The sequence below is a fragment of the Dipteris shenzhenensis genome, chromosome 33 (assembly GCF_047967505.1).
Source record: "Dipteris shenzhenensis isolate YYH24624 ecotype China chromosome 33, Dip_SZ_1.0, whole genome shotgun sequence".
NCBI lineage: Eukaryota > Viridiplantae > Streptophyta > Polypodiopsida > Gleicheniales > Dipteridaceae > Dipteris > Dipteris shenzhenensis.
Genome location: NC_141628.1, coordinates 28,241,807 through 28,302,907, shown reverse-complemented (window position 1 = coordinate 28,302,907; position 61,101 = coordinate 28,241,807). Strand labels below are relative to the sequence as shown.

The 61,101-nt window shown below is 42.4% G+C and overlaps 1 protein-coding gene across 2 annotated transcripts; it reads right to left on the bottom strand.

Annotated features, from left to right (window-relative positions):
- Positions 1 to 22,680: 22,680 nt before the first annotated feature.
- Positions 22,681 to 55,847, bottom strand: LOC147879928 (UNC-50 family protein). Of its 2 annotated transcripts, none has more exons than XM_087371561.1 (11): positions 55,652 to 55,847; positions 44,480 to 44,547; positions 38,878 to 38,903; positions 38,586 to 38,688; positions 38,353 to 38,448; positions 25,311 to 25,382; positions 24,316 to 24,374; positions 24,037 to 24,159; positions 23,839 to 23,910; positions 23,402 to 23,494; positions 22,681 to 23,285 (listed from the first exon to the last, which is right to left on the bottom strand). In XM_087371561.1, the coding sequence occupies exons 1-10, from the start codon at positions 55,736 to 55,738 to the stop codon at positions 23,439 to 23,441; spliced, it is 762 nt and encodes a 253-aa protein (XP_087227687.1). In that variant the 5' UTR covers positions 55,739 to 55,847; the 3' UTR covers positions 22,681 to 23,285; positions 23,402 to 23,438. The 2 variants fall into 2 exon arrangements, with proteins under 2 accessions (XP_087227687.1, XP_087227688.1); XM_087371562.1 differs by having other exon boundaries at positions 38,598 to 38,688; positions 55,652 to 55,845.
- Positions 55,848 to 61,101: the final 5,254 nt, after the last annotated feature.

The following is a 61,101-nucleotide window of genomic DNA, read 5'->3' as shown; positions in this document are numbered from 1 at the left end:
CTTTTTGAGAAACACTGACTAGCTCTTGGTTTGATGTAGAGGAAGGACATTCCTATTAAAGGGGTGTGATAGAATGTAATGTTCAGTCCTTCTTCAATTCCCCATAATCATCATCTTAAGGGAAGGCCTACTTCATGATGTTGATGTTGAGGGAAGGTGTTGAGAGATCACGCTCAACATCATGTGATCATATGTGCATAGCACCATCATGTGACCATATGTGCATAGCACTAACCCAATAGAGTGCTATAAAGGAAAGGGTTAAATGCCCTAACCCTAACTTTAACCCTAAATGGGTTTGTATATATTCTAAATTTTCAACTAAATCTAGTGTACAATTAGTCATTTGTGGTGTGCTCTCTAGCTGTGCCCTCTCTCCTCATCTCCACGCTTCTCCTCTCCCCTCTTCATATTTTGTCAATCCATGTGTGCATTTTCCACATCCACAGCATGATATTACCATCATTAGCTGTATGACATTATTTCTTTGTAGCCATGAGGATTTGTGGGAGTTTGTACCATTTCTTGCCTATGCATTTGATGTGCTCGATGATGCACTTCAAGTTCCATGGAATGCACATCTTGATGATATCTTTTGACAGCCTTTACTTGCGATGGCAGTTCAAGGCTTGCCATGCTTCTTGCCACTACTAGAGGATCATCTTGACTTCTATCATCCAAAGGGTCGGTGGGATGTTATGCAATATGATCCTTTACTTGTTATACCTAGCAAGGTACCCTAGGATTTATCCTCACCATTGAGTACCTCACCGATCCATCACTTTCCTTGCTATTGTTGCTATGAACTTCTAGATTGTTCTTGATATTGTTGACATCCTCCTTGCGAATTGGTCTGCAGTCTACATTTAGTCTTCTTTCCATAGTGTTCTTGTGGGCCGATTTCCTTCTTCTTGCTGAGGCTGTTGTATAAATCTAGACTTCTGTCTTTTTGGGAGCTATTCTCTTCTTCACAATCCTCCTTGTAGGCTTGTCTCAACAACAGAGCCAAAAATTTTAAGCCACAAACACATCGGGGTAGCTGCATGGCAATGGAAGCCACCTAGGAGGCACGTCTTGAAACCGCAACCCACACGGGGCAAGAAATCTCATCTAACCTATCCTACGAAAGGAAAGACATGTAATAATATACTCCTATCCTAAAAGCAAAGAAAAGGAACACATAAGTCAAGGAAATGAAACACAAACACATCTCTCTCACTTTCATCTCGCCTACACCTCGCCCTCCACATGAGGTTATGGGCCTCTCAATTGCCTCATGTTACACAAGCTTTCACGCAAGCACTACTAGGTTGTGGTGGCTTGATTGTGGGATCTTACACTTGAGGATGGCTAGGTACCATGACCACACTCAAGTAACCCTAGAAAAGAAGAAAGGTATGCCACTCCAACCGCATCAACCTCTAGACTACGAAAGGAGGAACCTCAACCAAACATGCAAATCCCAAAGCCTCTCACACAAAAGAAAGAGCACAATGTTAGCATGTTTCTAGAAAGCAACGAGAAGAAAACCTATGCAAGCAGACATAAGTGGACTCTAAACAGGCTCCAAACTAGGGCTAGTGGAATGAGGACTTCCCACACCTAGCTCTCAATATATGGATTAAGAGGGGGTTACCCTATGCCATGTGGCATACAATGAAAGGCTTTATGGATTGCAACCAATAGGATGTGGAGGTGAATCTAATCCTCATATCGTATGGTCCAACCCATGTACTATGTGCACAAATAATGCAATACTATGTGGTGCAAAATGTGCACATAAACCCTGGCTAAAATCTAACATGGATGGCTAACATGTTAATCTCGAAATGGGTTAACAATGGGAACGAACACACATCATCATACAATCACTGAATACATAGTCTCTAGAATTGCATTTTCTAGAAGTAAATGTAGATTACCATCTCCAAGCGTCAAATTTAATTTGTCTTAGTGAAACTAGGACATTGAACCCCTCAAAACACATTAACACAAAGTGATTCTCTACAATCATGACGTTTGATAAGATGGGCACATCGGTGTTGTATAGGCATAGATTTTCCTTGACCTCATAGAGCATAGTCTCGCAACAACTGGCCTTGAAATAATAATGACACATTGTTTTGCCAAATCCACGGCAATCAATGCTTGTAGTAGCAAGATATTGAAGCATGTACCCTTGATATTTTCTTGCAACTTATGGCACAAATACTAGACCGGAAGCCACTTGAATACTCGACATTTGTGCTAGGAGATATAAACATCGACATGCTCCAAAGCAAATGCAGTTAGCAAAACTTGTGATTCTGTCATTTGACCTCTTAACAAGAGGCTCTTACTAAGCTTCGAAACATAGAGTACATCTTTCACCAATCCTTTCGTACTAGTGAAATTGTTCATAGGGATAATGCTTGTCCCTCAAACTGGATTTGGTATATTATTTGTGCTATGTAGATGACATTTTTCTGACCTTCTAATGGTTTCAACTCTATGAACCATTCCTGATGATTTGTCATGTGAGATGATGCATCACTGTCGATGTACCAAGGATCTTGTTCTGCTTGGTCGACTTGATAGGCTAAAATCCTCTTTTGGATTGCAATTAGTGTCTAGGTACATTGTATCAGTAGTCTGCATTTACTCATTTGCAAGAAACATATTCCCATGTTCATTTGCAAAATGACAGTGACTAGAATGTCCACCACGATGATTTCCTCTTCCGCGGAAATTCCCTTGACCGCCTTGGTCATACTATTTCTTGCAGCAATCTCTTTCATAGTGTCCAAACTTATGACAGTAGTTGCACTGGATGTTTGACACGTTGGTGGATGCATTCCCTCATCCTTGGAATCTTCCTCGATTGGAATGATTTCCTCTTTGATGATTTTGATGTTGCTGAGGATGATGCTGATGCTAATTATGACTCTCACTTTGCTGATGATGACCACTTCTCTGGAATGATCTACCTCTGCCTCTAGCTCTGGCTATGCTTCTGTCTGAAGCTGTGAATGCATGATCATTAGAATGACCTTTGCATGCTTGAATGGCATGAGTCCTAAGTTCTTCACCAAGTAAGACTGACTAGAGTTCTTTTAGTGTCGGAATTTGTCATTGAATGGCAATACACTGGACTAGATTCTTGTATCCCTCTCCTAGTCCATTCAGGATGACTTGAACCATTTCTACTGGATTCATGGTCTCTCCTGCTGCTGCGAGTTGATTGTTGTAGTCTTTGATCCGGAGTACATAAGCATGACCAATTTCATTGTTGCAAAAACTCTGGTTGATTCGGTTTCTCAGTGTGAGAATCCTAGAAGTGTACTTGGACTCATAGAGAGCTGCGAACATATCCCATGCTTCTTTCGATATCTTGACGGTGAGCTGTCCTAGCATGACATCTTGCATATTCTGCTTGATCAGATGATACGCATACTTATCTCTCTTATCCCATTTTCCCTGAGCTCAAGCAATGACAGGATCTACTACAGGTGTGAAAACTATTTGTGTAGTTGTAGATCCCGTTGTAGATCCCGCTACTGGTGCTATGACAACAGGTGGAGTAGAGCTACTGGTGGCTGGATCGTCCAATGGTCTAGGTGTAGATCCATCGACATATTCCCATTTGTCCTGAAGTACAAGAATGATCTCCATTTGGTATTTCCATGTGCTGTAATTGGAGTTGTCTAGCTTAGCAGATGCCTCCAGATTGAGGTTGCTAGTCGTAGACATGGTGCAAGAAATGTACTCAAAGTGTCATGAAAATCACTGTCTGAATCAACTGCAAAACATTGACTATGGCAAGTGAAATTTGAACTGTCGGTGAAGGTAGAACTACAATATATATACTCCGATCTGAATTACAAGGCTTGTGGTGGCACATGATGCCGAGAATAGCCAAGAGGCTTTACAAGGTTGAAATGATGTGCACAATGCCGTGAAATAGTCAAATAGGCTTTACAATGATGGCATGCATGTGTGAAATCAAATCATGTGCTATCTGCCCACTAATCAATCGATAATGCCTTTGAACATTGAACACTTTGAAGTCTGCTCACTGAATTGATGAACGCCAAGTTTCAGGTAATGTGATCATGTGAAACTGTATGTGAGCATATCGACTAACTCCGAGTAGGAATTAGTCGAGAATTTTGGGCATGGCTTAGATTGGCAACTTGGGGAGATTCAAAGCGTCCCCTCTATGGTGATCTAGTCTACTCTGATCTAGATCTATGCCAACTGTTGATCGATGAAAGAAAAACAAATAATTTATGTTCTTTGTTTCTTTTTATGTGCTAGGTCAGATGCATCGATGTAGAGGCCGATGTGCATGTAGGAAGTGGATTTGTCATGACGAGGCTCAAGGTTGAGTGATACTTGTGCCGAAATGTGTGCATGATGTGACAAGTGCATAGAGCACAAAAAATCGATCGTTTCACCTTTTTGTAGCTCCCTCAAATTCCTCTTGGATCAAGAGATATGGCTTGATCTAGGTGGAGTGGCAAAAAAAGAGTGAAATGTGCAAAATGATGATGTGTCATTGTGAGTCACATGCAATGATGATGTGGCACTATGCTTAACAAGAGGTGTGCTAGTGGAGCCCTCTGCTTAGGTGGCACCTGTGTTCACATGGAGTGGACTGTGTCTGCTTGCTAGGGGGTAAGAGTGCCTGTCAGGGGACTGCCATGTGGTAGATGACATGGCATGCATTGGATGGTCAACTTGCTGATGTGGCAACTGATTAGGTAGGTGACGTGGATGCCATGTGTTAGGATGATGTGGCTGATAGCTTACTGACATGGCAAGATAAGTGATGACATGGCATGTGGGGTGCTAGATGCTAACGTGGCACGATAAGGTGCCACGTGGCTTTTTGGTGACCAAGCCCTCCTTGAGTGGGTAAGAGGTTAGGTTGATTTTGTGCCACGTGTGATCAACGGAATCGCTTGACAAAATCGTTGTAGCCCTAATGGAATCTTCGCACTACCAACGATAGAATCTTCAAGCTAAATGTTCTTATTCCGTTAGGTGAAGGTTGTAGGCGCTTGTTTGAAGAGCTCGCTGCAATCGGGAGCCTTGTTGTCTCGTTGCTTGGAGACCCGTTGATCGGTTGTGTAAGGAGCTATGAGCTTTGTTGCAGCTCATCCGCTGGTTCTAGAGCATTGAAGACTGCCGTGAAGAACTGCAGTAGCGCTGGTTGCAGAGAAGGAATTGGGAGGAGCGCGTTGCACGCTTATCCATCGGTGCTATACTTTTTGTCAAGAGGCTACCATCAGAAGTCAGTTGCATGCGTACATTGGGTCGATGGAGATGGCGTAGCCTGTCGAGAGAGCCAGTGTTGGAGATGAAGCTCCTACACTGAAGGCTACCGTGTAGAGGCACTTAATAGTAGTTGGCCCTTGGAGACATTATGGCGGTGCGTGACTAATCAAAGGAGTCCGTGGGAGCTTGGTTGTTGGAGTCGATGGTGTTGGAGAGTCGAGCTAGCACGTTGCTGGCACCTTTGATGTAGAGGTTCAGAGATTGGAGCGGAAGGTTGCCCGTTTTGTTGGTTGGCAGTTGTGCACTTGAGGCTTTGGAGCGAGCTGATGGAGCTATAGAAAAGAGCTATTGGTCTTGTGGTCGTTTGTCAGGGCTGTTGCGAGAGCTTGCTAGAGCATAGCAGCCCGTGAAGTTGGAGTGGAAGTCGTGAGTGTTGAAGGTTGTGTAGAAGGCATCGTTGGTTGAAGAAGTCACCTGATTGCACATTGATGGAGATGTCATGCATTTGTTGAGAGGAGCAGCTGTCCGTTAGTTACGTATAGACTATGGAGACTTTGGAGACATTGGCAATCCCGTGCTGCCTGCACTATTGTTGCAGTTGTAAATGGAGGTCTCGTGTAAGATTGTAGTCAAAAGGTGGAGCTTCCCTTGTTGGATACCCTCCTCCTTATGGACACACAATGGTCAAAAGCTCTCTCTCTAAGAACTGGACCTCAGGAACTCTCCCTCTCTCAAGCCTGAATGGATTTCCTCTCCGAATCTCTCTCATAAGCAATCGATTCCTATCTTAATGAAATCTCTCTCTCACAATAAGAATGAATGGAATTCTCAAACATGCAATGGATGAAGTTCTTTCAACGGAAGAGGAAGAAATCTCTCTCTCGAAATGAATAAACTAACGAACAAGATTTCTTTCAAATGAATTGATGGAAATTCTCTCAACGAAAGTGAACAAAAGAAATTCATGATCACTCAAGAGAACTCTCAATCTCTCTCACACTCTCAAGAATCGCAATGCCTTAGCGGAAGGCAAGGGAGCTTTGATACCATGACAAAATATGAAGAGGGGAGAGGAGAAGAGTGGAGATTGGGAGAGAGGGAACAACTAGAGAGCACACCACAAATGACTAACTGTACACTAGATTTAGTTAAAAATGTAGAATATATACAAACCCGACACCCTCTTGAAGGGTCTGCTATGCCAGACACATTTAGTTGTGAGGAAAGAAATGGGTTTACGTACCATTTCTATTCTTCCTCTTTTTAGCCTTGGGGGAGGGCTTTTATCCTGGGGAGTGGCTTCCTTTATTTGGGATAAACTTCTCTTGTTGTAAATAACAGCAGTAGCATTACCTTTTACTTAAAAGTCCTTTTCAACTATCTACGGAGGGGGAAGTTCCTCCTCAGAGTCCTCCCCATTCTTAGTTTTCATTGCATCATTTTGATTAGCTCCATTTTTAAAATTTGAAGACGAAGTTACCTAATTGACTTTGAAATTATCTGAGTTGTCCTAATTCTCCCATTAACCAATCCTAGATTTCCTTGTCAACCAAAAGCTCAAAGCCACTTTTTGATAAGAAGGAGGGGTCTTTTCCTTTTTCTACTTTGTTGTTCTCCTCTATAGGCATCTTACCCTCATCTTGAGGTTTGTCCTGCACAACTCTCCCTTTCTTGTTCATTTGAAGGAGCTTAATCAAAAGGCTATGGCACTATGTAGTTAGTTTGATTTTTGCAAGTTTGTTCATATAAAGAGAAAATAAAATCAAAGGGCAAATGAGTTAGCTGCTCAAGCCATTACAATACAAGATGGGGGGTGGTTTCTTTAGTAGACACATGGATGGCTAGAACAGTAAGATGTTCAGCAATATGTGGAAGAAGGCATGTTTCCTCAGGGGTCAACTCCACAACAAAAGCAAAGATTGGTAAGGAAGGCTTGCCCCTATACTGCCGTTGATAACATTCCTTATAAACTGGGAAAAGATAATGTGCTTCATCAAATGGTCCATCCACGGTAACTAGGAGAATCCTAGACATGTGTCATGAATGCTCCGGTCATTTTGCTTAGCGAGCACAGCTAGGAGAATGCTTAATGTAGGTTACTTTTGGCCATGCCTCCATAAGGATGTATATGAATGTTGTCGAAGTTGTGCAATGTGCCAAAAGTTTAGAAGGCGACAGTTGATCCCTGGGCCCTTGAGGCCTATTCAAGTATATGGACCTTTTGAGAGGTGGGGGTTGACTTTGTGGGACCACTCCCTCACTCGTCTCAGGGAAAACATTATTTATTTGTGGCCACAGATTATGCAACTTGGTGGGCAAGGCCATAATTAACAACAAGGCAAGAACAGTTGCAAAATTTTGCTTTGGCCAAATTTGTTCACGCTTTGGTTGTCCTTTGGAAATTCTCACTGATGGAGGAACCTCATTTAAAAATGAAATAATTGAAGATGTGGTGCATAATCTAAAGATAAATGATAGCATGTCCACCCCATACTATCCCTAATGTAATGGCTTGTTAGCTAAGAAACAAATGGATTGTTGTGCAATTCAATGGGAAAGCTTGTAGACACCAAGAAAAGGCATTAGGATAGGCACTTGGCAGAGGTTTTATGGGCTTACAGAACCACATACAAGCTAGCTATTGGGTTAACACCATTTCAACTACTATATGGGATAGAAGCCATTTTGCCCATTGAATTAGAGATACATAGTCTTCGCCTGCTGTTGCAAGAATAGAAGGACAAGAAGATGAATATGCTCAACACTTGGTACAATTAGAAGCCTTGGATGAATGCATATTATAGGTTTTAAAAAACTTGGAGCTTCTCAAAAAAGGCCTTGCACTTGGTACAATTAGAAGTCTTGGATGAATGTAGATAATAGGCTTTACAAAACTTGGAGCTTCTCAAAAAACGCCCAAGGCCCATTTTAACACCAGATTACACAAGAAGAAGGATATTGCAGAAGGAGATTTGGTCATGAGATTTGATAGCCGTTTGGACAAGCGGCTAGACAAAAAGTTTATCAGTCGATGGGAGGGACCATATCAAGTCAAGAAGAAGTTCACCAATGGAACCTATCAGCTTGACGATGTTGATGGCATGGTGATACCCAGATGCACCAATGAGTATCGCCTTAGATTCTTCTATGCTCAACCACTTTGAGGGCCAGTAGACCCTCTTTCTTATTGGAGAGGATCTATGAGAGGGGGAAAGATGTGACACTAAAAATTGATATCTTTATTTCGCATTGGTGTTGTTTTTCTCTATGTTTGATAAGAGTGTGAGTATCAAGTGATAGCCTAGTGGCTCTCACTTATTTCCATTTTCTAAGATATTGTATGGGATTGAGAGGATGAGTGGAATGGATCATTGTAAATACCATGTGTATGAATGATAAATACCTTAGTATGGGGGTGAGAGTTATTTGTGTATGGGATATTATGGGGTTTTTAGAAAATAGGAAGAGTGAGTCATATAGAGAGGTGGGTCTCATGTCCATGTGTTCCAATAATGTAAGAGAAATCACATGCCAAGCATGTGGAAGGCATGTGGATGAGTGTGGAGTCAAGAGGAATCCTTCTAGAATTCCTATGTGGAATAAGGAGGATGTGGACATACCCTGTGGGCTCCACGTTGGAAGACCCTTGACTCTCTCAATATTTTAAGAGTCTTGAACATCTTTTGATGGGATACATTTCAAGAGTAGCCAAAAGAAAATGGATGGTGACATTTAAGGAGTAGCCATAAAGAAAATGGATGCGATTGATGGGGAAAGGAATCTACACATAGCAATTGTAAATGGGTGAAGGAGGGTGACAAAATCTCTATAAAAGGAGCACTCCTCTCCCTTGTTTAGCATCTCTTCCACCATTGAGCCTCATGCTACCATAGCTCTAGTCTCCTCAATCCTATTCCATGAGCCCTCTCTCTCCCTCTTGTAGATATCCTCTTTTGTAGACTCTGAAGTCCATATCTCTCTAGTTCATTCTCTTTCTTGGAGCTCCCGCTCCCTCTTGTATGTATGAAACCTCTTCTTCTCCCTTGTGTTTGTAGTAATTTAAGTTGCATTTAAGTAGAGTTTCACTCTATTGGTAAATAAGGGTCACTTCAAGTTCTCTCTTGAGTGTCTCTCCCCTTTTTCCATTGATCTGCTCTTTCTTTCTCTTAAGTCTTCAAAAGTTCTTTCTAAGCTCTTCCTTCTCTCTTAGGTGACCTTTATAGGACTTGTATCGTTGATACAGTCTGAGCATGGAGCGAGTATTCTCCCAAGTCGGCAGGAGTTGTCAAATTTTGGAAAAATTTGGCGTCTGTGTTTTGCCGTCTTTGGTTGTACATATTACCAACTTGTGCCCCCTAAACGAGTGCAAAGAGGCCCAAAATGGCATGAAATGGCTTGCTAGTGAGTTTAATGATGTGGATTAAGAAATCGAACCACCTTTGACATGCATACGAGCCTCATTGCAAGGTACTGACTCTAAAAGAAACCAATGCAAAATGTGCTTGCACCATTTGTTGTATAGTTATTCTCCAACCAGTTGGAGAGGCACAACCTTGTGGAGTTCAATCATCAGTTCATGTGCCAAAGCATACGCTTTAGGTTTTGTGAGAGCAAGGTATGTGGAAGTTGCCATTGGAGTTTCTTGGTGCTTTTTGTAGATATTTAAGGAAGCCTACATTCTTTGCACCAAGAAATCCATAAAATGTTATTCCATAATGTTAGATCTATTGGACGCCTTTTCCCTGAGATCCTAATATTCAATTGGAGAGCTATAGATAGGAGATGCATAGTGGCCCAAGGCTTCATCTAGGTCAATCCAATCTATGCTAGAGGAAGTAGTAAATGCCTTTTTGACTAGGATGGTGATGTGAGAGATGGCAGGGATAAATCAAATCTACTTATCATCGCATCCATTGTTGATCCTTGGCATTCATTGATCCCTTCCTATATATTACTATCCTTTGCATTTATTCATTAATTCATTGCTCGCTTTCAATACTTTGGAGTCACCATCTTTGGCATGGAGCATGTAGCTATTGACTTGGAATTGAACTTGAATCCTATCATTTAATCAATTTCTTTAACACTAGTTTGGTAGCATAACAGGACATAAAAGTGTCCTTTTGAGGTTTTGGCCAAAAAATCACAACTTGATCTACATGTATTTTTTGGTGATTTCCTCTATTGAGCTTAAGGTAGACTCATAGGACTATTCTCTAAAAATATAAGAAGCACAAAAAACTATTACATGTGATTACAAAATTCTCACAAATATATGATAACACAACATTTCACCCAGACAATACTCATATTTGAAACTTTATCTAGCATGCTAGATAATAAAAATGATTTCAATGCGCTAGCATTTTTTAAAGATAGTTTATAAGTATATCAAATACCTAAGAGTGATAAAACTTTATTAAAAAATCATTTTGGCAAGATTGATTCAGTAATTAGCAAGAGTGGTTAGCCTAGCCGGTTGCATTGTAAGTCACATTTCATAAAGGATCATCTATATATACTACACATAATAGCCACAAAGTGTCATATCTTAATGATAACGATATTATATCATAAGGGAATGTCACCACATTACAATAAAGGCTAACACTTGAAGAGATTAAGTGCTCCTAATCTCGACTACCAAAAAACAAGTTCTGCATGAAACCTCACTTTTATAGTTTTGAATTATCCCGCATATAAGTGTCCTGCATATAACTTTTTTTAATTGGTATCACACATTCATGATTAGAGGCACTCTATAACTGTAATTTAAAGTATTGAAGTTTCTTATGAAATCGTTTAACTCTTGAAACTTGAATTTAGCATGAATTACAACACATAAACAATCAAAATACGGTTTGAAATTTGGTGTTCTACATGATATTAGGTCCCCTAAAAACTCACGCTACTCTATAATATCCTATTGAAGACATATACAAAGTATGGTTGAGTTTGCCATTTATTATACATGTCAAAGAATTTGCACAAGATCAAAATTTTCCTCACTGTCACCTTTCTCTAAAATTACATTTGAGGCCATAAATCATAATAAATATGATTATCTTGTTAGATATCAATGCTCCACTCTCGTGTAACTATGCGGGAACCAGCTAACTCTACTTGTAAGCCCCCATATGAGGAGAAGGCATTTGAGTAGCTCGGTTATCCGGTAGGTCCTGGTTTGGACACCAAATGGGGGCCATGTGTGGCTTAATGGCTGGACGGCTTCAAATAGAGTTGGCACACCACCAACTAGGCTACATGCAAGTGCAAAAAGGCATCCCATGACTGACCGCATTGAGGGTAGATGGAGCATTTCCTGGGGCAGCCCACTCTTGGGTTGCGGGGCCCGTTTGGAGCCTCATATGATCCCGGATGGCTCTGGGCCGAACGGACTCCGTAGGTTAGTTGCTCTATTTTGTGCACCAGTTCTATCGTGTAGTCGGCGGCCTATTTTGGGACTGACCCCCAGTCGGCCGTTTTGGGCGGATTGGGTCGATCATCCAATTGGCTCTAACTGATTACTTGTGGTGGCTATATAAGAGCAAGCCCGTGAAGCCCATTTCATCACTAGCTACAGTAACCCTGATTCCTTAGCATCCAGCCTTCGTTTTCTACTATTCTAGCTCGCCTTCAAAGCTTCTTTCATAGGAGCGCACGGTTGGGAGGCAGCGCCATCTATTGTATCAGTTTTACAGTAATCAAATTTTTGATTCTCCATACTATCTAATTTCTCTCTTGCGTACGAGATCCTATTATCTGTTGAGCACATACGTTGTATTGTTTTCTTACATGGTATAAGAGCCTGGACTCTAGCAAGAAGATTTGGTAGTGTGTTTCTGTTTGCGAGCAGATTCTGAGAGATGGCCTAGCCCACAAGACTACGAATCCCACCGTTCGGCGAAAGCAGAAAGTTGGATGGCACTAACTATCCACTCTGGAAGTTCAAGATGAAGACCATCCTAAGCGCATATGAGCTTTGGGATACTACTACTCGGGTGGACCTGAAACCGGTTCCGAGACCGAATCCGGCCAATGTAACACAACAGATAGTACCAACTGCGGATGAGATTCTCACATGGACAAGAAGAAATGCAGATGCACTGTGTTCTATTATCTACAGTGTAAGTGATTCCGTCATGGCATTAATTCAACATGTCACCACAGTGGAGGAGGCATGGACGGTCTTGAAAAATCAGTATGAGGCCACGAATCAAACGCGGATTCAGAATCAAGAGACTCAACTCGCGAACGAGAAACTGTTTGAGTCTGAAATGGTAGAGAAGTTCATCACCAAGGTGAAGAATCTGCACGATTAGATGACTGCAATTGGCATCACCATCACCAGCGAGAATCTAGCACGGAGGTGCATACGGATTCTCCCACCAAAGTACAATGGTCTTGTTATGGCGTTGAATATGCAGAACAGAAATCCGTCCCTCAACTTTGAGGATTTCAGCACAATGCTTCTGCAGGAGGAGATGCATCAAAAGACAAGGACTGGAGAAGATTCGGCTTTCTACATTGGATCAAAGAAAGATAAGGGTAAGGACTCTGGTAACCCATCTTCTTCTAATGATAAAAAGAGAAAGAAGAAGATCAAGTGCTTCTTTTGCAACAAGGTAGGGCACAAGCAGAATGAGTGTCGGAAGAAGATTGCAGATGAGAAGAACAGAGTAAAGAAAGAGTCCAGCAACAGTGCGTAGGCAGTACCAGTAGAGCTGTTCGTAGCAATTGAGGAGATTTGCATGGAGGCAGTTCATGTACCTGCAGATGAACCGTGGATTATTGACAGTGGTGCATCGTGCCACATGACCAGTCGGAAGGATTAGCATACCTCTCTACAGCCAGTAGGGAATGACATCCTAGTAGCAGTTGGCAATGATGCAAAATGTCCAGCAAAAGGAAAAGGTACGACTGCTCTCAAGTCAGATGAAGTTGTAAAATAGTTGTCCGATGTTCTTTATGTGCCAGATATCAAGAGGAACTTGTTGTCCATTTTTGCGATCACGGATCGAGACCTCAAAGTTCACTTCGATAAGAATGGCGCGTAGACTTTGGTAAAGGTACACGGTACATGATACATAGACTTTCAGTGCTCGAGCCGATGTGAAGAACACTAAGCTGTGGCATGAGAGGTTTGGTCGTCTAAACCTTAGTTCTTTAAAGGAGATGCATAAAAGTGGAATGATTGCAGACCTACCAGAAATTGCATATCTGCCCGATATATGTAAAGCTTGCATGATGGGCAAGCAGCATCGGCAAAAGGCTCCTCTAGAGCTCGTTCACACGGACCTCTGTGAAAAGATGGAGATGGAAGCTTTGGGTGGTTCCTACTACTTCATGACGCTGATCGACGACTACAGTAGAAGGATATGGATATACTTCCTGAAGACTAAAGACGAGGCTTTTAGTAAGTTCAAGGAATGGCATGTAATGGTCGAGAAAGAATCGCGGAGGAAGGTGAAGAAGTTGAGATCAGACAGAGGTGGAGAGTTCACATCAAGTGAATTCGAAAGTTACTGCAAAAGTCACAGGATCAAGAGGCAGAAACCCTCGCCACATACATCATAGCAAAATGGAGTAGCAGAATGCAAGATGCACATCATCTGCGAAATGGGCAGGAGTATGATGAAAGAGCACCGTTGGGGGAGTTCGATCTGAGTGGCGGTACTGGATGGATATCTTGGTCCTGGTTGTCTGGGAAGGAAAGCATTCTCCTCCAATTAATGCGGCTGTTCTGAGAAGACCACATCGCGACTTACAATTACCTTCTTGGTAACAGGGTTATAGAGACGGTAACCCTTCGCCTCTTCGCTGTAGCCTAAGAAAATACACTTCCGGCTCTTCGGTTCCCATTTGGTCCTATTAGCATCAGGGACATGCACAAAATAGGCACATCCAAAAACTATGAAATGTGCAGCTGAAGGTTTCTTACCAAAAAAGGCTTGCAGTGGAGTCATCCCGTTCACAGCTTTCGTGTAGCTACGATTCAGAATGTAAACTACCGTGTTACATGCTTCAGCCCAGAAAGTCTTTGGCAAATAATCTTGGTTAGGGAGATTGTCTTATACAAAACCTACTATCTCCTTTTGTCTCGGTAATTCACCACAACGGCAACGGCCATTCCCAAAGTGGGTAAAGCAACTTTTGGACCGCAGGGAACCTCCAGCCTCTTTGATGACAGAGGTGATCCATGCTAAAGAACCCAAGTGTCTTAAAGAGGCACAGGGTGATGATAGGTGGATGGAGGCTATGCAGTCGGAGTATGGCTCCATAATGAAGAACAACACTTGGGACCTTGTGGATCGACCACCAAAACGCAAGGTAATCGGCACCAAGTGGGAGTACAAGACCAAGTACAAGTCCGATGGCACATTGGATAAGTACAAGGCTTGACTCGTGGCAAAAGGATTCGCACAGGTACATGGTTTTGATTATCAAGATACTTTTAGTGCCACAGCTCGACTAACCACAATTCGCAATGTTTTGGCTTTAACTGCCCAGGGAAGTTGGCCTGTGTTTCAGATGGATGTAAAATCCGCCTTTCTGAATGGAGATCTCAGGGAGGAGGTATACGTGGAACAACCACCAGGTTTTGAGATCCCCAATTCAGAAGGTAAAGTCTGTAAACTTAAGAAGGTACTTTACGACCTGAAACAGGCCCCACGAGCGTGGTACCAGTGAATTGATGCCTACTTTCTGCAAAACGGGTTCAGGAGGAGCCCATCTGATGCAAATTTGTATATCTTCAGAGGAGGCAAGTGTATGATCGTGGTCCTTTATGTGGACGACCTTGTCATAACAGGGAACCATGAAGAGAAGATCTTGCAGACAAAGCATATGCTAGGAAGAGAGTTTGAAATGACAGACCTCGAACTGCTGATGCATTTCTGTTCGGGGATTGAAGTTTGGCAAGAGCCAAAACAGATCTTCATTTCACAACTGAAGTATGTTGGAGAGATACTGAAGGCATTTGGCATGGCTGAGTGCAAGATAGTTGGTACCCCTGTGGAGGTTGACGTGAAGCTCTCAAACAAGGATTCATCACCACTGGTGGATGAAGCAAGTACAGAAGGCTTGTGGGCAGCTTGATCTACTTATGCAACACGCGGCCGGACATCAGCTTTGCAACTGGTGTACTAAGCAGGTTTTCCAATAAGCCTCAAGAGAACCATTGGAGGATGCAGGTGCTGAAATACATCAAAGGCACACTTGATTATGGCATCACCTATACCAAGGGCAACATCTTGACTGCATTTTGTGACTCGAATTGGGCAGGAGATGTGGACAGCAGGAGATCAGTGACAGGTTATTGTTTCTCACTTGGATCTGGAGCTGTGTCATGGGTCAGTAAGAAGCAACCCACAATTGCTCTTTCTTCTACCGAGGCTGAGTACAAATCAGCATGCTTTGCTTCTTGCGAGGCAGTGTGGTTGACGAGGATTTTAGGGGACATGGGTGCAGTGCAGAACAAGCCTACGCAATTATCATGTGACAATTAGAGTTGCATGGCGATTGCAAAGAACCTTGTGTTCCACGCTCGCACAAAACACATTGAGATTCAATATCACTTTGTACGCGAGCTCATCATGGATGGAGAGGTCAACTTGGTGTACTGTCCAACTACAGAGAATGCTGCAGACATCTTCACGAAGGCTGTTAGAAGAGACTTGCTGGAGAGGCATTTTCATCGACTTGGCATTGGACCGAAAAAGTAAGTTCACTTGCAGGTGGACATTGAGGGGGGGTGTTAGATATCAATGCTCCACTCTCGTGTAACTATGCGAGAACCAGCTAACTCTACTTATAAGCCCCCATATGAGGAGAAGGCATTTGAGTAGCTCGGTTATCCGGTAGGTCCTAGTTTGGACACCAGATGGGGGCCATGTGTGGCATGATGGCTAGACGGCTTCAGATAGAGTTGGCACATCGCCAACTAGGCTATATGCAAGTGCGGGAAGGCATCCCATGACTGACCGCACTGAGGGTAGATGGTGCATTTCTCGGGGCAGCCCACTTTTGGGTTGCGGGGCCCGTTTGGAGCCTCAGATGATCCCGGATGGCTCTGGGCCGAATGAAAACCGTAGGTAAGTTACTCTATTTTGTGCACCGATTCTATCGTGTGGTCGGTGGCCTATTTTGGAACCGACCCCAGTCGGTCGTTTTGGGCAAACTGGGTTGGTCACCCAATTGGCTCTAACCAACTACTTGTGGTGGCTATATAAGAGCAAGCCCGTGATGCCCATTTCATCACTGGCTACAGCAACCCTGATTCCTTAGCATCCAGCCTTCGTCTTCTACTGTTTCCAGCACGCCATCGAAGCTTGTTTCACGGGAGCGCACGGCTGGGTGGCAACGCCATCTATTGTATTAGTTTTACAGTAATCAAATTTTTAATTCTCCATACTATCTGTTTTCTCTCTTGCGTATGAGATCCTGTTATCTGTTGAGCATAGACGTTGTATTGTTTTCTTATATATCTAACTCCAAACCAATCTAAAAGTATGTGTTATAGTTGTTAACCTTAGGCTCTAGAACTTACAAAATTAAAAAAAACTTATTCTAATTAAGAAGTATGGCCATTTTATCTAAAACCAGAGAAAACAGCTTGAAATTTCGGTGTTAGATTAACCTTAAAACTTTAAATGGAACTCAAAGTAATAGGTGCAAGTTCCAATCCATAATAATTCCAAGTTACCCCAAAATAGCTTATCGATGCTTTTGAATAATTCTAGCAAATGGCTAAGCTAATAGGACATAAAAGTGTCCTAGGACATTTTTATTTCCTTCTACCAAACTAGGTTAAAAGAATCAATGAGTAAAATTATAGAAATTGGACACGACACAAGGTCCATTAGGACTCAGGCCTCCCTGCAAATGTTAGGGGTGGTAATTTATTATTGTTTTGGTGATGTGTAAAGGTTGTATCTTTTGGGAATTGAAACCCAACAAATATATGAAATAAGTCTTTGCTCACAAGAGCTCGTAATTTATCCTTGGTTGCAATCTATATAATATTGTGACATGGACTATAACCATATGAATTATCATCCTTCAATCTTACATCCAACTTGGCTATCTCTACTGTTGATTCTGAAGCATCCCTTGTATCAAGAACATGCATCAAAAGAGAGGAATGTTGTAAGAATTTAGATTGAGTAAAGATATATAGGGCAAGGAAAGCAATTAAAAACACTACTATAATAACATATAATATAATTACTATAACCACACATAGTATGGGCAGGGAGATAGTGCGCTTCCTTTCCCAAAGAATTATAATCCGAGGGAATGGGCCCTTCCCCATGCATCGAGATAGAGAGCATTGAGAATGATAGCATCAAGTAGCACCGCGAATAAGACTCATGAAAGCATAAGGTACCAACATATTACCTGTATGCCAATAGTCGTATTCAAATTGCAATCCGAGAAATCAATAGCTCGCAAGCACCAGTCACATAGATTTCTTTCATAATCTACAAGCATGAAAAAATAACATTCAAAATAGAAGGCTACACTAAAATTCAAATTTGTAAAATGTAGATTTTTCCACCCCCTTGGCCTCTCTTGGCAAGCCTTTAGTCTTTACCTACCCTCCTAACAAAACTTGTTGTATGGACTACTTATTCACATAACTCTGTCGATCATTAGACTAGCACTCTATTGTGGCCAAGGGTTCATTTAGCTTCGGAGATCCACTGCAAAGAAGACGGTGGAGGGATGATGAGGATCCAATGCTCTGCCTCGATCGAGCCTACTAGAGACTAGCTATTAGAACATCAAAGAAGAGACTTGCCAGAGACAGGCATTAAATTTGAGATTGGTGAACTGAGAGCTTATCTCAAAGAAGTAAAGAGACTTGCCAGAGACTCGCATAAAATTTGAGATTGTTGAACTCGAAGCTTGTCTCAAAGAAGTGAAGATGAATATCACAAGAAGAAGAGATCCATGGCAAGAGCCCTTTTTGGTTTGTTTGATCTTCAAGGAGAAATGAGATCCTATCCTATGTTATTTGAATTGGCAGAGGGGCTGCAAAGTTTATCCTTCTCCGACCTTGTGCTTTGCTTAGGAATTCCTTTTGTATGTTTGTTTGATAGAGGAGATGACAGAGAGTTGTTGGAGGCATGGTCCCATTTGGTAGAGGGACTTGACTTTGTACACCATTGACTCGGCTTTGTGTGCCATTCTCTTTTGATTTGACTAGTACAAGAGCTTTGTGGCGTGAGATTGGTAGTAGATTGACATCCTTTCCAATGATGAAATCTCCAATTTTGGGTTTCACATGCAAAGAGAAACAAGGTGAATTTCATTCAGTTGGCCTGCCCAACAATGGTTGCTGAATCTCGTATGTCATCACATGGAAGACAATGTTCTATGAAGGAGGAAGCAAAGGTCTTTGTTGGCGTGCTGATGCATCGACACATACCATGGTGGAGCATGAAGTTTGGTAGTCAAACCCCGCCTTGTAATGGGCGATTGAAGTCGATGTTGAAATCTATCACGCCATTATGCACATGAAGGTACAGTAGTGCTAGAAGGCGAGTGCGGTCCACCGCGTCAGTCGTCTTTTCTTGCAGGCATAGTATAGTCGCATTGAGGATGGTCTCGAAGCCCTTGATGTCGTGTGCATGAGGAGACAATGATCGCGTGCTAAGTGTGTGCAAGGATTTAATTCCCCTTTCCTCCGTTGTGAGGTTTGTTGGGGGTTTCTTTGGTAAAATTGCCACCAATGACTGAATATTAGCCTCGATATTTCTTCATGTCGCATCGAGTCAAGTTTGTTTCACTTCTCAACAATTGGATTCCAACATACATGCACATGGGCTGCTGGTCTATACTACTCTCTCACGTGTATGTGACCCTGTCCAACCTATTCCACTTGTCAAAGCACCCGATGACACAAGAAGAAATCTCAAGATTAAGGTCTCCTCACTGGTGGCCGTTAGAACAAAGTAGCATCACGATCGAAAACGACTAAAGTAATACCTTGCAAAGCCTGAATGCACGTTCGCTTGCTCATCTTAGACAGGACACCCTGCAGCTCAGAGAGCATGCTCGATGCGATTGTTATGCCTAGAAACACATACCAACAACTGCTGTAAGGACTGCGCAAGGGTTGACAATGGGGTTGACAATTGATCATATCAGGACCAATAGTACAATGCCCAAAACAAAAACGGCAAGAAGGTTCGTATATTGGTTGGATCACTTGCTCGTTTGTACAATGAGAAGATGGGTGAGTCGACAGCTGCAAGGACTACGCAGGGGTTGACAATGGAATCGCTTGCGTTTGGTCCTTCAGACATATGAGCGCTTGTACTGGTCTAGATTGCTCTCTAACATGGACATGACCATTCTAATCTCTTGCATGCCTGAGTCTCTTTCTTGCAGTGTAAGCATTGTGGACACAACTTTACGGGCGGTGCTACTCGCATCAAGCAACATTTTTTTGGATTGAAAATGACGTTGAAGCTTGTATATGCACTCCATCTGACATTATTCCTTTGTGCAAGTCATATTTAGAAAAAGTGAAAAGAGTGGCTAATCCAACTCTGATAAGGAATGCTAAAAGTGCTAATGTTAGCACTCAGGTCGATGAGACAATTGAAGGAGAAGAGATGGAAGAGCCGTCAAATGTAAGAGATACCTTAGCACGTAATGGGAATGCAAATCTACAAACGGACGGATCACAGGTGAGTTCCTCAGCACGTACTAGGAGCATAGATTTACAAACAAATGGATCGCATGTCAATTTTGATGCAATAAATGCCAATCAAGTAAGAAAAATAAAAAGTGAAGATCAATCATCTATGGAGGATGGTTTTCTTCAACAACAAGTGCACGAAGAGCACTCAAGATGGATGAAAGCATTTGTTAAAAAAAGTATTCATACTCATACGAATACTTTTGGATAACGTGCTGTTTTATGAAGAAAACGTGACGAGTTAGCGTTTTTTTGCTCGATTTATTCTCCCTGTCGAATCATTCGTCCAACTTTCCCGTATTTTTCGAAGCACGAATTCGAATTATTCTACTTAGTTTCTCCTTTCTATCATTCAAACCTCTCCCATCCCCCTATTTTCCCCCTCCTTTCTTTCCCCTTTTGGCCATTTCTCCATGTTGCTCTCTCCCCCTCCATCCCTTGATAAACTCAACCCATCGTTCTGCATAAACCAATATCATATTAATTTCTCATGTCTCATGTCTCATGTCCTATCATCTCCTCTCATGAATCCATCCTATCCATCTCATGGCTTATTCCCCTCATAAACTCAACCCATCATTCCCTCTCTATCTCTCATCCATCCCTCTTTCTCCCCTCTGGAGGTATCAACTCCACATCATGCATCGGCTTAGGAATCCACATACGTAGATCAATGTACTTCTACCCAATCACATAACACCTAGGAATTTTTAGAAGGTGACTAGTATCACATCATATGCCATGTGTATAAAGTCATGCCCCTCCATCAAATTATTTGATGACACATACGATGCCACCTTATTACCTGAGACTTGGAAGGCCAATAGGTGTTAGTTTATGATTAATTGATGTACCTCAATAGAGGGTGTAGCTGACTGTTGCTTGGATATTATGTGTTTCCCATTTGGCCAGAAGGAAGAAAAAGTTAGCTTGCAACCACCCTGGAATGATTACATGCACACTTTATACTTATTTTAATAATTCTTTAACAAAATGTGTATATTCATGCTTCTTCCAATGCATATGGTGTTACATCTACATATTCATGTATATTGTCTATGTAGCATATATTACACACATACGTGTGCATGATCATGCATCTCATATCCTATTCTTGTATGTCTTTGAGTATAATAACAATAGATGAATGCATTATTATAACAATAGATGTATGCATCTAAGATGGTATATGAACAATAGATGTATGTGTTATTAGATATAAGAACAAGAGATGTATCAACAACAAATGTATGTGTTCTTAAGTATACATCTATTGTTCTTGTACGCATTGACATGAATAAGTACTACATCTATTGTTCTTATTCAATCTTATATATAGTTCGATCAAATTAGTTCAGATATATGGATGCACATTGACATGAATAGACACTAGTGCATGTGGACCTACATAATGTATGCTAGCATATAAATGCATGTTGTGCACATTTGTTAACCATAAGGCCTTCAATATGAGTATGGTGTACTTCAAGCATAAGAATACAAGGAATCATGAGAACAAATATGTTTACGTTGTCATATCTAACATATAAGGAAACGTGCGTACATATGCATGCAATTTTTATATTTGCATAAGGAAATGTCTCCTACACATTAAGAAGCATTAAGAAGCATCAACAGAGTACATTTGTTCATGGCCAATAGCATGAGATTGCTAGTTGATTGTCCATTATATCAACTACGTTCATTCTTGATCTAGCTTCTGGAGCAATCTTCGTGCAAGATGTTCTATTGCACTTCTAGTCTTGTTGTCTCTTCTTATTCCCCTTCTTATTTTTTGAGCTTTACTAGCAATGGCAACTTACTTGTTTACATCCTTATCGCCAATGTATATTCTTGCCTATTTTGCTTTTCTTTGTATAGTTATCACAAACATCCATGAGGTCCAAAAAGAAACATCCCTAAGAGAAGCCAATTAATCTATGAAAGACATGACTTAAAGAAAGTCCTTGAGTGCAGATGCAACATGACCATGCAACCCAAAAATTTTGTAAGGCACACTCACATATCTTATTTGCATTAATAAAAGTGTCCCTCGAGCTTGGCTTGATGATAGCATGCTCATTGAGTCTGAAATTTCATGCAAATGTCAACCTGTTTGTCTACAAGTAGAGTTGAGGCAAAAGCCTCAAATTTTACAAACCAATATACTTGAAATCCACAAAAGCCCCAATTGTGGATCCAAGCTTAGCTCCACCAGCTTATAGAGGGGGAAAGATGACCATGGTTGTTGTATCTGCAATGTAGAGAGAGAGAGAGAGAGAGAGAGAGAGAGAATAACAATGCTCAAGAGCTACATTTTCCACGCTGGGACAGAAAATAGCTTGGCTAATGGCATGCGAGGAAACAAAGTTCTCGTAGGTGAAATCCCCATTATTGGCGAGGAATGAAATTATTGTGCCGAAATATCAATCTGTTGACACCAAACCTAAAGATACCCTTGTCAATTGAAGTCTTGAGTATATTTATCGTGTTGATAATTGCTGACACACACAAAATAGCTGGCAGAAGTCCAGCTCTATGAAGGCTGAAATGGTTTTAAAATGTTGCAAGGCTAAGACACAAAATCATGAACAGCGCTGAAATTGACGTTCTATATGGTAAAGAATTGGAGGGACCTCTGAAGAAGAGCTCTTCTAATTTGCAGAGTGAAGTAATAATTATTGCTGGAAAACAGGCAAGTAAATTGCAACTTTTTAAAACAACCAAGGCCCCTTAGAGCTTAACAATGCCACTAAAGTGAGTATGCATCCTGGACACCTGTGTGTCATTAATCTATTCTTGCATAATCTCTGCATATTTGATCATAGGTTGCCCTGTAAAAAGGAACATGTCTTCAATAGCTCTTACCTATGATATGAACTAAATTTTAAAAGAAGGCAAGGTCTACTCAAAACTGGTGACTGGTGGCTTTTATTTACTGACCTTCGCATTGTATTTCCAAGATCAAAACAATCAGATGAAAGCTTGTTATCTTGTGATTACTTATCATCAAATCATAAGCTTCCACCGCTAAAATCAAATGCAAACCACAAGCTCTACTGGCAAGTGTTGGCCCTTCAAGTGAACTGTAACAATGGAAGTTCTCCACAATGGTACCTTTTCTATGGTTTGTTCCTTGTATCCAATGCCCCCTTGTTGGGACGAGGTCTAATGTGCTGTTGCATTAAGGCAGAAAAGAAATCATCTGGTTTACTAAGCCCGCAAACATTGCATGTTATACAGCATATGTAACCCCTGAAGTTACAGGCAAGAAATAGGTTGCTGTCATTTGCCTGCAGACACTCATTGGTCCGCCCTGCCAGAGCACAAAATCACTGTAAGCCAAAGCCAACTTCAGCACCGGCCTAGACCATAGCAAAGAATGATCCCAATGAATGAATAGAAGTCCAAGATAAGATAAAGAACTACTACCTGTTAATTGTCTTTGTACACTAAGCAGCTCAGCAAGCTAGCTGAAGTAAAAGCTCAAGGCAAATCTCGTTGGGTTGAAGCCAGCCAATACAGCTGTGAATCATCATCGTGGATAGGATATAATCAGTTCATAAAAATCAAACGGAACGTAAAGATTCTCAAACACTTAGGTTTAAATATGTACTCACAAGGCACGAACTTCTGCGAGATAATATCATTTTCATATCAAGATGGAATTGTAAACAGAAGAAATTTATTCAAATCCAGCACTGCATACAGAGGAAGATGGGTCACCCGCTTCTTTGTTGAATCAAGCAGATAGCTTCTTGGTAGTCACCAGAAGTTGACTACGATACAGACAAAATCCTACTGCTAGTCATTTCCTCTAGAAGGTGCTATAAAAGATGCCACATTGATACAATAACATTTGAACTTACAAAATGGGAAGATTATGATTATGATCCCAATAGGAAACAAAAAAAAGGTCGTCTTGTCCAAGAAGGGCAGAACTGCATACAAAACAAAAGGTGTTGTCAGAAAGCTCCTAAGGCCCTTTTCAAATGGGTTTACCAAAAAGTTGAAAACTTTTCAATGAAAGAAGCTACAAGAGATTTGAGGTTTGTTAGTGAGCTCACCATCATAACCCAGGAAATTTAGATAGTGGTAATATGACAAAGCCACCATGAAAAGGACATTGGAAAGTATAGCCGGAAATAAGCCTTGCGCAACTAAAATCGGCGAAAGAAAATAGTGTATCACTGTAACACATTTCACCAAGCCTTAAGTTCCAGGAAACGACTGCACAATGACTTCAAAACAGATGGCTGGAAAGAAAGCACTGAAGAACTCTATTTGGATGTGTTTTGAATTCTCTGTTACAAAACCAAGAGCTGAAGCCAAAATTCAAACATTACCATAGAGAGAGACAAAAAGGGGAAAGTAAGAGTTGCAATGAACATCAAACGCATAAAGCCTGCACCAGTAGTTCCAAAGTTCAAAATGATTAATAACATTGATCAGTAAAAATATTCTTACTAAAGATGCTTTCTAATTCTTTCAAGGCAAACTTGAGCATTTCTTTTCTGGCGCTGCACTTGCAGGGAAACTGTAAGACGCACTACCGGCATGTAAGAACCAAGCCTTGAGATGGGCAGACATTGTGAAATATAAGTGTGTGTGTGTGTGTGTGTGTAATTTTCAATCACAAGACTTAAAGAGCCGTGTAACTTCTTATGAACACGTTTAAAAACGCTGCAGACTTCTGTGTGATTCCAGCAAAAAATCTCTCAACCTGAGAAATTTTTCAATTTGCAACACTCGTTCAGATTTTAACATCCTTCTCATTTAGCTTAGTTAATTCCACCCAGCCTTGAATGAGAAAATGAAATGTTTAACCTTGTAGTAGTCACCCACACCGTTACAGACAATCAACTTCAATAAGCTTAGAAGGTCTAGCCCCTATAACATCCCCTCCAACATCATCAGCACCCAATAGTCATTCTATAAGCATATGCTCTCACATATGCAACTCCCACACATGGGCATACAATTATTCAATTGGTATTCATACAGACTTTCTGTCAGAGCTCTAGATGGAGGGCAGACTCAACCAAGGTGAAGATGTTTTAAAAAACATTGCCTCTTTGTATATTCTAATAAAAAAGTAACACCAAGCCATTAAATGCAGTTGTTTGAGGTGACCAAGGATTGTATATTCAACCTGAGATCAAAAAGATCTTACCAGCCTATGGCAAAAACTCCTCTTTTTCCTATTTCCATAGCACCATGCACAAATGATAGCAGGAACAAATGCAACTGGCCATCAAGAGGCACTCAGTTCTATCCAGACAATTCTTCAAGCCTGAGAGAAATTCAATACCAATGCAGTATATAGTAGTATCAAATGTACCATTCCACATGTTGCTCAACAATATGACTGTTTGAGGCTGCCTCTTCCCTAAGGTAATGGTTGGAAAGGAACCTGCAGAAACAGAATATAATGCTTTGTTTAAATGCATTGACGGTTAAAGATAACTTGTCAAAATGGCTTCATTTTTGCAATCTCTCCTACACATGCATTCTTTAGTAGACCTTAGCATGAATTAACATTGTGTCTGATTATCTAAACATCTTTTAAGTAAAGGGTAACTCGGAACTTAAGGTTGCCCTAATTCAATGAATAAATAATAAAGGTGCACTTGCGTAATCTTACCCCCTATGAACTGCAAGCATTATTTACAATATTCCACGGACCTTTCAAGTAGCAGTTAAAGAGAAGAAAGATAATTCATATATACATGCGGTGAAGATATCACCTACTAATATCCTGAAATAAGCAATATTTTAACTCATATAAACAAAGTTTCAAAAAACAACACAAGCATGTGTATTGAGCACAAAATTATCAACAACCCTCTTCCGGCAATCAGCAACACTAGGAAGGAAGAAAATTTCATTTCAGGCTATGTTGCATAGATTAGAGAACGTATCAGAAAATCTTGTTCAAAAGCTTTGTGATATATGCAACTCATCCAAAGCTCAATGACCTGATGACAATGTTGCTAGGTGAAGAAAGCCATGCTCAACTAGTCAAGTCAGTAAATAAACAATCCCTGACCAATCCGTATTACAATAGGAGGAGGCAAGGGCAGAGGCAGACCTAGAGGACAAGGAAATTGACAACCAACCAGAAATGTATTTGATAATCAGGAGCATGCCCCATCAAACTCTCAATTACGAGGAGCTTCTCATGCTAAAGAAACCTCAGATTCCAACTCAAATCAAAATGATGGGAGACATAATAACTGAAAGGAAAATATGTAGTGCAAAGATTATGGACTACCAAAAAGCATACAGATAAAAGCAGAAACACTGATTATGGCGAAAATTGTTGAAATAACAGCAATGGGAAATGCAGAAGGCATATCAACCAACCCAGATAAGGAGTATTTTCCTCATCGACAAGATTATCTAGATTAAGAAAAGAAAATGTATGAGCTAAACTTCCAACATACCAATATCCATGGTATGGCAGCGCATCATCACGTATGATACCATGCAAGAAGTGGTTTCAGACGATACAGCCTATTCAATAATAGGTCAAGATAATTTACGTCGCAGGTAAGACTCCAAATCCCATTCAAAAAAATTTATCAGCTCTTGAGGACAAAGGATTTGACAAAGATGTTTTGTATGTTCAAAATTTAAAGAAAATCTTTGGCCGTATGCCATATAACAGACAAGAACAAATAGAGAGTGGGATGTGTTCACAACATACATCTGATCAAAGACAAACATCAAGCCTACCACAGGGTCGCAAAAGATATCAAAGAAGGCAACCTGTCAAGACTCGTAGCATCTAACTCAAGATCTGAATGCTTTAAATACATATCAAAGATCAATACAAACATCATAGTATGACATTAACATTTGGTCAATCAAATTTGAACAATCTTGTTGAGCTTATAAAACAAAATATGGTCATTAATCCAACGTTATGTGTCCAGACAGCTTGTGAAACATGTCTTATGCGAAATCTTAATTCAAACGGAGAAACTTTAGTGCAGAACAACATTAACTTAAATTCATCCAGATGTTTGGGACCTATCTCAAAAAATATCAATTAATTACTCATATTATTTCGTATCTTTCACTAGTGATTACGGCAGAAAACATGGGCATGCTTCACAAATGAGAAGAAAACAGAAATGACAATTTTGTTGCAAATATTGCAATGTCGGAGTCTAGGGAGCGCTAGAGGCCTATTGTTTGAAATGACTTCACATATTTGGTCTCAAAATTTACATGCTTGTCCCTATTCCAGGTCTTCATAGAGTTGATAAGATGATAGTATGAAATGGGTTGTGAAGTTTTAAACCTATGAGCACTGTTTTAGGATCCGTATACCGTTTTAATTGCACCGGGACATTGTGGGTTCAAGATGTCGGTTCTCCATGGCCATGTTCGGCATCCATTCGCGAAACAAGATGAAAGTTGACAGTCCTCATTCATGCCAGTCTGACGTGCCTCGAGGAGTTCAAGAGGCAAAAATTCATATGTTTGGGACTAGTAAGGACATTGGGCACGGTGTCCAATGGAGCGCAGGGGAGTGTGAGATCAACAGGGGCATGGCAGCAAAAGACCATGTGTCGGGCAAAGCGATGATGTGATGCGGATGGGCGGCACGAGGCATGCTGACACACCCGGGATGTGAGTGGGTGGCAGGCAGCCCTTGTGGGACGTAGCCCATGAGGGTGGCATGGGGAAACACGTAGCTCATAGCCCTTGTGGGAAACAACCCCCGAGCGTGGGGGAGATCGCACAGCTCATAGCCCTTGTGGGAAACAACCCCTGAGGTTGGGGGAGATTGCACAGCTGACGAGGGTATCATGGGGGAGCACGTAGCTGATGGCCCTTGTGGGACACAACCCACGAGGGTGGTATAGGGTAGCTCACAATGCTGAAAAGGCATTAGGGAGTGCACAAGCAAGACGACACAGAAGATGTCGCTGTGGGACGGATGGCAAGGGCAGCGAGACACGAGTGCATGGAGTACGATGAGAGCACGGGTATCATGCTAGGGCAACAGACACACATCGATTGGACCGAGTGGGACCCAATGGGATAGTGGCCCAACTAGGTCTTTTGGGTGGTCTTGGAGCTGCCTTCTTACGGAGGCAGAGTCACGACACTTTCATCTGAGGGGGGCAAGTATCCGAATAGCGGAGATCAATAAGAGATCCTCGAGGCATGGTTGGGCCAAGTGTGACCCAATGGGATAGTGGCCCAACTGGACTAGACCTCCATCACTGTTACAGACAATTGTCAAGGACTAGGGTGCCTCGCAAGATCCAATTTTTGCGATAGTCCCTTGACTCCTACCGTTGTAGACTTTAGAGAGTAAGGCCTAGAGGCCTTCTTTATCGCAAGATAGTGGGGATCTTGAGGCTGGTAAGGTTTTGGACTTGCTCAAGAGACAAAGGGTCAAGCTGCGGACTACTAAGGAAAGGACTAGAGCATTGACCCAGTCCTAGTCTCAATAGAACAAGAGGGTTGCGATGGCGCATTTGGTTATGGGAGGACCAACCTCTTCGGGAGATACAGTCGAATCCCAGTGAGTGGTTTTGGCCCATACGAGTAGGACACTCTAACAAGGTGTAGGAGGTTCCCTTTTCCTCGTCCACGACTCGCATAAGCCGACATCTTCAGTTGGAGGCATCAACGTGACCCCTCACGACAACATCATTGGGTGGAGAAGTAGGTTCCCCTGAAGGTTATCTTCCCCTTGTGGTCATGTCATTGGACTAGTTGTAAGCCACGGAAGATCTACTATTTCTTTGGATGGGGCCGTATGGAGGCTTGCCCATTGGCCCCAAGTTGGAGTAGGTGCGGATAGATAGTAGTTGCACTATTGCACAACCAGAGTTTTGGAGATGATTCCGTAGTGTCTCTGGGGCGTCCTATAGTGTAGAGGTTTTGGTTGAGTGCCCTTCGGATTGTGGCCAGCACATAGCAGCAAAACTCCCCTTGGGGGATGGGAGCGTGACTAACGAAGGGGGGTCTTCTCCATTGATTCAACCTCGCCAACCTATAAGATCAAAGGCCAAGGGATATTCAAGATAGAGGCACAGAGCGTGACACCTCCTTCCCGCCCGCAACCTTTGCCTCACCAAAGGATAGTGTTTGGGACACGGTGTCCAACATCACTACCTGGAACATCTAGGTCGCCCACTACAATTTTGTGATGGAAGGCCTTCAGGTTCCCCGTCAGCCAGCCTCGTTGCCATCTGGCAGGATATCGTTTACACCTGTACTACGTTCCATCTGTGTGAACAAGACTTCACATTCTAGTTGAAAGGCGGGAGCACTTTTGAAAGGCTTGGCCTGCACGTATCTTTTATGTCATTACCACACTAGGCATTTGTTAAATGTATAGCCCGCCATTTTGGTTGTTAGCCCCTGTTCCAAAGATTTCCTAAGCAATGAATTGGGCTCTCTGGAAAAAGGCTGGTTATTTTAAGAGCCAGTTGTTTCTCTTTTTCCCATGATGAGTGCCTTTCGGATTGCTGATTTGTATAGTTGGTCTTTTCACACATTAATACAAGTTCTTTTCTCTGAAACAAATATATATCTAGATGAATCCAAGAACATGCCCAAACTCATCCTCTAAAAATACAACACACAGTGCAGTTTCAATCTCACAATAGTCACTCATAAGATTGAAAACCATAAACTCCATCACCCATAGCAAGGACTAGCTACTATGACATCCCCACTGACCTCATCAGCGCCCAATAGTGGGTGTAGACCATAGTATGAACATATACTCTCACACATACAAATCCACACATACTTGAGCATCCTGGTCTTCGTACCGAGTTTTTGTCAACAGTCTGAAGGAGAAGGAAAGACTCAACCGTGACAAAGGCTAGCACTAAAGGAGAAGGCTAATCAAAAAGTAGTCCACATTCTCTTCATTGAAGCTACAACTGCTTGTGAAGACTATATGATTTCATTTTAGTCTCTCCTAAACGAGCATCCAAGCAAAAAATTGCTTAGACCATCTAGCTGATAGGGCAACGCACAACTTAAGATGGAAAGAATTTATCGCAACATCAACAAGTCGCAACATAAATGAAAACTTTACAAGGTGAAATTTCATGTGCACTAACACAGCACAAGCATATATAAAGATGAATCCAAGAACATGCCCAAACTCATCCTCTAAAATACAACACATAGTGCAGTTTCAATCTCACAATAGTCACTCATAAGATTGAAAACCATAAACTTCATCACGCATAGCAAGAACTAGCTACTATGACATCCCCACCGACCTCATCAACACCCAACAGTGGGTGTAGAGCATAGTATAAACATATGCTCTCACACATACAAATATCCACACCCACACATACTTGAGCATCCTTTTATACAAAGGTCTCGTACTGAGTTTGTGTTAGCAATCCAGAGGTGAAGGGCAAACTCAACCATGACAAAGGCTAGCACTAAAGGATAAGGCTAATAAAAAACCAGTCCACATTCTGTTCATTGAAACTACAACTGCTTGTGAAGACTATTTGATTTCATTTTAGTCTCTCCCAAACGAGCATCCAAGCAAAAAAATGCTAAGACTATCTAGCTGCTGATAGGGCAACGCACCACTTACGATAGAAAGAATTTATCACAATATCATCAGGCCGTAACATGGATGAAAACTTCACAAGGTGAAAATTGCATGTACACTAATACAGCAGAAGCATATATCTAGATGAATCCAAGAACATGCCCAAGCTCAACCTCTACAACACAACACATATTGCAGCTTCAATGTCACGATAGTCACTCATAAGATTGAAAACCATAAACTCCATCACGCATAGCAAGGACTAGCTACTATGAAATCCCCACTGAGGTCATCAGATTGCAATGTCGTGCAAAAATCCAGATATTTATTGCAGATTTTGGTTCCTTTTCTTAGAGATAATAAACTATTAGAACAATAGTGTGGTGTTGCGTTTTACGCTGCAATATTTTTGTGGACCGTGAGAGAAATTTGCAATTGTGGATGCATTGGGATACATAACTTAAAAAATTGGGCTTTTGCATTTGTGTAGTGAATTCCATTTTATCTTAGTAAGAGATTGTCATAATTGTGGTTTGTGAAGAAAACTGCACATCTTGTGCTCGTTTTGATTGATCACAAAATGATCTTCATAAGTGATCATATGATGAATGATGCATACAAATAGGAAGTGTCATCCAATTGTCACATCTGGAAGGACAAGCTTCAAAATTGGTTTTTTCTTTAACCACAGTTAGTGTCAAGTTCAAGTTTATGTAAGTTGTAACCCTAGTTTGGGTTAACCTAGGATTTTAGGATTTTTCCACGTTGACAACCCCTTGTACCCTCATTCTTGCAACTTCATTTCAACAGAGCTCCACGTTTTTGCTCCCTCACCATCTCCAACTCTTACATTTGGTCTCAGAACCTGCTTGTGACCCTGCCCCTGCACTCCCCACTCCATTCCTAGCTTGGGAAAGGACTTCGGTCATAAGAAACCTCAGCCGGTTGCATGGAGCTGTCTACCTGAAAGTAAGAGGATAATGAGAACCTACAAATGAATTTGTAGACATAGGCCCGCATATGTCAGAGTGTACAAACTCCAGCAGCACCATGGCCCTTAATGTAGCCTCCTGTGGGAATCCCTCCCAATGTTGCTTGCTCTCCAAGCAAGCGCTACAAACTCTATTTGGGCCTGCAATTTCAAGGTGCCATAATTGATGTGTTCGAAGCGCTCATGCCCAGCTTAGAGCTTCCATGGTCCCCACGAACCAATATTGCATCGATCCAATACAGCCAATTCTCTTCAACGCCTTGAGCAACTATATCTCTAGTTTCTTTGGAACTGACAACAACTCCCTTGTCATTATACAGCACCGTCATTTGTTCTTTGACGAGTTGCAGAAACCAAGTTCTTACAAAATTTTGGAACATAGACAACACAGGAGATTATCTTCATGGCTCTTAATTTGGTGCAGAATGGTATTTTGTTTGAGATGTGATTTGATGCTCCGTTGTCCACGTACCAACCCTCCTTCTCTTCACTCATTGTATGAGCTAAGCAATGCTCGATGACCAAGAAGAGCTCACCAGTGGTCACATTCGCCGAATCGTCCTTCCACTACTCCTTGGGCTTGAAATCCCTTTTCTGCTTTAAGTCTGCCTTCTTCTTCCAACAATCCTTAGCATAGTGACCGAATTTGTCGCAATAGAAGCACTTGACCTTCTGCTTTCCTGCATCATCTGCCTTATTGCCCTTGGAGTCCTCAGACTTGCCTTTGCCAAGCTTGTCCTTCGCCAAAAGTGCCTTGTCATCTTCTTATTGTAGCGTTTCTCCCAAGCCTCCTCCGCTATCAATAAGGGACCAAGCTCCTCAAAAGTTGAAGGATTGTTCCTCTCCTGCTGTCACAGTAGTTACGAAGCCCTTCAAACTTCTTGGAAGCATCCCAAGCGTTAGCCATAAGAGCTAGCTTGAGTCCATTTTTTTACCAACCAACGCAAGCTAGTCGCTCACCACCTTGACCTTTGTGAGGTGGCCATGTATTGTATCTCCTTCATCGATGCCCATATTGAACTATTAATGATTGAGAGATATCAACTGAGAGATAGGATCTAAGAAGTGTTGTCCATCTCGTACAAGCCCTTCAAAATGGCCCATGCCTCGATCGATGTCTCTGCCATCTGAATATGAGGAACTACATAATCTATCGTCGTCTCTATGATTAGTGCAAGGGCTTGGGGCATCCTTGTCCTCTCATGCTTCAAGCTCATCTAGATCTACAGCAAAGACAACTTTTCCTTACGCATCCTTGATGTCTATTGGCTTCGCATCCACCCCTATCGTGATCTTCCAGAGCTTCCTAGCCACTAGATGGCTATAGATCTTCACTTTCAATATGGATACTTTGTCCCATTAAGCTTTCCTATCTCCTTGAAGTTCGGAATTGTGGTAGAGGGCGTGGTTGTGGGCATGGTAACCCTAGGCATGAGTAGTGCCACCCCCGGTACCTCCTTTGAAAACACTACTTCCATGACTCCCTCTAGAACCACCACTAGAACCATTCTTCTCAGACATAGCTTCTCAAAAAATCACAGAGAAATAAACCAAAAAACTTTCTATACAAACCAAACAGGCTCAAAAAACACCTTTCTTGAATCAGGGTCGCCTTCGGGACTGGAGGGACTCCTTCCTTCAAAGTGAAAAACTAGAGCTGCAACACTGACTCTGAGACCATGTAAGAAAACCGAGGTAGGAATCGCTCGAACCTCACACACGCGGCGGAAAGAATGACTTCTATTTGAATCACTCTATGATGCAAACCTCACTCATGAACATAGGCAATAGAGAAGAGAAAGCGAAGTCAGAATTTATTCTTCCACGGAATGTGGCCAAAACAATATACCTTTATAAGACTAGAATATATCCAATAGTACAAATTTAGATTGTTGTTCCTCTAAAGTCCCAAAATCCTACGGAGAAAATAAAAGAGAAAACGAAAGAGAAGAAAATAAAAGAGAAAACGAAAGAGAAGAAAATAAGGTAACAATAAATTTAAAAAAAACAAAAGGTAGACATACTAGGCAAGCAAGGCAATAGTTATGTCGTCATTAGTGCCCAAGCATAAGCAGCTATATTGGGTTTCTAAAGACCCACACAGTCTCTGGGCAAACCCAATGCTTACTAAAATACGTCAAATAAACAAAAGAGAGAGAGAACAAGAAATAAAGAAGAAACGAGGAAGGTGACTAAGGAAAAATAAACAAACAAATCAAGAAACAAAATCGACCAAAAAACATGAATAAAATCTCTCTCTCTCTCTCTCTGTGTCATGTAGGAATGAAAGAAAGAATTTACAAAATGAATGAATTATTTAAACCATTAAAAACTAAATGAACCTCTTACATTTATGTGCCGCTTCCTACAAAGATGCAAAATTGCATGAACAACCTGAATATAGTGGTTTACACATTATAAACATGCCTCACATTGACTCAAACATTTCTGATTCGGAAAAATATGGAGTCATTTCTTTCCAATTCCATAGATTTTTGTGCCTTTGTACAACTAAGGAATCTTTTATCACTCAATGTAGTAATTTGATCACTTTACTAATACACAAGAGGTATAATCCAAGAAAAAAAAAAACCTACAATCTTAGATATGAAGTCTTTTATCTATGTTGTATCGGCCTTAGGCATGTTTAGAATGATTGAACATAAGCTGAAAACAAAAAATGGGGAGCTGAACAGTCCGTTTTTCTTTTTGTTTCAAAAGAGAGTTTGATTGAGTATGCAGATGCTTTCTAAGTTATATCAACCTCTAATCCTACGGTAGATTGAGAAAGTCTAAGATCTAAGAAAGCACAAGCATCCCCTCTTGAAGTGCCGTTCAGTTCACAAGAGTCATGAGGATAGATTCCTTCTCCAAAAGCACAGGCGTCTTTGTACATAAATTTTGAAAGTCAGGAACATCTGGCTAAGCACAAGGGTGATTAATGAGCACAAAAGAACCAGCAAAGTGCTCTCTGTAGAGAACTCTCCACAGAACACTACTCAGGAACTCCTAGTCACGCTGCCTGCTGAAGGGCTTTCAGTGACGGCTTGATCAGTGAATGAAGGGAATGGGGGAGTATTTAGAGGGGGCTGTCAGCCCCCTTACCAGACTGACTGGACAGACGACCAACAGCTGACTGCCAGTCAGCTGGTTGGTCCAGCCACCCAACCCCTGGCCAGGGCTATAAATAGGCCCTGCCAGGGTCGTCTTCTGCTTCTCCTGGTGCAGGTCTGCCATGCAGACAGGCTCCTCCTGATGCCGTTTGTGCTGCTGTCTGCTGCGCCAACCTGTTCCAGACCCATCATGGTTGAACTCAGGTCATGATTCCTTGCAGCCAGTCCGCCAAACAGCCGTACACTGCTGTGCAATCATCCTGTCCAGGTACCCCCATCCTCTACAGGACCCCGTTGTCCTCCTCATACGGGGGCTCACAAATGGTGCTGTTGACTTCTAACATTGTAACCCTAGTGTGGGTTAAACTAGGGTTTTAGGGTTTTAGAATGTTGACAGACCCTTGTATTCTCATTCTTGTAACTTCATTTCAATAGAGATCCATGTTATTTCTCCCTCCAACCCTCATAAAGAGGTGCTAAAGAAATATAGTACGAGTAACGAGTGCATGTTATTCTTCAAAATGGAGATAGTTGCCACTTGAAAAAGCCTTGAAGGACTTGCATTAGCAAAGAATGTGGAATAAGATGTACTCTCTTAGATAGGGAAAGACAGAGAGTATTACCGAATTCAGTTCCAAGGATCTAAGACATCCATAATCAACTTGCTTACAATAATATAGAGATTGAGAAATTTGACTTAGGCCAGATTGTACTGGATGAGCTGAATCCATACCCTTAAATGATATTTGAGTAGTCTAGTAGCATGGGAGAAATTCCCATTTAATTGAGAAGTTGGTTTGCTGTTGTTCATAGGAGGAAAACAGGCGAGTGCTAAATCGAGGACAAGGACAAAAGCCCATCCAAGGTCACAAAACACAAAGGGGTCATGCTTTTATTTCGTGGGTTTCAGACTGTTGGAAGAAGGTAGACATGGGAGAAGATAGCTGTGCAAGCAGAGGCAAAGGTAAGGCAAATGCAGAGGCAAAGGTAAAAGATCGGGAATGTGATGGAACCAATCCTTTCTAGGACTCATAGGGAATGAAGCACCTGAATCAAAAAATTAGCAATCAAACGTACATCCGTATCTAAGTGACTGAATCAATCCTCTCCAGAAGCCATGTGGAAGGAATCACTTAAATCAACAAACCACAATCAAATGTAGAATACTTATTAGCATGTTTATGTGAGAATTGGAAGTCTTCTGCCTCTGCAACCAAAATTTCATCCCATACGTAAATTGGGCTCATCCTTTACACTTGAAGCTACCTCTTCCTCCTCCTATTGGGGGTAAAAAGAGATACATCAGAGACATGTATTACATATCTGAATCATACTTGAGTTTGCCATCTGTAACTCACTAAATGAGGGCGATATTTGATGATTGGGAAAGCCTTATGTAGGATAAGACACAAGACAACAAAGTGATAGCTAAAGGTGTTAGGCAAGGAAATTTTTGAAGGCTGTTCACTTCTACTGGAGATGAGAATAATTTTTAATGGCATAGGAGGATAGAAAGCTTGGCAAAGTTGCACGAGCACTAGATAGTTATGGGCTGCCACATATGTGTGACAAAGCCATGAAAGTTTGCTGGGCTTGTTGCTATGGAAAGTAACACAGAGATCGACAAGCACACATAGCAACAATATCTTAGAGCTGGTGCGTGCAAATATTGTTCGACCCTTTGAGACTAGGTCTCTAACTGGAGCTGTCTACTTCATCACATTCATTAGTGATAACTCTATGAAACCTTCGGTATACATGGGTCATGATGACACACAAGTCATGGCCTTGTACAATTTTCAAATGTTTAAGGCATAGGTGGTGAATCAAATAGAGGATAGAATTAAAGTTCTTAGATCAGATAGTGGTGGAAGCTACAAATCCCAAGCTTCATTGAATTTTGCAAGATGAAGGGGTGTGCACACTGGAATGCAGTAACTAAGCTGCCCACAATGAATCCACACCATGTGTATTAACCCTAACCATAAGAGGTGGGGGTATAAGGGAAAAGCCACTAGAGCCTTTATGAAGAAGCTGGGGCTTTGAACCTCTCCTGTAACAATGCCGAGAATTCTATATACCTTTGTAAGACTAGAATAAGTCCAATCATACAAATTTTAGATTTTTTGTTGTTCTAAAGACCAAAAATCTACACAGTGCCAAGAATTCCTCCGTTAGGATGAGCCCTTTCATTTGACTTATAGATATCAGCCTTGTGGACCTTCAAAATACCAACATGCAAGCAACTTCAGATTTTTTTGCAATATGAGCAAGCAGTAAAGATAGCGATATTATACGAAGGAGAAGCCTCAGACATAGAAAAAGGTATAATGGTTTATCTTGAAGTCCCAAAATATTCTAAGATAATATAAAAAGGAACCTTTCAAAGTGATCAAGAAGATCAAATAAGTCAAAATCTCATCCAGATGTAAAAGTTCACCCTGTCTTTCATGTTGGTCAATTGAAAGAGAAACTAGGAGAGAACAACTAAGAGTCAATGTATTCACTACTCTCAAAGAACTTTGTCAATTCGCATTCCATATTAGCCAAAGGAAATTTCAGATGCAAAGAAAAAGAGTAAACGAAAAAGAAAATTCATGGACTCCTAATCAAGTGGGAAGACCAGTCTAAAGATGAATATACTTGGAAAGGTTTTGAACTCTTAAAGAAACAATATCCTAAGTTCATCTACAAAGCTTTCTTGCTTAAGGGGTTGAGAACGTTATGCGGGTATTCGCCATTACTAGGGATCTAACCAAGGGTAGGAACTAGCCCAAGGTTGAGCCTGAGCTAGCATGGATGAAGTCTAGACAATTGTCTTAATCAGAACAGTCAAGACTGTAACGATCATGACAATTATATAGAAGAGTGTCCTATATATTCAAGCAACTTATATACTAGCTGAGGCCTCCGTTGGTGTCATTGCCTTGGGTGACATATCTTTTTGTGCATCCTGACCTGCACAGGTGAGGGCTTGTTGTATGAGACACGTTCTTATTATTAGGTTGTCTTGGCTCTAGGATGAGGCTCAAAACTGGCTAAATGTGCAAGCCTGCCAGCTCTACCTGTCCCGTTCTTGTTGATAAAAGCTTGTCTGCAGCTTATGAGTTAGCTATCTACAGAGTATATCTCACCCAAGGACAATTCAGGCCTATGGTTGAGCTCAGGTATGAACTGAGACTTTAAGGTTAAGTCACATCAGCCTGAAGAATAAACCCCTTGTTATCTTTAGAGGATCAGTCGCAAGAATCAATAAGATTGGCAATCTTCTAATCAAAGGTATCAGGAAATCATCTCAAACACCAGCTGAACAGACACTTTTTGCATAAATCTACAGGTGGCTTGCTCGTCCTCAATCTGGTTGGTGCTCCAATTTTCTCAGCTGAGTCTGATAAGGTCACAGCTTAGGGAACATCAGAAGTTCAAATGGCCAGCTTAATTTTAAAGTCAATGTCCCATACATGTGTCCCACATGCTAAAATTCTCTCACTTTTCCAATATCAAAAGTCAGACTCAGCCATGACAAAAGTGAATTGATTCATGCATTTCAATATTCCAATCATAGCTCAGACCTTCTCATGGAACAGAAGGATGAGGATGAAAGAACTGGTTATTATGAAGCACAAAAGAAGACTATTAAAATTTAATAACCAGAAATTACCATCTTGCAGCTGCAAGAAAATTAGAATGCCATAGACAGCAAAGGCTGACAGGATCCTACCAGCAAACTGTCGCCAAGAAAAAGCCGATCAGCAGGAAGTGGAAACAGACCACTGAAAGTATTGTAAGAGTAGCACGAGCAATGCTATGACCATACCTGAAAAGAATTGAATGAATATATATAAATGGTGAAATAAACCGAATGAAATCAAATGACAATGCCACTTACAGCAATAAGAGAGGGTCTATGTATGGTAACAAGACAGTAAAAACAATGCAAAGTGATTAAGAGACCAAAATACTGACGCAGCACAGTACGCAGAAGCAGCAACGCCTAGCAAAAGGCTGCATATGACAACGAAGGCAGGATCATCCCTGGCCCATTGATTTTTTGTCTCTGCACGTGCAAACTGAATAGTATAGGAAATTGTCCTTCTGGTCCTCGACAAAAGAAATGAAATCTAGTCCTACCATATTCCAGCAAGTAAATAATACTGTATTGATCACAGCAAAATAGCAGTTCAAGGATCTAAATATATTACACGGGCAACTTCTGTTCAAAGACCCTAATGAATAGACCACTTACGCTTATGGTATTTTGTGTGCTGATAACTGGAGCTCCTCATGGGTCATGGTTAGAAGATTGAAAGCATGCAAGAAGCAAATCTTTGTTAGTTTTCTACCTGGGTAAAAAGAACTCAGAACAACCAAGATATCTTCAAGCGCAAAAATCATTCCAAACACATTAGCAGGGGGAAAATAAAAATAAGCTGCTAATATGCTCACTCATTATATGGCAGAAATCTTTGTCCATGCAAACAGATCTTCAATGCATACACTGGCTAGAAACACAGCAAAAGATTTTGGGCAAGAATTCTTCTTTTACCTCTAAAGTTGGGCGTATTCCATGTTCCAAACCTGTTAAAAGATAATGCCTTCATTAAGGCCAATATCACTAAGTACTGCAGTCCTCAATAATGACATGCCTTCCCACTGAGAAATGACTTACCAACTACTTGGTGTCCTCATTGAAAAATACACTATGCTGGTTATCTCCATTTGTTAGCTAATTGAAAGAAAATCAATCCATGTTGCAAGTCCAATCTTCTTTGCAAATGTGATGCAAACACGCAAAGGGAAGCAGGTACAAGTCCACCCCTATGTGCAAGGGGTCCTAAGGGGTATTCCACAGTGGGATGAAATGAGATAACACCACGACAAGCAACGAAGGATCTGCAATAATTAGAAAATGCAAGAAAATAGTGGCATCCCCACTCCAATTGCTGCTTCTCAATCCAAACAGTAATGCCTCTGTTGCAAGTGATATCTCAAAAAATGCAGCACAAGGAGGGGTAATCAAAGAGTTCCAAAAGCCAAGTAGCATGCAAATTAAATGATGCCATCATCTAAAAGGCTCAGTGGGAACACAAGTATGCTCAATTGAACCTTCCCCCCCACAGGGGGCGCAACAGAGGCTGTAATAGCCAAGTTCCTGAAAAAATGGCATAGGCATCCTCTTTGCAGAAGGGGTTAAGAAGAAAGAGGGCAAGTACATCAAAGTATTCACATCTCCCTGGCCAATAAGATAGATGATATGATGGAAAAGGAATGCAAAAGATAGCATACAGTGAACATGGTGTGCAGGAAGAGGAGAACAAAGTTAACACCCTCAGTGCAGGAGCTGTTGCAACACTACTTTATGATGCAAGGGCTGGTCGCTGTCAAGGTCCAGCAGTTCAGATGGATGGGAAGGAAGTATGCACCTTTCTCAATGCTCAGACGAGGACTGCTATTCTTGGCAACAGTTGGGTTCTCCTGCATGAAACACAATTCATGTCAGGGAGGATCTCACCCTAGGAGGTACGTATGCACTGTACTAAAGCAAGGACGCCAGATCACAGTCGACTCAAACAACAAGACGGAGCCCAGTCCCACTATCTAGGGATTTGTGTCATACTTCACCACTATTAAAATATAAATTTCACCACTTTCTACAGTCCACAACTTAACCATCAGATTCATAGGAAGCACGGCTGCTGCATCCTTTTGGTCATAAAAACTTAAGCATCTTGTGATTGTTTTCAGTCTCCACGGTGCTCCCCATACCTCTCACATCCTTGATCAAGACATGCAAGTACCCTCCTTGGCTTGCCAAAATCCAAGCCCAGACGATATTACTACAAATGCAAATCTGGCATGTCAAACAGCCTAAATTTTTACAATTTTCTGCTCATTATTCCTAGTGTGTATAATGTAACCCACATAAGGGATGAGCAATATGAACCTGTCCACTCATGAGGATATGTAAATTTGGCTCAATAAGAGTATTCATGAAGCCTACTTCAACCACAAATTTCCTTCTTTAGCTTGCATACCTTGTGCTCCCAAGATCCACATTCAAGAAAGTGATTCTGATACCCATCTGATAAACTCGCCACCCAGAACATGCAGCTAAGCAAATGATAGTCCTTGCTACTCAAGCAAAGTTCCCCTTGCAGTCAAACCTGTGCCCTACGTATTACCCTTTGCAACAAGAAAGGCTTTATACTTTCCCACTACTCCATTTGACTGCTAATTGTTCTTCTAAACCCATTTGATGCTGCCACAACTTACCTACCACCACCTGCAAGTGGCATTCTTCACACTAAATCTATTCTCAGGCCTGCTATCATGATCCATAATATTTTGCATCCAGATACAACTGTGATTATGTGGCATCCATCAATGTGCTCATCAATGCATAATTAAAATCAGCATCTGCATGGCTTCTGGATGGTCTGGACTTGTGTGGCCACCAATCTAGTGGTGCAATGTGTAGGGCCACGTACTGGAGCTGCCTAGCCACCCTCTTCACTTCTCTCAAAAGGTCCACCAGGGAGGATCGTATGAGAGACGGGCCTCTAGTGCATATATCCTAGTGCGTCCAAAGTGCACTATGGTATGTGGGATTATCCCACAAGGACCTTGCCATATGGCAGTCTCATATTCTTCTCCATTGAGACTATGGGCTTGGATTGCCCATTAACATCTCATTTGAGGTCCCTTCAATCCAAGTACAGGGAAATTTGATTTGCTAATTGATAATCATCAATGTGGGGGTGCCATCATTTGAGCTGGGCTTATCGTCCCGAACACACGTTTGACAAGCTGCAAGTTCAAAATGAGGTTGCATGGACTGCAGTAATCGCAGGATATGCAGAGCATGGGCTTGGTGAGGAAGCACTTGACTGTTTCGAACAGATGCAAATGGAGGGTATCTCTCCAGATGCTCTCAAACTAGTTTGCAGCTTAAAAGCTGGTGGCACCATTGGAGCCATAGACAAGGGCCGAGAAATACACGCTGCGATTGCGAGAAAGGGGCTGGAAAGGGATCCCACTGTTGGCAACACCTTGATGGATATGTATGCCAAATTTAGCACGCTTGCCAAAACACAGGACATGTTTGACAAGCTGCAAGTCCGACATGAGGTCTCTTGGACTGCACTAATTGCAGGATATGATGACTATGGGCTTGAGAAGAAGCTCTGAATTGTTTCGAGCAGATGCAATTGGAGGGGATCCCTCAGATGCCGTCACATTTGTTCGCAGATTGAGAGATTGGGCAGCATAGGAGCCATTGACATGGGGCGAAAAGTACATGCTGAGATTGTGGGAAAGGGTCTGGAAAGAGATCTCATTGTGGGCAACACGACAGAGACGAGGGATCACTCTAGACATAGCCCAAACAGTCCAAAGAGCAAGGAGACCACGCCCCCCGCCGCAGCGGGGACAGCTCGACAGACACAGATACGAGATAGTTTCGCAGCCCACCAGAGAGCCATCATTGTACCAGGCTTCGGCTTCGTCCCAGCGCCTGGATAGATTGATTGATATCATATGATTATGATTATGATTCTGTTAGCATAGATTAGTACTCAGCAAGGGTCCTAGCATACCCTTTGCTTCAGCCCACTGAGGCTTGTATGAGTTCGCTTTTCTGTGCACTTTGTCCCGTAGGCCCGCGAGGTCTCCTGTGGACGTTAATATATCTTTCTTTCTTTCTTTCTCTCTCAGCCCGTCGTTGTCCGTACTCAGCCTGTCGTCGTCGTCCGTACTCAGCACGTCGGTTATACCCCATCCTGTAGTCTGTACCTCGGCCCGTCATCCGTACCTCACAGCCCACTGTCGTACATAACAGCCCGTCGTCCGTACAACCCTCTTGACTTGTCGTTTGTACAGCCTGTAGCCCATCGTCTGTACAGCCTCCGTATAGTTTGTCGTACATCAATGTCAGACCTCCGTATAGCCCGTACATACCTTCTTCTCCATCCGTTAGTTATCCTCCTTACACCTAACAGGTTGCAGGAGCCAGTAGTTCCGGGAGGCCTCTAACCCCTAGCTGGGCTGAACCCCTAGCCCAGCCAGGGGGGTAGTTTAGCCCAGGGTAGCAGCAGACATGGCCAGCAAGGAATGGCTGAGCCTCTCCTCGAAACCTCCTCCCTCAACCCCAGCAGCATCAGCCAACAAGGCCCGATATGCCACAGTTGCAGCGATGACACCTTCTCAGTATGCACAGGCCCGATAGGCCACAGCCAAGACACCCTCTCCATATGCTCACACATACGTACGAGCAGGTTTGGATCGACCCATAATTGGGCACCATGAACAGATTTTTTATCTACAGCAGCAGGTAACAGAGTTAAAGATGCAACTGGCAGATGCAATAGCTAGAATTCAGATTCTTGAAGGACCTGGCAAGCAGGCAATAATTGATGAGGCTGTAAAGTCTTGCAAGGCTTCGCCCCCTACCCCCTAGCTAGTCTCTACAGTCAAAGATCTAGTTCACATTGAAAAACTGACCACTAAGAAGGAAGTGATTGTGGAGTTTGATACCAAAGTAAATAAAGCTGACATTCAGGAAGAGATTAAAGAACACCCAGCTAGACATGGTAATGCCTTGAAGATAAGAATAGGGGAACTTCTTGAAGGATGGTATGAAGAAGAGGACTTTCGGTGACACTATAGCACATGTCAAAGCAGCCATGCCTAACATTGATTGGACGGTTGACAAGGGTGGGTAATCTCTCTCTCTCTCTCTCTCTCTCTCTCTCTCTCTCTCTCTGTGTCTGCGTGTGTTCAAGTGAAATCAAAACCTAAAAACGCAGAAAAAGCTACAGAAATTATGGCTAGACCCAAGAACAAATATGCAATTCTACAAACAGGAAATAAACTAGATGGACAGGTATCCAATGCAGAAATACCTTGGGGAAGATATCTCAATGTTTAAAAGGCATTTCATCTGCAAAATAAGGAACATCCTCTAAAGGTGGAGAAGGGCAGGTGTGCGTGACCCATGCATATGCATACATCAGAGAAAATCATATTGGCAGCAGGGATAGCCTGAAAATCTACTCGAACAGCCAACAGCCCAAAGCTTGGGAGCTATCTAAAAGAAGTCTTGGAGCACCACAGCAAAGTCCTCAAGTTAGCACACAAACTAGCTCAGCAAATACTCACAGCCACACACTTCCTCGAAGAAGTCTCTATGAAGAAATGCGGTGCTAGTATCTCATTGATGCAATTGCTAAATTCATCGGATAGTAGTAATGCGTGAGGCAAATCAAAAAGTGTAATAATATACGCTTGTTAGCATGCCAAAAATGTATGTCCAAATCAATCCAACAACACGCCCCCAAACACTGCAAATGTTACCGCTCAATATCCATCCCGAGGTTAAAACCCATTCATTCCATCATCCATAGGCTCGAGAAACTACAATCGCATCGCACCGACGTGATTGTGCTCAAGGACAAGTACATGATTGATGAAACAAAGAAAAGAAACAAATTTGATAATTAAGGCATCTTATCATCCAAGGACATCACTCGACTACCATTTGAAAACCTGGTAGACTTCAGAATCATTAAACACATAAGATCATGGGCTTTCTACTTGCACTAGTTCATATCTTGTCAATAGAAATTACACGACTTGGCTTTAGCAAATAGCTGACCTTAAAATGCAATAAAGCTTCATTTGATCTCATCTTACAAAGTATATGGAAGTCCAAAACACAAGTTAAAGCAACAAGGAAATCCTAAGATAAAATCACAAGCTACATTCATCTATTTTAGGAAAACATTAACATTTTTACAAGGCACAAGCAATCGACTCAAAATTAAGTTGCAAACTAGGATGGCTTCACTTACACAACTTTTGGGGAGGTGCATAGATGAAGCATTTGCCAAAATGTGTACTCAATATCCATTTGCCTCCACTACAAAGTTTTCACACAAGTCAATGTCAAATGCCTAGATTGCAAATTTGTGATCATTCTAAAATACTAATCTAACAAAATAAAGAATAAATAAGGAAGCAAGCTCTCTCTCTCTCTCTCTCTCTCTCTCACATCTCCTCTATTTTCAGACCTAGGGTACAGCCGATCGGGGTTACAATGGTGCTCATCAGACGTCGGGTAGCGCTCAAGAGGGCACGACGGGTTACTCATCTAGATAGCAGGGCATGTTTGTGGATTCATCTAGATATATATGAAGGATATTACTCCTCCTAGCATTTAAAAGCATTTAAAAAACCCTAATATAGTATGCTGTAGCCAAATTTCTGTTAACATTCTTCGATGTGATTGAGGGCTCTACTAATGTGTGCAGCATCTCTTCATCAAACACTATGGTACACATTTAAGTTTCGTCCTCCCATAGGCAAACCAATCTAACAGCTTGGATCGTCCTCATCCATTTTGAAGTGTTCAAGACATTCGAAGAGAGATGACACAAGATCAATGTTCTTCCTATATCTCTACCATATTCATGGCTCTATCCTCCAAGCTAGAGCAGTCCGTTCTATTGTGGATTTGTGTAATTTCACATTATGTACAAGGCTTGTCCTATGTGGTGATTGGATTTTGGATTTTCCAAGATATTTGACTGTAATTTTCTCATGCCTTAGTGAGAAGAATTCTTAAAGATCCAAGAATCATACGGGAATACTAAAGATGGATGTCTACGATGGCCACATCATGAAGAAAAAGAAAGAAGAATTGTTGTGGCTCATTTTAATGAATGATATTGTAGACATTGCACGATTTGTTAGAGAACAATTGATATGTTCATGCCACTAGGGGATGATGTTATCTCAGTATAGATAGGTCTGAAAAGGGGGGTGCCCATCCTGACCCTTTTATCTTGTCCACTGCGTAAGATCCATTTTGTGGTGAACCACCTTCATCCTAGGGAAAGTTTGTGATTTGTTGAATATGTGCTAAGTGTTTAGCTAAATGTATAATAAACTTTTGTGAATGATGCATGATCAAGAGCTCCCCACCAAGACCCGGTTTTACCGCGATCACTTCTTGAGCGTCTCCGAGGAGGGATTCATCATCAGACCCCAGTATCTCGAGGACAGAGGAGTCTCACATGCATTGAGGATCGCTATTGGGCAAATGCGGGTTTCATCCCATCAGTTGAGGATTGAGACAGGGAGGGAGAAAGAAAGAAAGAAATGGGTCTATGAGACTGCGAAAAAACCTAAATACAATGAGCTGTGGTAGTGGAGCTACTAAACGAGCATCCACACCAATGCAGAATGCAATAAAATGCAAAATGGCAGTACTAAGTCCTAAGTACAGCATAGTCATATCCCGACTATATATATATATATCAATCTTAGCATCATTGTCGGCATCACCATCATCATCGTCAGTAACAGAACATCAGGATGGATGAGGCTGTGGAAGCGGAGGCATGAGGTCAACAATAGAGCGTTGTCGCCCCCTCAAGGGTGCAGTCTTGGTACGTCTCCTGGTTGTAGCTCTGCATCTAACCAAGGCCACTGTGACCCCCGTCGGTCGGGCTCCGACCCTAAACAAGGAGGGGATGTCTCCAAGTATGATCTGTGAGTCAACCCTCTGTCTGAGCTGTCAGGTCATAGGCTCTGGGTCACGGTCATGTCAAGGTCTCACCTCATGGGGGTCTATGTGATCTGGCTGAAAGAACTCCGTGATAGAGCTCTGAGAGGTATCAGGTGCTCGGAGTATCCTATCTCGATGTTTGAGCATCTCATGAATGAAACCAGCCAAACATCGTTGGTCTGGGTAGGAGAGGACACGAGCCAACATCCCAGAACTCTCTGAAGAGGCAGTATAAATGCCCTCGGATCTTATAGTAAACAGGACATCTGAAGATGAAATGCCCCTCTGTCTCAACCTCCAACATGTCACACAGTGTGCATATGCGCCTCTCCCTAGGTAACCGCTTTGCTCGGCCGCTCTTGATACGAAGTCTGTGTGAAGAGACTCGGAACTACCCAAGGGAGATCCTCAACGAGTGGGGTAGGTGAATCTACGTGTATCCTGGTGGATCAATGAAACCCTCCGCTGTGATATGTAAGAAGTGATCTCTGTAGAAGCCGCTTCACTGGAAGATCACTCGGGCCTAACCAAGTCCGGAATGTGTGTAGCTGTAGTAGATCCTCACAGATAACTTGGTTGACCTCGTGTGATAGGAGGGGAGAGAAAGGAGCATCCATGCTGTCCTAAAAAGGAGGTAATCTGTCCATATGGAGCCCTAATCATGCAAACCATCTCTCTCTGCGTGCATACCAACACCTCTCATCTCCCCCTACTACAAGTGCCATAGAAGAGGGCAATGCTAGCCATGGTATCTTGCTACGCCCGGATGTGTAATCCCCATACTCCTTGACTCGATACAGATATGTAATGACCTGAAACGGATCATCCGTGATAACATGAGAACCTGTAGCCGCTGCACCCTGGCCCACTCTGTATCCGACAAATCTGGTCCCCAACAGGGGCTGCCATACATCCCTGTAGGGCATCCCTGACTCGATACAGATATGTAATTACCTAAAATGCAGCATCTAGCTGTAATGGAGGTGACCCAAACTCCGCCCGAATGATTTGGTGAGGGACGGATGGCTTACCACGGATCATCTGTGATAACATGAGAACCTGTAGCCGCTCCACCTAGGCCCACTCTGTATCCGACAAATCTGGTCCCCAACATGGGCTGCCATACATCCCTGTAGGACGGACCAAGGAGTTAAAAAGCAACCCTTTGATCCGTGGATCCTAAAAATGAGAGCGGAAGCACTGTCTCTCAAGTCTAGCCAATGAAGCATATCCTCTGCTCAGGCGCGCTTGCATTGCAGGTCTCATGGTGAAGGTGGGTCCAAAAAAGACGACCCCCAGATAAGTGTATGATGAAACGACCTCAACAAAGGACCCCTCAAAAGTGAAATGCTCATTGCGCATGACAACTCGGGATGTATTGAAGATCATAACCTTGGTTTTACCCAAGTTGACCTTCGAATCATGAGACTCACAAAAATCCACGACTTGGGATGCACAGGTCATTGACGATCTTCAGATTTGCACCACTGCCAAAAAAACCTCTTCACCATTCAGTAACAAGTCGACCATGTATAGCCACAAGTATACAGCTTGGGATCGTTATCTGCCCAAGATCCCAACCACGAACCAAATTCAGAGCTCCACAAAACAGGTCGCATGTAGTCTATGCAGGCTTTTCTCCAAGACAGAACTGCCTCGTTCAGTGTGTAAATCAGCTTATCCGTGCATACACACAGCCACTAAGAGTCTTGTTCATGCTCACGAACCAATACCAGCCTGCATACTAACAACAAGCACCCCTGGGCAATATAATCTGTCAAAAAGGAACTGTGCTAGACTCCACGTGACAGCATACAAACTGACGCAGCAACATCACCGGCATCCTCCCACAATTCATTTAGAAAAGCAGCGTCGCACTGATCTACAGCAAGCATCTTCCCCCTCAACGACGATCGAAGAGCAACGGCCTCTCATAGACAAGCTCCATTCGTCACCTCGTCAAGCAAGGGAATGCTTCAGCCTCTCTCTGACGACCTCTGCTACCACCTACGAGTCTCTCGTCAAGAGCAACGCAGCATCCTTCCAACGTCCACAATCAGCTCCCTGCGCCATCCCACGTAGCTCCAGCTCACCGTCTAGAAAACTCCCCTTTTCCATCACGTAGCCACCTTGCATGCACATGTTCCCTTCCAGAATTTCCATTCCACATCACGTGGAATTTACTACTCGCCCATTAAAACATGCAAATACCCCCAAGGCACATTAAATGCACATTTTGGACCTTTTAGTCACACAATTCCCACACACATTAGCATGCACATTAAAGCTTGCATGCACCCCCATACACCCACATGAAAAGCCCCTTGACATGGGCACCAGAACATATCAAATTCCCGTAACATGCAAGACCACATTGACTCAAGAAAATTAAAAAAAACCCTTCGTGACTTGATTTTACATGACCCCAAAAACATTCACTTGACCACACACTGGATACCCTTGCTCTGGAGGTATGGTACAACCACATTGCATTTCATCATTTCCCATGAAGTCCCTGCAAAACAAACTTTATTGTCTCAAAAAACTATACATTAGTCCATCATGCTTGTGAAAGAAAAATCCACAAATGCCAAAAGCCCACACCTACCCTAGATGTGTACAACTATGTGCCTACCCACAACTATATACGGTGCTCAAAAACTTGATACTGGTTTTGTCCTATCAACGGGCTCTCAGAACGGTGTCAAATGCTTTGCGGAAGTCCACAAAGCAACAGTAAACCCTTTGCTTCCGTGCCCTCGCCTCCTCGATGATACATCTGAGCGTGAGAATGTGGTCCATGGTCCCATGATCCCGCCTAAAACCGGCCTGTCCCGCTGCTTTGAGTCCTCGACACTCCGCAAATCTGCTGACCTCAGAATCAAGTACTGATGCATACATCTTGGACATGACATGTCCAATCATGATGGTCCTGTAGTTCTCCGGGTTCATGGGATCCCCTGCCTTGTGGATGGGTGAGATAGTGTTGATGGTCCAGGTGCGTGGAAACCCCAAGCAAACGGCTTCATTAAATAGCTTGGCTAAGTATCCAATGAACTCAGTGCATAGTCCCTCATGATCCTTCGCTCGGCCATTATGAAATATCATTACAGCATCCTTTACCCCTCCCCAAGTGAAGAGGGTGCAAAATGTGGGGCGTGGCATATGTGATAGGTTAGGGGCTGGCTGATTTGGGATATCATAGAGCGTGCGTGCATAATCAGACCACACCTGAGTGTCAGTGAGTGGTGGGGGGGACCGTCCCTCTAAAAATCTTCGCCAAAAGTCCTTAGAGTTGTTACTGAACAGAATGTTCAGTAGCTCCTCCTCGTTCCGGCGCACAAAGTCAAGTTTCTTCCTGCGTACCAGACGATGATACTCGCATAGCATCACTGATTTGCTCGGAAGGTCATTTTTTGTTTCGAATATAAGCTAACGGCATAAAGCCTTACACTCATCATCGTACCAGCTATTACATGGTACGGTCCTAGGAGGTGGTGGATGGGTGGAGCGGGTGGTGTGGGGAAAGGCGTGAAGAGCAGCCTCGTGTAGTGAGCGAGTGACTAGGGCAACACAGTCTTCTAGTAAGGGTATAAAGTCAATGTATGCGAGAAGAATGTACAGACGACTAGAGTAAGTAGGTGAGTGATCGCGATCAAAGCGTATATCATGGTAAGTGGGGTAAGAGCTCAACGGGGTAGAAAGTGATGTGCGACGGGGGGTAGAAATACTAAATAAAAGATAGGTATGGTCAACCCCTAGCAACATCAAAGTACGTGGGATTCCCCGCACTGAGGCTACCCCGATGGCAGATGCGCAGGTCTTCGTGACCACTTCCCTAGGGGTGACTGAGCACAGGATTGAGAGAGCATGGCCGGTTGGGAGGGACCCTAACAGAGAGCAGCCCCTTATCAGTTGGTTCCATGACGCCCAGGCACGACTTTCAGCTTTACGTCGTAGGTCAGTCTTACGAGATCAGCCAACGATCCCCATGGACGAGGACCTCACTTCACTACAGGTTGAGGAGAGGCGTTTCCTGTTGTAGCAGCGGGATCAGGTCCGCAAAGAGGGAAAGTGGGCAGTAGTACGAGATGGACGACTCCTTACAGGCCCTCGCGGGGCACCCACCTCTCCCACATAGGGAGGCGGGGCCTATGAGACTCAGACATCCGAGACCCTATCATGTACCATCCGGAACTGTAATGGTACCTTATGGTCAGAACCAGGGAACTTCTCGTACCTTACAGGTTGAGGAGAGGCATTTCCTGTTGTAGCAGCAGTAGGACCAGGTCTACATTGGGCTCTATATGCTTAAGATGCGCCGACATAGGGAGACCCTGCTACGACAGATCAGAGAGCAGCAGTAGGCAATCAGACCACAAGATACAGATGATAACCAGACATAGTGGCGGGTCACAAATTTCTATCTTTGAGTCAGCTCTAGGACACAGGGGGATGGAGGAGGAGGAGGAGCTAGCCGATATGCGGGCAGTCTGGATTTCTGAGAGAGTGGTGCAAAGGCCACCCACGACACGGAGAGCGACCAGAGCACCCTCTATTGAGGTGATACCTATTACAGCTTTCCTCAAGTTCCAGCTCCAATCTCCTACTACCTCAAATAGCACGTGATATATTCTGTATTTGATTTTGATTTGGCTTGAGCTATTAAGCTTTTCTATTTCAGCATATTACTCAGCAAGGGCCTTAGCGCGCTCCTTACTCCAGCCCTTTGTGGCTTGTATAAGTTCTTTTCCCTTTTTGGTGTGTTTTGCACTTTGCCCCATAGGCCTGCGAGGCCTCCCCTTGCTCCAGCCCTTTGTGGCTTGTACGAGTTCTTTTCCCTTTTCGGTGTGTTTTGCACTTTGCCCCATAGGCCCACGAGGCCCCCCGCAGAAGTTAATATATCTTTATTTCTTTCTTTCTTTCTTTCTATTGGAGAACACACATGGGTAAACACAATGTGTAGATATAACAATGTCATTGCAATCACCCTCTTAAAAAGCAAGACATCTAATGTGGGAGATTTGCGAGCGTATAGCACTCAGATTATCTTGCTTATAGACTTGTGTAAATAGTGTTAGAAAATGAAAACCCTATAGAGGGTATCCAGCAGCACAAGATTGGTAAAGCACCCCAGGAATTACACGCGGAAGTGTTTCACTACGGAATCAAAGCTTCATTAACTGTGTGCACTTCACGACCATAAGCGTATGTGCAAGCCAGTAAATAGACAGTGCTCCAAGAAAGATATATAATCCACAATGGTATATTTCCATCCAAGACAAGACACCATACAAAAGAGATGCAGAGTCCCACCAAACCGTGGTCCTCCGATGTTAGCAAAAGTTCTCCTACTATTTGCTTGGCACCTCTAGATCTCTGAGCCCGCATTTATGTAGACTCTCTGTCAATTGATCCCTCCACCTTACTGCCCGGGTAGTCAGCCTAGGTGGGCAGCTTCTCCAACCTTAGTCAGCAGCCCTCCAGCCCTCAAAGAGTGGTTTCTGCTCACCAAGTCCAGTTCCGCATAAGCACACCAATCTGATACACAGGTCCATCCAAGGTAGCACCTAATGGTACTGCCACTTTCAGTCACCAACCTGCCTTTGAACTCAAGCACTCCAAGTACCAGTATCTTCCAACTATCTCCCTCATGATGGGTGAACAGCCTGAAGTCCTTCAGGCACCAAGTTCCCAGGGTTTGTTTCAACCCGTCCTCCGTTTGGCTACCAAATAGCATACCCGAGACATTATATCCCAAGCACCAATCGAGATTACCTGGACAGTATAGCTCCATGTGTGGTCCTGTGTTGTCCCCCTCTAGGTCACAAACTCCATCGGACTCCGAGTCCTCAAGTCCAGTCGAAGAATGCCCCTCTATGTCAGCAAGACCAGCCAGGCACCCAAATGGCTCCGGGTACCCATTTGTATGTTGCTGATGGTGTCAAGACTTTTAATAGACTTTTCAATTATTAAGGTACTTATTCTTACAAATTTTCATAATGAAGCACATGGATTTCCATGAACTAGCTCACAAGCCCACCGGGCCACCAGCCTTGAGATGGGATGAGAAGGGAAGAAATTAACAAAGAGGATGTCTGCACCAAGCTGAGCGAATTGAAGTAGAAGAAGAATAAGTCCATCCAGGATGCCCTCGACTGTCCATCACCTTTGCAAAGTCCTCAATGTCATGCTAATAGTAACACCAGGGTCCGTATACCTAATCTCAGCAACACCGGGAGATGCCACTGAGAAAAGTTCCTCTCTGAGCACCACATGAACTGAGTTTGACTCCTCTGACTCTAAGTTGGCACCTTCTTCGTCTGCTCAACCTTCTTTTTGCAATCCTTCACAAAATGCCCTAGCTCCTCACAAAAGAAGCATTTCTTCTCTTTCTTCTTCTGCTTCTTGTTCTCTTCATCTGAAGAGTCCACTCCGTGTCAGATTTGCCCTTCTCGGACCTGCCTTTGCCAAACTTACCCTTGCCCTTCCCTTTGCTCCTGTCCTGCGCTACTAGAGCTTTATCATATGTTCCATCGTACTTCTTTCCCAAGCTTCTTGTTGCAGCAACAATGGAACCAGCTTCTTGAATATTATTGGCGCCGCCCTATGCCCTGCAATCATTGTAGTAACAATATGTTTTAAATGAATTTTTTTAATTATTTGAAATATTTATATCAATTCATTCCACATGAAAGTTCCACCCGTACGACCGTTTGGTTCCATCAAGCCTCCCATGTCTCCAAAATTTGGGATATTGGCCATGACAATGAGCTGAAAGGAATAGAATTAGAGTGACGTACACCTGCCTGAATCTAAGTCTCACGCCTGGGTACCATCCTTCAAACTTCGAAGCAGATTCCCCCGAGCAATGAATCAAAGTCGTCCTTGCCTTCAAGCTCCTCCTCCCATGAACTACCGTCAAGACTCTGACACCATGTTAGAAAATGAAATCCCTACAGAGGGTTTGCTGACCCCTCTGCAGTAGAACCCCTCCGTATCACCACGCACTTCTCCGTAGGCTTCAGTAGCTTGCTCTAGATTGAGCTCCATCTGCTGCTTCCGTCTGCACTCACATGCACTCTCCTACAGCCACTAGATGTGTGCACTATAGAGCCAAATGTTGGCTGAGCGATGCATATAGATGAGCTAACAGCTGCCCCCACTATGGGGCCTTTTATAGGGCTTGGTAGCCCTATGACTGATCGCACTGACAACTCTTGGGAACATACAGAAGCTTGGAGGAATGCTTCCCCCCTCTGCCACCCTCGGCGATGATCTCCAACCTGCCCTCGCCTTGAACTGGGAAGGTGGACTTATCACCACTGACGATATTACCTGACTCCCACCAAAGGTCCTGGAAAATCTCGCAGGAAGAAGCCATGTGCCTGGAAACACCACAGTCCAAAATCCACTCCCGAGAGTCAACCAAGGATGAGACCAACCGCCTCCTTGCTCGGAGCTCCGCTGTCCATGATCTTCAAGTTTATAAAAGCTGGGGTTGGCACCGCTGCACCTAAGGATCTGGTACCCTTCTCTTGGCTCCGCTGAGAGCACTTTCCTCCAATAGTGACCCTTCTCGCCCCAGTGGTTACAGGTGTTACAGGTCTGCTCAGTCTTCAAGGCATCACGATCCACATCACACGCCTTCTCCGAAGATTGTGACTTGTTGTTGCTGCTGTTTTTCCATCCTTTCGACTGCAAAGCAGCCGAAGCCTCCAATTGAATGACTCCTCGTTCAATAATAACTTAATTTTATCAACTTTGGAATGTTCTGTACAATAGGGATGCTTTATAGGAGCTTGCGATAGGAACTAGAGTTTCTATTTCCTCAATCACACAAACAAATTGACGGACCCAAACAGCTAGAGTCATTATAATTTTGCTTGGGATTTCAAACAGCCAGATAACTCTCCAAAATGTTATGAAGTAGCAGTATGTTGTTCGCACACTTAAAACAGGATTGTGAGAGTGCATCTTTCATGTCCAAAGCTAAATGAAAAATCTCCAGCACTGATGACATGGTTAGCAAACCGATTGTTATTTGTCATGTACTAGGCTGAATTTATGCATTTAAACTATTTCTGACTTGAACAGTTGTGGAGTCAAAATCTACTTTGCAACACAGCTAGGAATATGAAGAGACATGTGCCAACGTGCACTGACATAGCAACAAAATTTTCCAATCCAAGATGTGAAACCGTTTCTAAAAGCTAACAAAGTAAATATCAGGATTTGGGTAAGCTTTATGTGGCCAGGTTGAAATTTTTTTGAAGAACTTGAGAAAGATCTCAAAAAGCAGTCAAATTTGTTCCCTTTCTAAGAGGAGATCTACAATCCCTTGATCTATTGAATATCACAAGCCCCCACCGATAACCGTATCTTCCAGAAAAAAGGGTGTGCTTTATAAAAGCAGTGCCAAAGGCAAAGAATATGCATGCTGACACAATATAGCTCACGAACAATTCCAGAATAAAAGTGGCAAATACTGAGACAGGAAATTAAGTTGAGAATTGTCATATTGAAAAGCTAACAAAAAGGACATTGTGTTAAATATGTAGTCCCCAATCTACAGGTGCACCCCCCAATGTAAGCAAGGCAAATCAGGGTGAACAAGTTAAACACGGAACAAGATTCATGTATCACAACTTACAAAATAGCAAACATATGGTTGCCTTGCCCAACTAAGACATTAAATCTGTCGTCAGCCTCATAAAGAAGCATTAACGCAGGCTCAGAGATCTTTTCTTGAGTACCCATACAGAAACTGTACAACAAAACAGGCGCTAAACACCTGGAACCCGCCAGCCAGAGCTGAAATCCTATAGTGACACTTCTGTGAAGCATCTGTGTGTCTGAAACTCATCATGACTCGCATCAAAGATATCGCGATATCTGCAAAGAGGTGGCACTAAAGCCGGATTCTGTAGGGCTGGTCTTTAGGAGGTAGCACTAAAGCCGGACTCAGTAGGGCTGGTCCGAAGGAATCTAAATCGATAACTGCAACCCAGCACATATACTCTCAAGTGGTTCAGATGGTACATAACGTTCTGGCAACGTATTGGATTTGAAAATGCATTTTGTAAATGCCTGCAAAAGTAGGCTTCTCATCGGCACCTGCGATTAGTTATCCGTTATGCCTTGGCGTATTTGATATGATCGCATTAAATTGTTAGTTAGAATGTACGTTTTCTTTTACTTAAGATCTAAGTGTTGAGGTTTCACTACCAATCTGGAGGACAGAGAATTTCCATAAGCCTTTTACATAGCAGTCTGCTGAGCTGAGAGAGCAGGATCGGCTTACAGAGCTTGAAATTCCAAATATGTTTCGAGTAAAACAGAACACGATCTAAGATCCGACACTGGAAACTCGGGAATTTTTAAACTAAGAAACATTCAAACGATCGATGGCAGTGGACAAAGCCATTGGAAAGAGCTCAAGAAGACGCCAGACCTTGACTATTCGCCGTAAGTACTGAGCCAGCAATGAATTGTGGCGAAGACCGGAGGTGGGTCGATGCCTGGAAGTGGTGGGCAACATGCTCGTGGTTTGTGAGGCCCCTGATGGAAGCCAGACACAGAGAGAGAGAGAGAGAGAGAGAGAGTAGGAGAAATGTTAAAGTTTATCACCTCATTAGTCTAGAGCTCCTTAGATCATGACATGGTTTTCTTAACAAATCACACAAATTTTGCCTTGAGAATTTGCAGATTTTCTACTTATGATATAACTTAGATTAGATGCTCCTTTTTGCAATTGTTTGAGAATTAAATTTACAAGTAATATTAGAGTTTTGCAACCTCATGGTTATATGGTTTGGAGGTTTTCTGGAGGAAAAGCTAATTCCCCATGGTTTTTTCCCCGTCCACCTGTGCTTGTTGTCCGTGTAATTCCCCATGTTATATATCATAATGTTTGCTAAAAACGTGGATTTAATGTCATTTTCCACCCTTAAGTGATTTATAAAGTCTTCTATCACTTGTTTTTGTGGGGAAAGAAGGTGGGGGACCACATGCCAACTTAATTTTAAATTTTTTATTCCAATTTCCCACAAAACTGAACGAGCATAGAACTGTCCTTAATCTTGAAATATTTCTCTCTGATGTCGTAGTGGATCGATACTACGAACAAATAGTTGAGCTAGACATGTACACAAAGACAAATGCCAATTTATTTACAAGAGAATACACCAAATCGACTTCTTCATTACATGTAGCTATCAAGGAGATTCACTTCATTCTGAACATACAAGAGCGTGCCCAAGGTGCAAGCATTGGTGACTACCTTGCCTACCTCCTCTAAGGATTTTAATGGAATCATAGGTCTACTCAATCAAGCTCGCCTATGTTGTTGCTATAGTGCAACTACTGTGACATCGCCCCACTCAGAACTATGGCTTGCTAGTTCTAGAAAATGGACATGGAACTTCTCCACACCTCTCATCTTCAACAAAGAATCTAGTTACTACTCTTCCTAGCAATTGGTTGTTGCATTATCAATTCGATTGCTCTTATCAATCAAGCTACCTCTCCTTCTGGCCATCAATGCCAAGGCAATGGTGCCAATCCCGATGACTAATGCTCAGAATTAGTGTGGCAATCATAGAGGGATTGCCTCCTCTTATTAAGTCAACTCTTGAATAAATGCATTGACTCAACTTAAATCCTTGTTTAAGTTTCATGAATGGAATGTATCTTTAGCTCACAATTGAAGTAACACTTCAGAGCTGAACAATATATGAGAGAGAGAGAGAGAGCCGGGTTTCCATCATGATCCCACTCTAGGTTACATTCAAAGCTAAGTTCAGGTCCTCATTCAAGTTTAATGATTGGAACCCAGTCCGAGTTTCCATCCCGATCCAACTCTAAGTTATATCCAGAGCTAAGTTTGGGTCCTTCCATCACTTGCCTCTTTGACCTCCTCATGTGGAAGCTCACATAGTGGGGAATGATCCGAGTGAGGTGATTCCGGGCTGGAAAGACCCAGGAATCATTGTTTCCAGCTTGAATCACAGATGCCAGATTATTCCCTGGCATGGACGGCCACCGGCGGGGGAGCTCTTGGAATGTGGCAGTGAAGTTTACTATGGTTTGTGGTCTGGTTAGGTGGTGGTTGCCACGTTCGTGAGTTTTGGTTGGTCCACAGGTCTTGATGTAGTGGTGGCGAGTTTATAAGTGCATGGGGTCGTGCGTCATTTGGGGTATCATTTAAGGAGAAGATTTCATCGTTGAGCAAGCTTGTGAGCGGATAGTTTGGGTCTGCGAGCGAAGAGTTTAGAAGTTCCTTCGATTAGAGATGGTATATATGCCATCTTTTGATATGGGTGTGCTAGATGCAAAAGTTGTAGGTGCAGGTTTGTTTGTTGAGGATGTTGGTCTGAGTTCGGGAGGGGCGATGGATGTCAATTGCATTCATGTTTCTGATTGTGAGGGTGCTTTTGATCCTGGTGGAGGTATTTCAAACAGTGTTCCTTTCTTAGATGTGGATCCAGATCTTGTGGCTATGGTGTGTAAGGGTGGAGAGAATCGGAGTGTGACGAAAGATGATTAGGTGAGGCATCGTTTTGACAAGTGGAGGAGGTCAAAAGGAATAGATTGTAGTATTCCGGTGGAGAAGCTTGATTTATGGCAGTTGAATGACCTGTTGTAGGTTTTCTTCATGCAAGTGATTAAGGTGAATGGCAAGATGTATCGTATGGAAAGTTTGTTGAATATGTATCGTTGCTTTGGTCATATAGTTCTCAAGGAGCAAGAAGTTCATGTGGCAACATCTAGGGTCGCTACAATTCCATTCAAAATTTGAGTGAATCCATCTTTCAAGGTAGTCTGAAGGCTTTGGTGGCGGCTATGACTCGGTCTATTAGGATGGGATTTAGTAGGTCCAGGTCAAAATCTGTTGTGATCCAGGTAGAGTAGGAGCGTTCTATTTTGAGGAACATTGATTTTTATGTCACTTGCCCTCAAGGGCTTCAGTGACAGTTTGTGTTTTACTATTTGTCACGCTTTTGCATCGGTGGAGGTGCAAAATTGTATAGGCTTCAGAGATGGGACTTCTTTTCCAATCGAGACTCAGTGGGAGAGTTTGTGGAGTGATTATGACTATCTTTTCATTAGTTTTGTGTTTTATTTTCGTTGTGCTTTTTTAATGTTCATTTGCATTTGTGTTTGGATGCAAGTATAATGAGCGGTTGTTGAAGAACTATAGAGTTTATATGTTGCATTATAAGGATGAGGATCTTTGTTCTCCTATAAGGGTTCGTGAAGCTGATGTGGTGTTCACATATTTGCAATTGGAGAAGCATATGCATGTGTTGTATGATGATTCCAATGATGAAAATTTGAGATATTTGTTTTGTCATCCTATTACGTGTCCTCAGGGTTTGGTAAGGAATCTATTTTCTATGTTTTTATGTGTTATTTTTGGGATTTTGTAGTGTGTTGTGTGATGCGTGTTGCATGCAAGTGTGGTATAATAAAAATCAAATGGGGAGGAAGATGCTTGGCTATAATGTCGAATATGATGTAGAGTTGTGAGTTGGATTCTAAGAAGCCACAATTAAAAGCCTTCGTAGTACTTCAGTGAATCGCATGATGTTGTCTAAGGTTCCTATTAAGGTTTCGGTGTTACGATAGGACTTCTGATTTGCAAGTCCAAGCAGCTTTCGAGGTGTTGTCTAATCCTTATGATGCTGATGGTAATGTGAGGGATTATGGTGAGGTGTTGAAGAGCACTATTTGTGACTATGCCTTGAAATGGAATCGGTGCTTCGGCTGGTAGTTCTCTTCAGGTTGTTGTTTGGGAAGGTTACTCGTCTCCAAATGTGGATGTATGTGTTTGAGTAATTGTTTTTTCAAGGTTTTGTTGTCATTTTGTGTTGTAATGCTTTGTTTTGGTTGTTTTAGGGTGGGCCTATTGCTATTGTTGTGCCAACTCCCGGTAACGTTAATGATTATTTGGAATTGGTAAAGATTGCAGCAACTGATAGTGTTGCTTTGGTTGTTCCTATGTAGGTTAGCTTTTGTTTTTTGAAATTCTAAGAATGTATATAGAGATGATTTAATTTCATTCTTTGTATTTACTTTGGTTGTTTGTTGTTGGCAGGGTCTTTGTGGTGGTTTGGTTGTTCTAGCTCTACAAGTGGAATGGTTCATGAAATGCTGGGGTTAAGTTGTGGTTTGGCAAATTTAGATCTCAGAGCTTTTACTATTTTGTGTGGTTTTTCTGTTATTGATTCTTCTGCTACAAGATTCATTACTGGTGTAGGTTCATATGGTTTTGGGAGGGATGGTCAGTCGGCTGGTGATTGGTGTGCTTTGCTAGAAATTGGAGATGGCGGTGAAATGGATCGCAATTTTGTGGAGGATAAAGTTGTGAAAATTGATTCTGTTGGCAGTCAAGGTGGAAAGAGTTCTTCTAGTGTTGGTGTTTGTTCCTTTGATATTTTTGCTGCTAATTTTGAGGGATGTCTTGGAGGTGTTTGATCGATCGCAGAATGCTGACTTGAAGTTCATTGCTAAGAGTTGGCCGCCGTAGGGAGCTAGGGTGTTAGCTTTGGGAAATTATAGCTTTTTGTTTGGTAGTTGTTTTCTTCAGCAGCTTGTGTTCAATAATTGTGTTGTGAATATCCTTGGTTGAGGAGGATTTTCTTAGAAGATTGAATTTTTTGATAGTTTGTGTAATTATTTTGATCTTGGAGGGGTTTTGGTGTTGTGACACCTGATGTAAATATTTGTATATGAATTATGGAAAATATACTGGTGTTGGATACCATATGTAAATATTTTGATGTGAACATGAACACTGAGGACAAGATTTTCATAAATTTATTTATGTTTGTTTAGAATTATTTTGATCAACATGGGGCTCAATATCCATTAGTGGTAACTTTCAAGCATCAGAGCGCATGTAAGTAAGCTTTCTAGTGTGTGTCCATTAGTGCAAATGCAAATTGGTAGAGCAACTCAACTAAGAGGTGATATCAACTGTAGTGTTTGCCAAATACCATAGACTTCTAATGATACTAAGTCAAGTTTATTGTGGATGTGTGCAGTCTTCCTTAACTTAACTCTGACCTCCATTTGAGTGATTGGCCTCGACCTCCATCGACTATTGACTTGCAGTTTTCTAGGTAGTACTTCTCTTGCAAGATGAATGTCATGCTTGCTTCTACTAGATTTCTATGTTGAGAATATAGTGAAGAAGGATGAGATTAGTCATTTCAAACTCCATTTAAAAACAAAACTTCACCTCTTCAATTCTCTCCTAGCAATCCCTCATGATGATCAAGTCTTCTATAGTATGATAATCACCCCATCCCCATTTGAATGCAGATACAAGTTTGTATCAAATGCAATTGAGATTAGCCCCTTTTCTCTCAAAATATTCATCAATACATTGGAACCATGCCCATGGGATCTATTTCAACCTTTGTAGTGTGACACTTTTGTCTATGCAAAGACCTTGGCCACCAATCGGACTTTGTAAATTTCAAGAATTGTATTCGATTAGTACTTCACCTTTGATATCCATTTGGTCCCTATGATCTTACACTGGGATAGTCTTAGAACCATATCCCAGGTCTAGTTTTGATCAATGTGAATTGCCAATCCAAGTTGTCTTTTGCCTCTTCAAAGAACCTTGGCTCCTCAATTAAAGCCATCCAATTGGAGTTTGTCATAGGCACATTTTTGGAGTTGTCTTGATCTTTGTACCACCTCATAGCTGTACTTCAAGAAGTCAGCATTATCGAAGTCTTCTATTGTCTTCATATATGGGAGTGGTTTCCTCTTCCTCCAAAAGTGGAGTCTCTTTCTCCTAGATATAGATCTATCTGTAATTTTGTGTCACATGATTTGGGATTAAGGTCTGGCATTGGAGTCGAATACATGTTGAACGATGATCCCAAA

What these genes read in the sequence shown, in the direction of transcription:
- LOC147879928 (XM_087371561.1), bottom strand. Translation starts at nt 55,738, where the DNA reads ATGTTGCCCACCACTTCCAGGCATCGACCCACCTCCGGTCTTCGCCAC. An exon ending in GCACACAAAATACCATAAGC is followed by an intron (nt 38,689 to 38,877) that starts GTAAGTGGTCTA and finishes TTGCACGTGCAG; the next exon opens with AGACAAAAAATCAATGGGCC. An exon ending in CCTTTTTGTCTCTCTCTATG is followed by an intron (nt 24,160 to 24,315) that starts GTAATGTTTGAA and finishes AATGTGTTACAG; the next exon opens with TGATACACTATTTTCTTTCG.